Source organism: Heterocephalus glaber, unplaced genomic scaffold (assembly GCF_053883595.1).
Source record: "Heterocephalus glaber isolate CG9 unplaced genomic scaffold, H.glaber_assembly_v1.0 deba00001532, whole genome shotgun sequence".
NCBI classification, from domain to species: domain Eukaryota; kingdom Metazoa; phylum Chordata; class Mammalia; order Rodentia; family Bathyergidae; genus Heterocephalus; species Heterocephalus glaber.
In genome coordinates this window covers 28,247,989-28,319,486 of record NW_028258330.1, presented here as the reverse complement: position 1 = coordinate 28,319,486, position 71,498 = coordinate 28,247,989, and the positions used below count along the sequence as shown (strand labels likewise).

Here is a 71,498-nt window from a genome sequence, read left to right as displayed (position 1 = left end):
TATACGTGTGTCCTATTTATTTCACTTAAGAGTATCACCTCAATGTGCATCCACTTAGCAATAAATGTTTCTAATTTCTCATTTTTTATGGCTCAGTAGTACTCCATTTTATAAAAAACCCACATTTTCTTTATCCAGTCTCCAGTTGATGGGCACGTGGGCTGCTTCCAAGTTTTAGCTATTACAAACTGTGCTGCTATGAACATGGGCACACATGTATCACTGTGGTATGATTCTTTTAATTCTTTGGGGAAGATCCCCAGCAGTGGAATAGCAGGGTCAAATGGGACTTCCAGTCCTAGTTCTTTGGTATCTCCATACTGATTTTCACAGTGGTTGCACCAGTCTACACTCCCACCAGCAGTGGAGAAGGGTTCCTCTTTCCCCACAGCCCCACCAGCATTTGTTATTGGTTGACTTCATGATAGCAGCCATTCTTTCTGGAGTGAGGTGGAATCTCAGTGTTGTTTTCATTTGCATCTCTCGAATGACCAGTGATGTTGAACATCTGTTCATATATTTACTTGATATTTCTACTTCTTTGTCTGAGAAATGTCTGTTCATTTCAGATGCCCATTTTTGGATTGGGTCTTTAAATTTGGGAGGTCTGATCTTTTTAAGTTCTTTATAGATTCGAGATAGTAGACCTTTGTCTGAGGAAAAGCAGGTGAAGATTTTTTCCCACATTGTGGGTTGTCTCTTCACACTGCTGGTGGTTTCTCTTGCTGTGCAGAAGCCTTTTAATAAGAAGAGATCCCACTTGTTGATTGTTTGTGCTAGTTCATGGGCAACTGAGGTTTTGTTCATAAAATATTTTCCTACACCAATGTCTTCAAGGGTTCTACCTAACCTCTGTTCCAACTGGTTCAGAGTTTCTATTTTAATATTTAGATCTTTAATCCATTTCGATTTTAGTTTAGTGCATGGTGAGAGATATAGGTCTAGTTTTAATCTTTGCCAAGATGAAACCCAATTTTTCCAGCACCATTTATTAAAGAGGCTATCTTTCCTCCAGTGAGGATGTTTGGCTCCTTTATCAAAGGTGAGATGGCTGAGTGTGTCTGGCGTTGTTTCTGCATCTTCTAATCTGTTCCAATGGTCCTTGGGTCAGTTTCTTTGCCAGTACCATGCTGTTTTTATCACAGTAGCTTTGTAGTATAGTTGCAGGTTGGGGATTGTGATACCCCCTGCCATGTCTCTGTTACCTAGAATTGCTTTTGCTATTCTAGGTCTCTTCTTGTTCCAAATGAATTTTTGGATTGTTTTCTCAAGGTCCATGAAGTATGCTGCGGGGATCTCAATTGGAGTTGCATTAAATCTATATAGCAGTTTTGGAAGTATGGCCATTTTCACTATATTGATCCTTCCTACCCAGGAGCAGGGGATGTCTGTCCATTTTCTGATATCATCTTCAATCTCTCTTTTCAGAGTGCCATAGCTTTCAGAGAAGAGGTCTTTGATTTCTTTCATTAGGTTGATTCCTAGGTATTTCAGTTTTTTGGATGCTATTGTGAAAGGAATTGTTTGCCCTACTTCTCTCTCAGTCAGTCTGTCATTGGTGTAGAGGAAAGCTATTGATTTTTGTGTGTTGACCTTGTAACCAGCTACTTGACTGAATTTGGTTATTAAGTCTAGAAGACTTTTGGTGGAGTTCTTGGGGTCTTCTATATAGAGTATCAAGTCGTCTGCAAAGAATGACAATTTGACTTCTTCATTTCCTATCTTTATTCCTTTTATTTCTTTCTCTTGTCTAATTGCCGTGGCTAAGGTTTTCAGAACTATATTGAACAAGAGTGGTGATAGTGGACATCCTTGTCTTGTTCCTGATTTTAGTGTGAAGGATCTCAGTTTTTGACCATTTAGTATGATATTGGCTGTTGGTTTTTCATAGATGGCTTTTATCAGTTTGAGGTAGAGACCATCTATTCCAATTTTTTGTAGGGTTTTTATCATAAATGCATGTTGGATTTTGTCAAATGCTTCTTCTGCGTCTATGGAGATAATCATATGGTTTTTGTCCATGGCTCTATTGATATAGTGTATTACATTGATTCATTTGCATATGTTGAAGCATCCCTGTATCCCTGGGATGAATTCCACTTGATCATGGTGTATGATCTTCTTGATGATCTTCTGCATTCTATTTGCCAGTATCTTATTAAGGATTTTTGAATCTATGTTCATTAGTGAGATTGGCCTATAGTTCTCCTTTTCGGTTGGGTCTTTCTCTGCTTTGGGGATCAAGGTGATGCTTGCTTCCAGGAATGAATTTGGGAGTATTGCTTCTTTTTCAATTTCATTGAAGAGTTTAAACAGTAGTGGCAGCAGTTCCTCTCTAAATGTCTTGTAGAATTCAGCAGTGAAGCCATCAGGGCCTGGGCTTTTCTTAGTTGATAAATTTTTAATTACTTTTTCAATTTCATTGGTTGATATTGGGTTGTTTAGAATTTTGAGGTCTTCTTCATTCAACTTTAGTAATTCATATGTATCTAGGAATCTGTCCATTTCTTCTGTTTTCCATCTTATTGGCATATAGGTTCTCAAAGTAGGTATTGACGATCCTCTGGATTTCTGCTGGGTCTGTTGTAATTTCACCCTTTTCATTCCTAATTGCACGGATTTAGGCCTTTTCTTTCCTTTTGCTGACAAGGTTGGCTAAGGCTTTGTCAATTTTGTTGATTCTTTTGAAGAACCAACTCTTGGCTTCATTGATTTTTTTGTATCATTCTCTTAGTCTCCATTGCATTGATTTCTGCTCTGATCTTTATAATTTCCTCCCTTGTATGAGCTCTGGGGTTGTCCTGCTCTTCTTTTTCTAGAAGCTTGAGGTTCAGCATCAGGTTGTTTAATTGGGCTCACTCTGTTTTCCTAATATGAGTATTCACTGCCATGAATTTTCCTCATAAGACTGCTTTCATTGTGTCCCATAGATTCCGATACATTGTACTGTCATTGTCATTTAATTGAAGGAACTGTCTGATTTCTTCTTTAATTTCCTCTGTGACCCATTGGTTATTCAGAAGTGTGTTGTTCAATTTCCACGTGTTTATGAAATTTTTCGAGTTTCTTTTGCTATGGATCTCCAATTTCATCACACTATGGTCTGATAATATACAGGGGATAACTTCAATTCCTTTGCACTTCCTTAAACATGTTCTATGTGTGAGTATGTGGTCTATTTTGGAGAATGACCCATATGCAGCTGAGAAGAATGTGTATTCTGATTTTGTGGGGTGGAACACTCTGTAAACATTTGTTAAGTTCATTTGTTCAAGAGTTCGATTGAGTTCTAGTATTTCATTACTTATTTTTTATCTAGTTGATCTATCTATTTGTGACAGTGGGGTGTTGAGGTCCCCCACTACAATTGTATTAGTGGATACATGACTTCTCATGTCCGTTAGTATTTGTTTTATATAGTTGGGCACACTAGTGTTTAGTGCATAGATATTTATGATTGTCATCTCTTCCTCTTGGATTGTTCCCTTTACAAGGATGTAGTGTCCTTCTTCATCTCTCTTAATCAGTGTTGGTTTGAAATCTACTTGATCTGCAAAGAGGATAGCTACTCCTGCTTTTTTGGGGGTTCCCGTTACATGGAGTATTGTTTTCCACCCTTTAATTTTCAGTCTATGAGTTTCATTTTGAATTAAGTGTGTTTCTTGTATGCAGCATATTGTTGGATTTTGCTTCTCGACCCATTCTGCCAATCTATTTCTTTTGATTGGTGAATTGAGACCATTAACATTGATGGTTATAACTGAAATGTATTGACTTGTCATTGCCATGACTTTTTCTTTTTGTTGGGTTCTCCTCCTTTATATTTAATTTCTTGTCATGCCAGATGGGTTCCTTCTGCTTTGCTTCCTGGAGTTGTGATCCTCAATGTCTGTTCCTAGGATATTGTGTAAAATTTTTTGGAGTTCTGGTTTGGTATTCACGAAGTTCCTAAGGTGCTCTTTGTCATGAAAGTATCTTATTTTTCCATCAATTTTGAAAGATAGTTTTGCAGGGAACATCAATCTGGGTTGGAGGCTGTTTTCTTTTAGGGCTTGGAATATGTCACTTCAAGCTCTTCTTGCCCTGATAGTTTGTGTTGAGAAGTCTGCTGTGATTCTGATGGGCTTTCCTTTGTATGTGATTTGTTTCTTTTCTCTAACTGCTTGTAGAACTTTGTTCTTCTGTTGAGTTTCTGGAATCTTAACAATTATATGCTTATGTGTAGATTTTTTTTGATCAAGGCTATTTGGAGTCCTATATGCCTCACTTACCTGTATGTCAAGTTCTTTTCCCCTGCTTGGGAAGTTTTCTGCCACTACTTTTGTGAAGAGTTTTTTTATGTCATCTCCACTCTCTCCTGTTTCTTCATTGACTCCAATCAGTCTTATGTTGTTCTTCTTTGCATCGTCTAGCAGCTGCTGGATTGATTTCTCATGTTCCCTTATAATTTTGAAGCAATTTTTCTTTTCCTGGTCACTAATTGCAATCTTATCTTCTATATGTGAAATTCTGTCCTCACATTGGCTCATTCTGCTGTGTAGACTTTCAATGGAGTTCTTCATCTCCTGGAAATCTATTTGCATCTGTTTTATGGATTCCATTTGTTTCCTATGTTGGGATTCCATCATGTTCCTCAGCTCCTCTCTAGATTTATTAATCATGTCTTGCACTAGGAGCACAATTTCTCCTGTTATCTGAGAAATTATTTCTGATTTCATTTTTTCCAGATCCCCTTTTGTTGCCAGTTCAGTGGGTCCAGGTGGTTGAGTATCAGAGTGTTCCATCTCATTTCCCTTTGGGGTTGCTGTAGGTGATCTAGAAGTCTGGTTTTGAGACTTATTTACATGTTTTCTCATTTCGACTGGGGGGGCGAGGTGGTTCTGTTGGTGCCTGCAAGGATCACCTCCTCTGAGCTGGGAGAGGTGGGACAGGGGCCAGGAGTGGCAGTGGGGATGGTGCCCCAGAAGCCCCTTCCTCTGGGCTGGGAGCAGCGGGACAGAAGGCAACCCAAAAGCCCTTTCCTCCAGGCTGGGGGCAGCGGGAGGGATGGTGACCAGGAAGCACCTTCCTCTGGACCAGGAGCAGTAGGACGGCAGCTCAGAAGCGCCCCCTCTGGGCCGGGAGTGGCAGGAGGGATGGTGGCCCAGAAGCCCCTTCCTCTGGGCTGGGAGCAGTGGGACAGAAGGTGGCCCAAAAGCCCTTTCCTCTGGGCTAGGAGCAGCGGGAGGGATGGTGGCTAGGAAGCCCCTTCCTCTGGACCAGGAGCAGTGGGATGGCAGCTCAGAAGCCCCTACCTCTGGGCTGGGAGCGGCGGGACCCAGTACTGTGGTCTGGTGGTCTGGTGTCCTCTGTGTCTTTGTAGTGTGGATCCAGGTGGCTGTACAGAGGAGCGGGAAGGGGAGGTGTCCAGTGGATTGTTGCCGGGGCTTGAGCTGATTCGGCGTGTTCCACGTGACTCGCGACCTCAGTAGGGCATCCGCAGACCTGCCTGTCTGCCTGCTGGTCTATTTCTTTTGATTGGTGATAAGGCCATTAACATTGATGGTTAAAATTGATAGATATTGATTTATCCTTGTCATGATGTTTTACTTTTGTTGGCTCTTTTATTTCTTATTTTTTCTCTCTTTTCCTTTAGTGTCTTACCTTGCCTGGTGGCTTCCCTCTGTTGGGCCTCACGGAGTTATGACCTCCATTGCTTTTTTTCTAGGACATTGTTTAGAATTGCTTGTAGTGCTGGTTTGGTGTTCATGAAATTTCTCAGGTGTTCTTTGTCATGGAAGTATCTAATTTCCCCATCAATTTTGAAAGACAATTTTGCAGGATACAACAGCCTAGGTTGGAAGTTATTTTCTTTTAGGACTTGAAATACTTCACTCCAGGCTCTTCTTGACTTGAGGGTTTGTGTTGAGAAGTCTGCTGTGATTCTGATGGGCTTTCCTTTGTAGGTGATTTGTTTCTTTTCTCTGCTTGTAGAATTTTGTTTTTCTGTTGGGCTTCTGGGATCTTGACTATTATATGTCTAGATGTAGATTTTTTTTTTGATCATGGCTAGTTGGAGTTCTGTATGCCTCACTTATCTCTATGTCCAATTCTCTATCTCTGTCTGGGAAGTTTTCCACTATTACTTCTGTGAACAGTTTTTTTATGTCAATTGTGCTTTCTCCTGTTTTTTCATGGACTCCTATCAGTCTTATGATATTCTTCTTTGCATCATCTAGCAGCTGTTGGATTGATTTCTCGTGGTCCCTTACTATTTTTAAGAACTCTCTGTTTTCATGGTCTTTAACCACAATCCTGTCTTCTATATCTGATATTCTATCTTCAGATTCCCTTAATCTGCTGTGGTTACTTTCAATGGAGTTTTTAATCTCCTGAATATCTGTTTGAATCTGTTTCATGGATTCCATTTCTTTCTTATTTTGGGCAATCATGGTTTCCATTTCTTTCTTATGCTGGGTATTTATGGCTTCCAGCATGTTTCTGAGCTCATCTATTTTTTTATCTGTTTCTGTTCTAGATCCTCTAATCATGTCTTTCACTCTGCTCACCATCTCTGTAGATATCTGGGAGATTATTTCTGCTTTGAATTTTTCTAGAGCCTCGTTCATCTGTTTTGTTACTTCCTGTGCTATCAGTTCAGGTTGTCCAGGTGGTTGGTTATCAGACTTTTCCACCTCATTTCCCCCGGGGTTTACCCTTGGTGGGGTGGAAGTCTGAGTCTGTGCCTTGCTTAAATGTCTTCTCATTTTTGTTTTTGGTTCTGCCCTTGGTTTAACTCCTGGGTTGATACTTTGAAATTGCTTATTGTAAGTATCTTTGTTGCTTGTAATTAGAACCCTTATGGAATGATTGCTTCTCAGAGGTGTCTTCCAGATATAGCTGGTCTTTAAGTTTTGAGTCTCTAATGACTCCAAGGTTATCTCATTTTCCTTATACTAGGAAGGATCACTGACTAGATCAATAACAACACCTTAGCCCAAGTGATACAATCAGCAACACCACTGCATCAAGTACATCTTAGAAAATGACATTTTGTGGCAGTTATTAATCTATCATCTTTAGCTGTGTGAATTAAATCAAGATCAAGGACCAACCCAACATATAGTGAATAAACTCTTCAGTATAACAATTTTACCCTTCGGGATGGGGAGTTAGAAGGAGCTGGGGAGGGAGGGATAGATAGGTAGAAGGATAGGGGAAGGTTAGCAGTGAGGCCAGAGGACACAAGAAAGAAGGAAAAGGAGAATAATAGGAAAGTAATAGGAAAAGAAAAAAAAACCAAACCAATAATACTTATTTTGGAAATAAAAAATAAAAATAAAAATGAAGGGCCTCTTTCAGGGTATGTCTCTGTTGTCACAATAGACAATGTGGGTAGCAGTGTGCAGATATAAGTCAATGAGTCTCAGCAAGCCAGTCACAGACCTGTGAGATTCAGGGAGATTTCTGGCTGCAAGTCCCAAGTTGAGTTCCCTGTCCTCCTGTATGGTTGAACTCTGCAGGGTTGTACTGCAGGTCCCAGCTGCCCTTCCCCTGAAGATAGTCCCGGTTCTGATGGGAGTTGATGATGACTCCAACTTACCCAGTACAGTGGTCTGGTGGTCCAGTGTCCTCTGTGTTTTTGTAATGTGGAACCAACTGGCAGTACAGCCAAGAAGCAGAGGAGCAGGGGGTGGGGGTGGGGGTGTCCAGTGGATTGCTGCTGGGGCACAGGCTGGATTGGCATGTTGCACATGGCTCTGGACCTTGCCACGGTGTCCACAGACCTGCCTGTCTGAACCGGGCTGGATCAGCCTGTTGCGCAAGGCTTAGGACCTTGCCAGGGCATCTGCAGACCCGTCTGAACCGGGCTGGATCAGCGTGTTGCATGCAGCTCAGGACCTTGCCACAGCATCCAACTGTGAACAGTTTTTTTTATGTCATCTGCACTCTCTCCTGTTTCTTCATTAACTCCAATCAGTCTTATGTTATTCTTCTTTGCATCGTCTAGCAGCTGCTGGATTGATTTCTTGTGGTCCCTTACAATTTTAAAGAAATTTTTCTTTTCCTGGTCACTAATTGCAATCTTATCTTCTATATCTGAAATTCTGTCTTCACATTGGCTCATTCTGCTGTGTAGACTTTCAATGGAGTTTTTAATCTCCTGGAAATCTGTTTGCATCTGTTTTATGGATTCAATTTGTTTCCTATGTTGGGATTCCATCATGTTCCTCAGCTCCTCTATTTTTTTAATCTGTGTTCTCTCTAGATTTATTAATCATGTCTTGCACTATGGGCACAATCTCTGCCATTAAGTGAGAAATAATTTCTGATTTCATTTTTTCAAGATCTTCTTTCGTTGCTAGTTCAGGGAGTCCAGGTGGTTGAGTATCAGAGTGTTCCATCTTGTTTCCCTTTGGGGTTGCTTTAGGTGATCTGGCAGTCTGGTTCTGAGGCTTGTTTACTTGTTTACATGTCTTCTCATTTCGACAGGGCAGTGGGAGGGTGCTGCTAGTGCCAGTGGGGCTCACCTCCTCTGTGCTGGGAGCTTTGACAAGCCTACCCAGAAGCCTCCTCCATGCTGGGAGCTGTGGCACACCTACCTGGAAGCCTCCTCCACGCTGGAAGCTACGACACACCTACCCAGAAGCCTCCTCTGGGCTGGGAGCCATGGCACACTGACCCAGAAGCCTCTTCCATCTTTTGGGGGGGGGTACCGGGGCTCGAACTCAGGTCCTTGTGCTCACGCAGCAGTCAGCAAAACCACTGAGCTAAATCCCCGGCCCATCTGGCCATAGTTTAGATTCTCTATTCTATCCCATTCCTCTATGTGCCTACCCTTTCACCAGTAACATGTTATCTAAGGTTCAGGAGCTACATAGTAATCCTTAATATCAAATCATCATTCCTCCCACTTTATTCTTCTGGGTTTTATTATTCTAAGGCTTGCACCTTTCTATATAAACTTTACAATAAGCTTGTCTCTGTCTACCAAAAAAAATCTTTCTGGGATTTTTATAAGAATCACACTAAAATATAGATCAATTTGGGGAAAATTGACATCTTTACTATGCTAAGTCTTCCAATCCATGAACACAGTGTCTCTCCATTTATTTAGGTCTTCTTTGATCTCATTCATCAGCATTTTATGATGTTCAGCATACAGATTCTGTACATGTTTTTAAAAGTTTAGACCTTATATCTCATTTTCTTTGAAGATATTATAAATGATATTATTTTAATTTTGAGCTTTCATACATTTGTTGTTGGTATATGGAAAAAAAACAAAGTTACTTGATCCTAAAAATGTATTAATGTGGGATTCTGTTTCTGCCTAGGATATAAAAAGCTGCAAGAGAACATTGTACACATCCCAGCAATAAGAAAAACAATTTGTCTACAGAATCACAACTTGTGTTGAGCTCATCAGAGAACAGAGATCACAAGGCAACCATGTGACTTGCATTCTACAGGGGAGTAATCCCCTCTCCAGAGATACAGGACCCATAGCAGCATGGGATCCCTGCCCTGCACTCACTTCACTCCGTGCTCTTGGGCTGCACTTTATTGCTTGTTCAAGCTCAGGGAGACAGAACACTCAGGCACAAGTCACATGAAGCAGATTTGATATTTACAGACTGGCAGAAGAGGCAGCAGGAACCTAGGGAGCTCAATGAGTGAGTCCTCCAAGGCTCAGGAAAATGACCAAAGGAGATAGAATCTGCTCTGAATGTGCCCCTCTTTTATACCTCAGGGGTGATATGGCATGCTGAGTCTACATGTTGCAGGGCATCCAGTTGCTATATGGGGTAGGAACAGAGCCCAAGCTGGTCCAGCCAGCTCCTCCCTATCTCAGGATGTCGTAGTCTTTGGATATCCTCTAGTTATTCTTGAAAACTACAAGCAAAAAAAAAAAAAAGAGAGAGAGAGAGTTGGGTTGGGTTGGCCCAAGGCCACCTGAAGAACTGCCTTTCACAAATGTCTTCATCCTTTGCACAACACAGAAACAAGATGTGCTGATATCCCCTTGTGGTGTAGCTGTGCTGAGACCCCCTTCAAGGTGCAAGTGTGCGGGTATGATGACTGCTGACCATAGAGTAGAAACACAGAAAATGTTCAGCAGTCCAGGCTTACATCAAGTTGCAGTCTGTGGAGCACTCAGGGTAACTACAGCAATAGCAAAACCAACCCCACAGAAGTGTGTTGATTTCCAGGCATAAATATGACTTGCTTCAGTGTCTGCTACTGTTTCACCATACTATCTAGCAGTTAATAAAAATTTGAGGACCCACACACACACCAAGAAGGCAACAATGCAATCCCTTTTCAGGAGATAAATCAACAGAACAAAACCCAAAGATAATCCCAATGTTGGAACTACCAGAGAATTTAAATACAAGTAAACTCCTAAAGGACCCACAAGAAAAGGTGAACAACCTGCATGAGTGGAGAGTAAATCTCGAAAGAAAATGGAAGCTATAAAAGAGCATCAAATTATAAAGCTAGGATAAAAATATATGATTGAGAGACAAAGATACCTCCACTGGATCTAGCAGCAGACCATATACAGCTAAAGAAAGACTCACTGAGCTTTGTGATAAGCCAGTATAAGTTGTCTAAACTGAAACTTAAAGAGAAAAAGAGAATTAGAACAATAAAAATAGAATTTCCAAGAGCTATGGTACAATATCCAAGAAACTAATAAATATCTGCTTGGGGTTCCAGAAGGAAAGAATGAGAGAGTACAGGGCAGGAAAATATTAGGAAAGAATAACTACACATTGTCAAAAATTACTGAAAGACAAAAATCATGGATCCGAGCAAATCAAAAAACTCCCAAGTGAGATAACTTTTCTCTCCCTCTCTCTCTCTCCCTCCCTCCCTCCCTCCCTCTCTCCAATTGAACTGCTGAAAACCAAATAAGAAGAAAAAAATCTTGAAGGCAGACAGAGAAAAGACATATTACCGGTAGATGAACAAAAATAAGACTTACAGTGAAGGGGTGGAACAAGATGGTAGCCCAAGGCCTTCCAGCAATTGGCTCCCCATAGAACTTGAACAACATCCATCCATGAAGTTACCTTCACAAGACCTAAAGACACAAGATGAGGAAGCATGAGACCTAGTTTTAGCATAATAATAAGAAAAGATACATTAAAGAAGGTAGAGAGGACACGATCACATTGTCCATGTTACCATTCCCCCAACTCCAAAAGCACAGCAAGGAGAGATGTGCTACTCCTTTGTAGAAGGAGAAGGAAGTCAGTACAAGCCTTTGACTTGTATCCCAGTAGGAGACCACCATGGCAAAACCCAGTGGCCTCTGAACCCTGGTGCCCACATACAGTTTCTAGACCTGTCCTGCAGCCAGACAGGCAGAGACTTGCCACCCCAGTGGGACAGACTCATGTTCCTGATCACACCACCACCTGCTGTGGTGTAAGCCTGGTGTACACTCCACAACTGCTCTGGGCCTAGAAAATGTTGGAACTGCCTCTACCATCATCCTCCAACCCTGAATAGCAGGATGGAGAAAGACTTACCCTCTAGGCGGGAAAGGAGAAGGAAGAACACACAGAACTTTTCCTTGGAACTCAGTTGATGAAAATCAACACTGGACAGAAGCCGGTGGTCACTGAACCCAGGGTGGTGCCCACTGATGGAGCCTCTGGATCTGCCTCAGTGCCAGGTGATATCTACAACCCCACCGGAACAGAATTGTGTTCTGCCCTGGGTCACCACCGGCCAACAACAGTGGCCTTAGAATGTGAAAAAACCTCGGCAGCAGGCAGGCCATAGCAGCTTGGGTCTTAGGCTCATTCTTACGCTGTGTAGGTCTCCACAACTGCAGGCTTCAGTGTTCACAGTGTAACACTGTGATCCAGTGTTACAACAACCTTAGTGGATACAGGAGTGCCCATGCCACCCTCCCTAACCCCAGGGAGCACAGCATAGAGAGAGTCATTGTCTGCTTGAGGGAAGGAGATGGAAATAGATGCAAGATACTCCCTTAGAGCCAAGTGGTGGGCACCCCAATTAGGCCCAGGATTGGGCAGAGTCCTATAGCACTGAACAGAGGAAGGTGACTACTGACAAAGCTCCTGGATTCACCCCAGCCTGAGGCAGAAACTTGCAGATTCAGAGGGCCTAACACCCTTTTTTGACCCTCCTCAATTTTATGCAGGCCAGTATAACACACCAACTGCAGACTCATGGCAAATATGAACTTAGGTGCCCTCTAGCGCTAGAACAGTGGCAGTGACCATTCAGGGAACCATGACATCATCTAATAGACAAAATAAGGTACCACAAACCAACCACAAAGTGTTTGAGATGTGTAATCTTTCAGAGAATTCAAAATAAATGTTTAAGGGAAATTCAAGAATAAAAAAGCCAGAAAAATAATTAAATAATTTATCAGAGAAATATAACATTGAAATAGAAAAAATGAAAGCAGGAGAGGGTGGATCCTGGAGCCAAAAAATTCAATGAGAGAAGTGGAAAATTTAATAAAAGCTATCAATAGAAAAGCCAAGAAAGAATTAATGTGCTCAGAGACAAGATATTTATAAATAAAAAAGGAGGAGAAAATGGCAGAGTGGTCATCAGCAGCAGCAAATTCATCCTCTCTGAGATCCAGAACCCAGACACTGGAAAATAACAACTTGGTAAAGAACAAAAGAGAAGCAGATCACAGGGAATTGGGAAGGAACTGACAGGAAAATTAGAACCTACAGAGAAGTTGGAGAGACAGTCCACAATGCAGTGAAAAGAATAAAAAAATCTGGACTCTACCCAGCTTATGGCTTGTGTGTTGGGGTGGGGGGCTGGCTCCACACGAGCAAGGTAAACACCTAGGGCTGAGAGACCCAGGGAAAAACAATAGGCGCCTGGGCCAGTGGCACAAACCCCAAAAGGAGCTCATGGCTGTTGTGAACTGCAAAAGAAGCATGAGGTTTTGCTCCAAGGGAACTCTTTCCACACAGGCAATGGCCAGAGAGATTCCAGCATGGGTGTCTGCTGTATCACCAGAGAGTGCTTGGTCAGGTGCCATTTTGGAAAGTGGTTGATTATTTAAATCTGGGACTCAGAAAAACCGCAAAACAACTTCACTTCAGGGCTCCCAGGGTTACCCTCCCACAGTAACTGGGTGAGAGAGAGCCACAGGAGATAGCAACAGACAGGGAGGAGGCCAGAAAAAGATCCTCTGAGAAATTTAAACTCAGGCTGGGAAGGACACAGGCTCCACATCCCACAGTGAGAAACCAGGCTGGACTTGAGTTTCATTCAGAAACAGCTGGGCCTGAAAGTGCCAGTATTAAGCATTAAGTTCTTGAACCCTTGCCCCGCTGCCTACATACAGCATGGATCTAAGGTCTGATTGCCGTCCCTCTCTACCAATGCGAGCAAGGGCACATTTCAACATGGACATTGCCACAGCTTGGGGTAAACACAGGCTAAAAACACAAACTTTAAAGGCCAAGAGAGCTTGAAAGAGGAGTACTCCTAAAGTCATTCCTAGAACCTAACAATACCCTGACTCCAAAACAGGAAAAGGACACCCAAAAAAGAGAACTACAGACAAATCTCTTTAAAATTAATAGTGGTGGTCAGATCTTGGCAGAGGACTATAGTTAGTCACACCCTGAGTGTACCTCTGAAAAGCAGACAAACTAAAGAGATCTCCATACTAGCAACAAAGAGTTTCCACTATAACCAACTGCAAGCCTAACCACAAACACAAACACAAAAACAATAGAAACATGAGAAGAAAAGGAAGCAACAAATACCTCCCAAAACTCTCAACTCCCCCAAAGACAATCCCTGAGGCATGGAGGAGGAGGAAAGCAAAAGCCACACAGCTAAATTATTTGAAAAGAAAACATAGGAGATTAAAAACAGATCAATAAGATGTTCAGTGGGCTCACAGAAGATATAACTAAGTAGATAATGAATGTAATAAACGAAATGAGCAGTGAGCTTACAGAAGACACTAATAAAAGCCAGCTGAGCTAAACAAAATGATACAAAACATGAATGATCAGTTCAGCAAAAATTAGAGTCAATGAAAAGGTTCCAACCAGAAACCTAGGAGACTGAAAACTATATTGAAAGTATGGGGAGCTAGGCATGGTGGTGCACACCTGTAATCCCAGCACTTGGGAGGCTGAGGCAGGAGGATTGCCATGAGTCTGAGGCCAGCCTGGGCTACATAGTGAGTTCAAGCCCAGTCTGAACTATATAGTAAGACCCTGTCTCCACACACACACAAAAAAAAGTATGGGTAGCAGAAGTGACCAATGTGAGGACAGAATACCAGAATTAAAAGATAGAGATGCTCTCAAAGACCAGTTACTCAGGGATACATTAAAAACAAAATAACATGAAAAATTGATCCAACAGCTGCTAAGTGACATGAAGAAGACTAATCTAAGATTAATTGAAAAATCAGAAGATAGCACAAAGGGCATTTAAAAAACCTGTTTAAAGAAATAATAGCAGAAAACTTTGCAAATATAGGGAAACAATTAAACTGAGATAAGTGAGGCATATAGAACCTTGAATAGCCACAATCAAGAGAGAACCTCCCCAGGCCAGGGATTTAGCTCAGTGGCACCGTACCTGCCTCACAAGCGCAAGGTTCTGAATTCAATCCTCAAAGTCCAACACAGGGGCAGAATCTTAAAAGCTGTTAGAAAAAAGCAATAGAATTACAGAAGACCTCTCAACACAAACCCTTAACGGCCAGGAGAGCTTGGAAAGGAAGTATTCCCAAAGTCATTCCTGGAAGCTAGCAATACCCTGATTCCAAAACAGAAAAGGACCCAACCAAAAAAGACAACTACAAGCCAATGTCTTTAAGGAACATAGATGCAAAAGTCCTCAACAAGATATTGGCAAAAAGAACACAACAAATCATTAAAAAGATCATGCTTTCTAAAAAAGTTAAAGTCATTGAAGGGATATATATATACATATTCATGTTTATAGCAGCATGGGGCCGGGGATTTAGCTCAGTGTTTTCTCCACCTGCCGCGCAAGCACAAGGACCCAAGTTCAATTCCTGGTACCAAAAAAAAAAAATCTACGTGCTCGCTTCGGCAGCACTTATACTAAAATATAGCAGCATAATTTTTTATTATTATTATTATTATTTTGGTACCAGGGATCGAACTTAGGACCTTGCACTTGCAAGGCAGGTGGCAGAACCACTGAACTAAATCCCCAGCCCAAGTAGAATAATTTATAATAGTTAAATCTTGGAAAGAGCTTATATGTCCATCAACAGATAAATGGATGAAGAAAATGTGGTATTTATACACAGTGGAGTACTACTGTGCCATAAAGAAGTATAAACTTGAGAGACTTATAGGAAAATGGATGCACCTTGAGGCCATAATGTTAAGTAAAATAAATCAGATACACAGCTTAACTATCTCATGGTTTCTCTTATATGAAAAACCAAAAATATAAATAAAGAGAAAAATATAGGATAGATAATAGGAAGTAGGGAGATCTTTCTTAAAAGGGAAGGGAACAAGAGAAGGGAGAAGGAAGGAAGGGAAAACAGATTAAAAAATAAAAATAGGGCTTTTTCAAATGAGAAGGGGGTAAGAGTTTGAGGGAGCAGGGAGGATGGGAGAGGAAGAGAAGAAAAGAATTAAGATGTGTTATGTACATGTACAAACTCCCCATGATAATGATAATCATTATGTATCACAAACATGTATTAATAAAAATTCATAATTCATTAAAAAATAAGTAAATAAATATTCAGTGAAAAAATCATATATCATGACTAAGTAGGATTTCACATACACACATCAATAAATCACATAAACAGAAGCAAGAACAAAAATCACATGGCCATCTCAATTGACACAGAAAAAGTCTTTGACAAATTCCAACATTTGTTCACAATAAAAACCTGAAGAAAATCGGTATAGAAAGACCTTATCTCAATCTGATAAAAGCCATTTATGACAAACCAATGGCCAATATCATATTAAATGGAAAGAAGCTGAAAGATTTCCTTCTAAAATCAGGAACAAGACAGGTATATCCCCTGGCATCACTACTGTTCAATATAGTTCTAGAAACATTAGCCAGGGCAATCAGGAAAGAGAAAGAAACAAAAGGGATATGTATAGGAAAGAAAGAGGTCAAATTATCATCATCTGCCCACAACATGAACCTCTACACAGAAAACTCCAAAACTTCCACCAAGATTCCTGGATTTAATAACCAAATTCAGTAACATAGCAGAATACAAAGTAAATACAAAAAAATAATAACATTTCTGTACACCAATAATAAACTCACCAAGACATTAGGGAAACAATATCTTTCACAATAGCATCAAGAAAAATTAAATACTTAAGAATTAACTTAACCAAGGAACTGAAAGACCTATACAATGAAAACTACAATACTCAAATGGGAGATCAAAGAGGACATCAGAAAATAGAAAGATATCCCCTGTTCCTTGATAGGCAGAAGCAATATGGTCAAAATAGCCATACTTCCAAATGTGATATGCAGATTTAATACAATCCCAATCAAAATACCAATAGCATTCCTCACAGAACTAGACAAAACAAGGCTGGGGATTTAGCTCAGTTGTGCCATGCCTGCCTCAAAAGTTCAAGGTCCTAAGTTCAATTCCCAGTACTGAAAAAAAAAAGAAAGAAAGAACTAGAGAAAACAATTCTAAAATTCATATGGAACCAGAAGAGATCCACAATAGCAAAAGCAATCCTGGGCAACAAGACTAAGGCAGGAGCCATCACAATCCCAAACTTCAAGTTATACTACAAAGCTACAATAATAAAAACAGTATGGTGTTGTGGGGGGAAACAAATGTGGATCAAAGGGACATAATAGAGGATGCAGAAACAACTCCAGGCACATTCAGCTACCTGATCTTTGAGAAAGGGGCCAAGAACATATGCTGGAGGAAAGATAGCCTCTTTGATAAATGGTGCTGGAAAAACTGGCTCTCCACAAGCAGAAGATTGATTCTAGACCCATATCTCTCCCATGTACCAAACAAAAATCTAAAATCAAAATGGATCAAAGATCTAAATATTAAAACAGAAACACTTAATCGGCTGGAAAATAAAATAGGTAAAACTCTTAAAGACAAAGATGCAAGCAAGGACTCTCTGAACAGAACCCCAATTACACAAGAAATAATACCAAGAATCAACAAATGAGATCGTGTCAAATTAATAAGCTTTGCACAGCAAAGGAAACAACCAACAGTGTTGAGAGACAACCTACAAAGAGGCAAATTTTTTTTTACCAGCTACTCCTCATACAGAGGACTAATATATAGAATATATGAGAACTAAAAAAATTAGACCCCCCAAAATAAAGGCACAATTTTAAAATGGGTAACTGAAAAGAAGATATGCAAATGGTCAATAAATGCATGAAAAAACGTTCAACATCTCTGGCCATTAGAAAAATGTAAATTAAATCAACACTGAGATTCCCTCTTACTCCAGAAAGAATGGCTATCATAAAGAAATCAGATAACAACAAATGCTGATAAGGCTGTGGGGATGGGGGAGAAACCCTTCTAAATTGCTAGTATAACCACTATGGAAATCAGTATGGAGATTCCTCAAAAAACTAAAGAAATTCCATTAGACCTGGCTATTCCCCTAAGTATTTTCCCAAGAGAATTAAAGACATCATATTACAATGAGTCATGCATAGCCATGTTCATAGCAGCACAATTAACAATAGCTAAACCTCAAAAGTGGCTAATATGTCCATCAACAAATGAATGGATGAATAAAGTGTGTATTTATCCACAGTGGAGTACTATTCTGCCATAAAGAAAGATAAATGAGTCATTTGTAGGAAAATGGATGCACCTTGAGGCCATAACTTTAAGTGAAATAAATCAGACACACAAGTTTAATGTCCCATGGTATCTCTTACATGAGAAATTCAAAATATAAATATATAGCAAAATAAAAGATAGTAGGAAATAGTGAGATAGATATTTTGAGGATGAGGGAGGCGAAGAGTATTAAAAAAATGAATTAAGATGTGTTATGTACCTATACCAACTCCCCATGAGGAATATGATCATTATGTACTAAAAATATTAACTAAGTAAGGAAAAGAAATTTGTAAACACATAGAGGAGAAAAAAACAAATAAAACAAGTGAAGAAAGCTTATAGGAACTATAGAATGGCATCAAAAGAGCAAATATTTGGACTACTGGGATTCAGACAGGACTTGAGGATGCCAAAGGGATAGAAGGCTTATTCAAAAAGATAATCAAAAACTTGCCAAATCTAGAGAAAGATAAAAATAATCAAATATGAGAAAATCAAAACTCATCAAATAAGTCTACCCTGCGATATAATATAATCAGTTCACAAAAGTCCATCCATCCACCTGTCTCATTTTTTTATGCATTTTGAAGCATGTTACAGGCACAGGTATCATTTCCCTTAAACACTTCAATGTATATTCCATTAACCAGAATGCACTGTTCATGTCAAATTTACACACCATGGAATGCACAGATCTTAATAGTTACAATGAGCTCTGGCAAAGACAAACACCTGTGTAACTGGAACCTATGTGAAGATTCTGAAACTGTTCATAAATGAATTCCTATGGTGTGGCCTTTGTCCCATCCCACTTCTTTCACTTGGCATGAATGTTTAGATTTATATGACATATGTTCGGCATAGATTGATCTATGATGCAGTGAGCTGTTTTTTTACACTCATATTCCATCTGCTTCCATTTTACATTAATCGAGTAGTCACGATGATAAGATCCACATCCACAAAAAGGCTTGGGAAGGAGAGCAGCTGCCTCTGACAAACTTGCAAAGGCCAAAATAGGGCAGAGGCTCAAGGCACAAGCAGGTCCTGTGGGTAATGGTGCTCAAGAAGATGTGGTCCTCTGTCTCCATGCTTTACAGGGAGCTGGAGTGCATCATGTAAATGGATATTAGTTCAAGGGAGCTTTGGTTACAGATCAGGCATCCCTGACCTGAACTCTGAAGTGCTCCAAAATCTGGAACTATTTGAGCACCCACAGGACAGACACCACATGTGGAAAATTCCACATCTGACCTGATGTGACCAGCTATAATCAAAGCACATGTACACTAATAATACTGTACAGAATCACCTTCAGGTCTTGTGTATGAGGCATATATGAAACCTGAGTGAATTTCATGCTTACACTTAGGTCTCATCCCCAAAATATCTCACATATATGCACACATTCCAAAATCCAATGCATATTTTAGTCTTGAGCATTTCAGATAGGGTTTGCTCTACTTGTAGTTTGTTTGTTTTCATCTCTTTATTGAAGCATAGTTGACAAACAAGGAACTGGATGCTGCGACCCACACAGCATAGGGTCTGAAGCCAGGAAGAGCAGTGGGAAATGAAGAAAATTGAAAAATATCAAGAAAGAAAGATACCAAGATTATGCTTGAAAGCTGGTACCAGGTGGAACCATAGCCTGTTGAGCTAATGGCTGCCTGGGGTCCAACACGCTCTTTATTTATAGTGTAAGACAAACAGGAAGAGAAGGTGGGGTAACTAGTGCTACGTGGCCTTCATGGCCTAGGCTGAACATAGCTCCTAAGGGGAACAAGGAAGAAGGATACATAATGTAACTGTCTCCTTGGGCTTTGCCATGCAGGGTCTACAACCTAGTCTATGGAGGAGAAAGGGAGTAGGGAGGAAGTTAAGGACCATCTTCAGGCTCAGCCCACGACAACTGGACATATTTAAAGAGCAGAGTTTTGGGGGCCAGGGATTTAGCTCAGTGGTTTCGGAGCCTGCCTTGAAAGCACAAGGTCCCAAGTTCGATCCCCGGTACAAAAAAATAAAAAAATAAAAAATAAAGAGCAGAGTTTGGTAAGGTTTAACACTGCCATGTATTCATAAAATGGTCACCACAATCACAGTGACAAACATACACATTTATTAAGCATTTCCTATGTGTCTGCTTAATTCTTTATTTTTTTTTTTTTTTTGGTACCGGGGATCGAACTCAGGTCCTTGTGCTTGCGCAGCAGGCAGTGAAACCACTGAGCTAAATCCCCGGCCCATGTCTGCTTAATTCTATCTGTCCTGCAGTTTCTGCTTTGCCCTCACAGTCCACTAAGAATTATCAGCCATTGTACATATGGGGCCACTGGGCCGGGGATTTAGCTCAGTGGTCCCGGTGCCTGCCTCGCAAGCGCAAGGTCCCAAGTTCAATCCCCAGTACCAAAATAAAACCACACACACATATGGGGCCACCAAGGTATCAGAAGGTGAGATGATTGCTTCACTTTATGACAAGCTTCCATGTGCATTCCATTCCAAGAAACATTTTTCCCACATTTGCACACTGCTAAATTTGGAATTTTTTAATGAAATGCAGGATAAATGGAGAAGCCACAATTTTTAAATGTTTTTTAATTATTAAAATTTTATTCCAAAGAAATTTCCAATCTCCAGAAAAAGTTACAAAAACAGTGCAAAGAATCCCCCATGTGCCCCTACCCCAGAATCACAGATTGTTACACATTTTGCCACATTTACTTTAAAATTCTCTCAGATAGGGCCAGGGATTTAGCTCAGTGGTTTCACCGCCTGCTGCGCAAGTGCAAGGACCGGAGTTCGATCCCTGGCACCAAAAAAAAAAAAAAAAAAAAAAATTCTCTCAGATAGATGAACTGAATCATTCAAAAGTAAGTTACAGCATGCCTCTTTTTCCCCTAAGTATGTCCCACTAAGAATATTTTCTTAAATAACTGTAGTATAATCATTTTTTTAATTTTTTAAATTAATTTTTGGTACATTTTAGGTATACAATATGACATTCATTAGAAATTTGTACCTTTACATAACATATCTTGATTCTTATTTTTTCCCCATTCCCATGACCTCCCTTCAACTGCTCCACCCCTTCCTACTTACAAAGACTTTGTTTCCATTTTTTTCTTTTCTTGTATTAATTCCATTCCCTTCTTTTCTTTCCCCAACCCCTCCCACTTCCCCTTCCCCTTTGGACCTTTTCTTCCTATTTCACATTATCTATTATACCTTTCGATCCTTATTTACACTTTCAGTTTCTCACACCAGAGAAACTATTTGGTATTAACACATGTCTGTCCTATTTATTTCACTTAAGAGAATGGCCTCAATGTGCATCCATTTAGCAATAAATGTCTCAAATTTCTCGTTTTTAATGGCTGAGTAGTACTCCATTTTATTTTTTAAAAACCCACATTTTCTTTATCCAGTCTCCAGATGATGGGCAATTAGGCTGTTTCCAAGTTTTAGCTATTACAAACTGTGCCACTATGAACATGGGTGTACATATATTGCTGTTGTATGATTCTTTTAATTCTTTTGGGAAGCTACCCAGTAGGGGAATAGCTGGGTCAGATGGGACCTCTAATCCTAGTGCTTTGAGGTATCTTCATACTGATTTCCACAATGGTTCCACCAGTCTACACTTCCACCAACAGTGGAGCAGTGTTCCTTTTTCCCCACAGCCCCGCCAGCATTTGTTATTGGTTGATTTCATGATAGCAGCCATTCTTTCTGGGGTGAGGTGGAATCTAAGTGTTGTTTTCATTTGCATCTCTCGAATGACCAGTGATGTTGAACTTTTTTTATATGTTTATTTGCTATTTCTACTTCTTTATCTGAGAAATGTCTGTTCATTTCAGATGCCCATTTTACGGTTGGGTCTTTAAATTTGGGAGGTCTGATTTTTCTTTATTCTAGATAGATCTTTGTCTGAGGAACAGAGGATGAAAATTTTTTCCCACATTGTGGGTTGTCTCTTCAGGCTGTTGGTTTCTCTTGCTGTGCAGAAGCTTTTTAATAAGAGATCCACTTGTTGATTCTTTGTGCTAGTTCACATCCAACTGAGATTTTGTTCATGAAGTCTTTTCCTACACCAATGTCTTCAAGAGTTCTACCTAACCTCTCTTCTAGTAGGTTTAATGTTTCTGTTTTAATATTTAGATCTTTAATCCATTTCAATTTTAGTTTAGTGCATAGTGAGAGATATAGGTCTAGTTTTAATCTTTGGCAAGTTGAAGCCCAATTTTTCCAGCACCATTTATTAAAGAGGCTATCTTTCCTCCAGTGAGGGCATTTGGCTCCTTTGTCGAAGATGAGGTGGATGAATGTGTCTGGAGTTGTTTCTGCATCTTCTAATCTGTTCCACTGGTCCTTGGGTCTGTTTCCTTGCCAGTACCATGCTGTTTTTATCACAGTAGCTTTGAAGTATAGTTTCAAGTTGGGGATTGTGATACCCCCTACTTTGTCTTTGTTGCCTTGAATTGCTTTTGCTATTCTAGGCCTCTTCTTGTTTCAAATGAATTTTTGGATTGTTTTCTCAAGGTCTTTGAAGTATGGTGTATTGGGATTGCATTGAATCTATATAGCAGTTTTGGAAGTATGGCCATTTTCACTATATTGGTTCTTCCTACCCAGGAGCAAGGGATGACTTTCCATTTTCTGTTGTCCTCTTTGATCTCTTTTTTTCAGAGTGCTGTAATTTTCAGGGTAGAAGTCTTTGATTTCTTTCACTAGGTTGATTCCTAGGTACTTCATTTTTTTGTGAAGGGAGTTGTTTCTCCAGTTCCTCTTTCAGTGAGTCTGTTGTTCGTGTACAGGAAAACTATTGACATTTGCCTGTTGACCTTGTATCCAGCTACTCTACTTAATTTGGTTATTAAGTCTAGAAGACTTTTGGTGGAGTTCTTGGGGTCTTCTACATAGAGTATCATGTTGTCTGCAAATAATGACAATTTAACTTCTTCATTTTCTGTCTTTATTGCTTTTATTTCTTTCTCTTGTCTAATTGCTGTGGCTAATGTTTCCAAAACTATATTGAACAGGAGTGGTGATAGTAGAGATCCTTGTCTTGTTCTTTTATCTGATTTTTTCTTTTTTTTGGTACCAGGGATCGAACACAGGTCCTTGCACTTGCGAGGCAGGCAGCAGCACCACTGAGCTAAATTCCCAGCCCAAATTATTTGTTTGGCACATGGGTGCAATTTTCTTTTCTTTTCTTTCTTTTTTTTTTGGGGGGGGTACCGGGGATCAAACTCAGGACCTTACACTTGCAACACAGATGGTGGAACGACTGAGCTAAATCCTGGCCCTTGTTCTTAATTTTAGTGTGAACGATTTCAGTTTTTGACCATTTTTAGAATGATATTGGCTGCTGGTTTTTCATACATGGCTTTTATCAAGCTGAGGTAGAGACCATCTATTTCAATTTTTGTAAGGTTTTTATCATGAATGCATGTTGGATTTTGTCAAACACTTTTTCTGAATCTATTGAGATGACCATATGGCTTTTGTCCTTGGCTCTATTAATACAGTGTTTTACATTTATTGATTTGTGTATGTTGAACCATTCCTGCATCCCTGGGATGGATCCCACTTGGTCAAGGTGTATGATCTTCTTGTTGATCTTCTGCATTGTTTGCCAGTATCTTATTGAAGACTTTTGCATCTATTTACATTAATGAGATTGGCCTATAGTTCTCTTTTTCAGTTCAGTCTTTCTCTGCTTTGGGGATCAAGGTGATGCTTGCTTCCAGGAATGAATTTGGGAGTATTGCTTCCCTTTCAATTTCATTGAAGAGTTTAAACAGTAGTGGCAGTAGAAATGTCTTGTAGAATTCAGCAGTGAAGCCATTAGGATCTGGGCTTTTCTTAGTTGGTAAGTTTTTAATTATATTTTCAATTTCTTTCATTGATATTGGGTTGTTTAGAATTTTTAGTTCTTTGTTCAACTTTGGTAATTTACATGTAGCTACGAATCTGTCCATTTCTTCTGTGTTTTCCATCTTATTAGCATATGGGTTCACAAAGTAGGTATTGATGATCCTATGGATTTCTGCTGGATCCATTGTAATTTCACCCTTTTCATTCCTAATTGCATGGATTTGGGTATTTTCTTTCCATTTTTTTGATAAGGTTGCCTAAGGGTTTGTCAATTTTATGCTTTTGAAGAACCAAATCTTTGCTTTGTTGATTTTTTGTAACATTTTCTTAGTCTCCATTGCATTGATTTCTGCTCTGATCTTTATAACTTCCTCCCTTATATGGGGTTTGTCCTGCTCTTCTTTTTCTAGAAGCTTGAGGTTCAGCATCTGGTTGTTTATTTGAGCTGGTTCTGTTTTCCTAATATAAGTGTTCCTGGTATGAATTTCCCTCATAAGACTGTTTTCATTATGTCCTATAGATTCTGATATGTTGTATTGGCATTGTCATTTAATTGTAGAAACTGTCTGATTTCTTCTTTAATGTCCTCTGTGACCCATTGATTATCCAGAAGTGTGTTGTCCAATTTCCATGTGTTTATGAAAGTCTTGTGGCTTATTTTGCTATTGATCTCCAATCTTATCAAACTATGGTCTGATAATATATAGTGGATAAATTCAATTCCTTTGCACTTACTTAAACATGTTCTATGAGCAAGTAAGTGGTGTATTTTGGAGAACGACCCATGTGTAGCCAAAAAGAATGTGTATTCTGATTTTGTGGGGTGGAACACTCTGTAAACATCTGTTAAGTCCATTTGTTCGAATTTGATTGAGTTCTAGTATTTCATTATTTATTTTTTGTCTAGTTGATCTATCTATTTGTGACAGTGGGGCATTGAGGTTCCCCACTATTGTGTTAGTGCTTATTTGATTTTTCATGTTTATTAGTATTTGTTTTATATAATTGGGTGCGCTAGTATTTGGTGCATATATATTTATGATTGCCATCTTTTCCTCTTGGATTGTTCCCTTTACAAGGATGTAGTGGCCTTCTTTGTCTCTCTTAATTAGTGGTAGTTTGAAATCCATTTGATCTGTTCCAGAAATCTGGGAAAGAAATACAGAGGCACAGAATTTGGGTAAAATAATAAAAGTTCTACTTGCAAGCAGGTGGGACCGCCAGAAATTGGTCTGGTTAGTATCTGCACCGCTTTGTTCAGTGATTCCCTTTGTATATCCTTTTTAGCCATTATCTCATCCCTAGTGGTCTTTGACGGGTAGATACAATTCCAGTTCCAATTTACAAGTCACAGACACAAGACAGGCACATATACATTGTAAATTCAACCAGGCATTGCAAATTTGTTAGGTCAATGAAGTTACTGGTTAAAGAGTCAGATTACTGTCACCTTAAAAACGAGAGTTACAGGAAAAGCAGATCTTAAAGGAACATATTACTTATTTTGCTTCTACAACTACCTTAATATTCAATCTACTAAGTTATCTAAAACTTTTCCCTATCAGATCTGCAAAGAGGATAGCTACTCCTTCTTTTTTTCAAGTTCCCATCAAATGGAGTATTGTTTCCCACCCTTTAACTTTCAGTCTATAAGTTTCTTTTTGAATTAAGTGTGTTTCTTGGATGCAGCATATTGTTGGATCTTGCCTCTTGACCCATTCTGCCAGTCTACTTCTTTTGATTGGTGAATTGAGACCATTAATATTGATGGCTATAACTGATATGTATTTACTTATCCTTGCCATGACTTTTTCTTTTTGTTGGACCCTCCCCCTTTGCATTTAATTTCTTGTCATGCCTGATGGATTCATTCTGCTGGGCTTCCTGGGATTGTGATCCTCATTGTCTTTTCCTAGGATATTGTTAAAAAAATTTTGGCGTGCTGGTTTGGTATTCATGAAGTTCCTCAGGTGCCCTTTGTCATGAAAGTATCTTATTTCTCCATCAATTTTGAAAGATAGTTTTGCAGGGTACCTCAATCTGGGTTGGAACTTGTTTTCTTTTAGGGCTTGAAATACTTCAGTTCAGGCTCTTTTTGCCTGTTTGTGTTGAGAAATCTGCTGAGATTCTGATGGGCTTTCCTTTGTATGTGATTTGTTTCTTTTCTCTAACTGCTTCTAGAATTTTGTTCTTCTGTTGGCCTTCTGGAATTGTAACTATTATATGGCTCGGTGTAATTTTTTTTTAATCATGGCTAGTTGGAGTCCTATATGCCTCACTTATTTTTATGTCAAGTTCTTTTCCCCTGCTTGGGACGTTTTCTGCTATTACTTCTGTGAACAGTTTTTTTTGTATGTCATTTGCACTCTCTCCTGTTTCTTCCTTGACTCTGATCAGTCTTATGTTATTCTTCTTTGCATCCTCTAGCAGCTGCTGGATTGATTTATCATGGTCCATTACTATGTTTTTTTCTTTTTCTTTTTTTTTTTTGGTACTGGGGATTGAACTTGGGTCCTTGCACTTGCACCGCTGGCGGCAAAACCACTGAGCTAAATCCCTGGCCCTGGCCCTTACTATTTTTAAGAAATTTTTCTTTTCCTGGTCACTAATTGCAATCCTGTCTTCTACATCTGATATTCTGTCCTCACATTGGCTCATTCTGCTGCATAAACTTGCAATGGAGTTTTTAATCTCCTGGATATCTGTTTGCACCTGTTTTATGGATTCCATTTGTTTCCTATGCTGGGATTCCATCATGTTCCTCAGCTCCTCTATTTTTTTTTAAATCTGTGTCTGCTCTAGAGTTATTAATCATGTCTTGCAGTATGGTCACAATCTCTGTTGTCATCTGAGAAATTATTTCTGATTTCATTTTTTCCAGATCCTCTTTCATTGACAGTTCAGGGAGTCCAGGTGGTTGAGTATCAGATTGTTCTATCTCGTTGCTCTTTGGGGTTGCCTTAAGTGATCTGGCAGTCTGGTTTTGAGACTTGTTTATGTGTGTTCTCATTTCAACAGCTGCAGCCTGCTGCGCCTTTGTTGAGGCAACTTTTTGCTTGCCCAGTGGTCTTCAATTCTCAACAAGCCACCAAGAGGGCTTTTCTCTCCTGCTCACCACTGTGCCAATTCCTAGGTTCAGTATGGTGCCCTTCTGAATCCCTACACTGCCCTGTTGTCCAGGTGGGGTTCTGGCTTGGGCCTGTGCACTCTTAGGATGGTATCTGGGAGTGCCTGTGACTGGGGCCTGCCCCCAGCATTGCTGTTGTCTGGGAGGGCCTTTGGCTGGGGGTTATGCACCTGGGTCACTGGTGTCTGAGCAGGTTTCTGGCTAGGGTCTGCATGCACTTACCAATGGTATCTGGGTGGGCCTCTGGCTGTTGCTTGCCTGCCTGTGTAGCTCTTTTCCAGAAGGGCCTTTGGCTGGGGCCTGTGGGCCCAAGCTGCTGGTATCTGGGCAGGGCCCTGACTGGGACCTGGGTACATCCTCACTGCTCTGGTCCATGTGGGCTTCTCGCTGGGACCTGCCTGCACCCACTGATGGAATTTGGACATACCTGTGCAACTCCTTTCCAGGTGGGCCTTTGGCTGGGGCCTGTGGGCCCAAGCTGCTGGAGTCTGGGCAGGGCCCTGGCTTGGACTGCATGCACCTGAGCTGGTCAGGTCCACACAGACTTCTCCTAATCATTAAAATCAGAAAATACATTGGAAAAGAAAATACATTGGACAATATACTATATCTAATTGACTATTATCTAGTTCATGGTCCACATTAAAATTTTGCCAGCTTTCTCAATAATGTCCTTTATAGCAAATCTTTTTGAGTGGAATTTAGAATTACATGTGGTATTTAGCTGTTATACTTCTTCAGTCTCCTTTGAACTGGAACAGTCCCTTTTTTCTTTATTGGTCTTCACGTTTTTAGTGAGTCAGTCTATATTTTACATGATTACACTGAAAATTAACTAGACATTTCATGTAACAGTCTCTGGAATGCAGTAAGAGTTTAATATATCACTGTATCAATTAATGGTCCGGGCAAGTTAAGGTTGGGAAGTTCCCCCATTTTACCTCTAGGTGTCACCATAGACTTTGCTAAAACAGCACTTGCTTTGCATTGAGGAAGCCTTGAGGCTGGTACAAAAGCCGAGGAAGGGGGGGCGGGGGGAGTGGGAGTGAGGGCGGTAGGAAAAAGGAGCCGCGGGAAGAAAAAGGCCTCCCAAAGTCTTGAAAGGTTGGGGATTTGTGCCTAATGGCTGTGTCTCCTTAAGAGCCACGGTTGGGAGGGGTCGCCATGTGTCCCCCCCCCAAAAAAAATGTTTACGTGTTGGAAACTTAATCTTCAAATTTATATGTTAACGATATAGGAGGTGGGGCTTTGGGAAGGTAATTAGGATTAAATGAGGTCTAGCAAGTGCAATCCTCAGGATGGCACTAGTGGCTTTTAAGGATGAGAAACCCGAGGTCACTCTGTTCCAAGTGATGCCCTATGCAGCAAGACCCACCCCTAAAGATCCCTCCCAGAGGATGGTGGCAGGCTCTGGGACTTCCTAGCTGTAGCAGCAGAAAAACAGGCTAAGATGGGGCCTCCCCAACCAGGGACAAGCATCCACAGCATGCCTAGTCTGAGACAGTCCATTTTATCCATTTGTAATAACAGGTAGCCATGAGCGCTGTGGGGCAGTTGCTGTTTTTAAGCACTTTGTAATGTGAACTCATTGAATTTCTGTATATAACCGTATCAGATAGGCTCTAATGTTTTCCTCATTTACAGATGGGAAAAAGAAGGCATAAAGAGTTAAGGGGTTAAGTAAATTGCACTAGGACACACAACTAATAAATGAGGAATGGGAATAAATTGCAGCATTCTGGCTACAGTCTGTGCTACCCTAGAACAACAACAACTTCTCCTCCTCCTTCTCCTCTTCCTCTTCCACCTTTGTCTGTCTCTTTGTCTCTGTCTCCCTCCACCCCCTGTAGTGCTAGGGATTGAACCCAAGGTCCTGTGCATACTAAAGTTGAGCTACGCCCCAGCCCTCTTAGTACATTTTACATCTTTTGATATCACACAGATTCTTGGGTGCTTTAACTATTGTTCCAGTACAGGTTGAATCTCCTGAATCCAAGTCTTGGTAAGAACATAATGTTGATTTTTGTAAAAAGGAATTGTAAGGATGATGATATAGGAAAGCTGGTATTGTGATTTCACAATAGTTTGTCCTATTCATAACCACTTCTCAGTTCATCATATAGCCCCAAATTGTCATTCATTTTCAGTTGAATTCCATGAACCTGGTTGCTGGCTAAATCACAGGCTTGGAGCACAAATAAGAAAGGAGCATTCCCCAGCCTTTCTTTCATTCACTCCTGCAACAGCCACTATCTTCTCCAGGCCAGATCCAAATTGAGCCTTGCCCTCAGGGAGCTTGAGTCTTGTGGGGCTGAGATAGGAAGAAAATGCACATTGCTCAACTTCCTTCTCTCCAGACTGGAGATGGCATCTGTCTTCTCTTCTCCTCCATGCTCAGCACAGGGCCTGGCTCATCTTAGATGTCCAATCAATATTTGCTGACTGAATGCAAAGGCTTCATGGAGCAGATGGCACCTGATGCGAAGCTCTGAAGATGGATCTTGACAGGGGAAGACAAAGGAGAGGGAAACCCCACCAAGAAATGACAGGGTTACTTTAGGAAGATGTCCCTGTTGCTGTATGGAGGATGATGGTTCTGGGTTACAGCAGAGAGGAAGCTGATGCAGGGTCCAGAGGAGGGAGGACAGTGGCCTGAAGGAAACCCCAACACGGGGACAGAAAAGGCTTGAAGGAGGACTGGGATTCAGGAGGAAAGGAGAAGATGTGGGGAGTGTGGGGGAGAGAGCAGGGGTCCTGGGTGATAGTGATGTCAGTGAGGTTGGGTGCCTAGAGAGTGGAGAGCACGCTGGGGAGGCCTTGGCAGGAACTTGCGGTTTGCTTAGCAAAATGTCAGGGCAGAAAGCCCTTCCAGGTCCCTCAAGGTTTCCAGAATGGTGTATCTACCACCTGGACCTGAGCACAGAGGTGGGGCAGATGCTGGACAAAGAGTCCAGACTTGAACCCCACCGTCCCTTTTTCCAGTTTTCTAGAGCCCCAAGGAAAAGAGGGTTGGCCACTGAGGGCCTGCCGAAGCCCAGACCTGGCATGGAGGTACTGGAAGGTGGTATCCCCCCAAAACACACCTTCTGATCCTTGCTGGGCAGTACATGCCATATGCACTCTGGGATGCTGGTACCCCTTCATTTCCTGCAATATAAGAACAGAATCTTACAGTATGCACTATTTTTATGCCTGACTTCTGTTACCCTGCATACTATATGCCAGATTAATCCATGGTGTGGCAAGTATCAGAAGTTTGTTCTTTAATACAATAGACAAAATACAGTTGTCCCTCAGTATCCAGAAAGGACAGGTACCAAAACCCTCATGGATATCAAAATCCGAGGATGTTCAAGTCCCCTAAAGTGAGGTAGTATTTGCATATAACCTACGCAATCCTTCCATATACTTAAAATCATCTCTAAATGAAACAATGCCTAACATAGTATCATATATAAATAGTTACCATATTGTATTGTTTAGGGACTAATGATAAGAAAATTTTTATATATGTTCAGTACCTGTGCATTTCTTATCAGTCTGAGGTTGGTTGAAATATTTTCAATCTGAGGTTGGCTGAAATCTTAGATACAGAAGCTGTGGGTGTGGAGGGCCAGCTGAACTCTACTGGGTGGACAGGTCACAGTTTGTCGATCCAGTTTCTTGTTGATGGATACTAGGCTATTCAGTTGAGCTATAAATTAATCTTCTATGAACATTCTTACACGGTCTTTATATAGACATAGGTGTTCATTTCTCTTGAGTACTTAGGAGTGGAAATTTTAAATCCTAACATAAATGCATGCTTAGATTACTAGACACTGTGATTTCTAAAATAGTTGCATCATCTTCTTCTGCCATCAGCAGTGTGTAAGAAATTTAATTGCTCCAGATCCTTCCAATGCTTAGCCTCCTCTTTTTCTAAACAAGTTTCCACCACAAGGCTTCTCTTTCCCTCTCATGTTGGATACTGGGTGTGCCTGGCATGGGTACATTAACCCCTTATCCCAGTGATGGCAAACCTTTTAGAGCTTTCAATGATACCAACAGCCTGCTGTAGCATATGTGCCACAGGCTCACCACCACTGTCAACAGCAGAATGGTGAAAGGCCACTTCTAGGCCTGTCTGAGTCTCAACTAGAGAAGGAATGAACATCTCTGACTTGGATATGACTCTAGGAACTAGGGTGACCATAAGCGTGAAACCAACAAAAAGACAACTGAGAGATGGAATGACCCCGGTCTCATGACATTGCCAGATTGCCAAGCCACTCCATCTACCAATGAGTGACAGGCTACTTATTTTTTAAGCCAAGTGATTTTTTTAAAACTTGCAACATAAAGGGCATAGTCCACAAATCCTCTTCCCAAACACAAGGTATCATTTCTGTCCTCCACAGCAGTTAACCCTACTTAACATTCCTTTCTTCTTGAAAACTTGTCTGGGATCCCATGCTCTCCTAGTCCTTCCTCTTCTCAGTTTTCTCTCCTGGTTCCTCCTCCTCTGCCCATTCTCTATCTACCTTCTTTCCCTTGGAACATCCCAGGACTGTGATGTATCATCCCTTCTGTTCTTCAGACTCATGGAAAACTGCTATACACTCTCCTACTTACATGCTGCCCAAGCATCTCAAACTTAATTTTTCACAGCCAAACTTCCCCCCCACCCAGTACTGGGGGTCGAACTCAGGACCTTGATGCTTTCGAGGAAGGTGCAGTGCCACTAAGCTAAATCCCCCGCCCAACAGCCAAACTTTTGATCTTCTTGAGTTTGTTCTTTTTGTAGGCTGTGCCATGGGGACCAAGGCTCTTCCAGCCCTTCACTGACTCAAGACTAAAGCCAAGTGTTACTTCAATGCCTCAGCACCCACCCACATCCACTCTTACATCCTCTCCTTCTCCAGCTCCCAAGCCACTACCCAGTCTGAGTTACTATTACTTTGTGCCTGGAAAGCTTCAGCAGCCTCCTATTGGTCTCCCCACACCCACTCCCCATGCCTTCCAAGCCATGCAGCTTGGGTGACCTTTCAGAAACCCAAATTTGGTATCATTCCCCTGATGAAAATGGCTTCCTTTTTCTTTCAAGACAAAATCCAGTGTGCCAGGGATTTAGCTCAGTGGTTCTGCCGCTGGCCTCGCAAGTGGAAAGTCCCAAGTTCGATCCCTAGTACAAAAAAAAAAAATCCAAATTCATTATGGAACGCTACCTGCCTTTTTCCTTGCTCACCTCTCACCCTCCCTTTCCTTTTCACCTCCACATCTGAGATAAATTGTCCCTTCTGTCTTGGGCAGTTTCCCCTCACTCTTGCTATGCAAAACTCCTAATCGTCCTTTGTTTCTTAGCCTAAGTGCTATTTTCTTGAGGCTCCTCCACCACTTACCCTACACTAGGTCTTCATAACTGTCTCATAAAGCACTTTATTCTCCCACACAGCACGACTTTCCATGATGCATAATTAAGTATCGGCTTGATTATAATTATTAACATATACATTGATTATTTGCTGCTTGTCTTTCCTCTTCCCACCTCAACCCATTACGACTGTCAGAGCCTGCAAGTCAAAGCCAAACTCTTCACTCACTCCACCGACCACCCTTCAGCATTGTGCCTGAACATAGTAGGCGCTCAACGAACCTACCTAATTAGCTCATAAATGAATACACTGACTCAGCAGCGCCTATTACAACTCGTCAGGCCCGAGGAAGCTGGGAGAGTCAGGATTGGCGAGTGACTTGCTTGCCCAAGGTCCTGGGCGAGGAACAGATCTCACATTATGAGCCTGCAACTTTCCCCACGATAAAAAGGGACAGGGAGGGGGCAGACACTGCGCCACGTGAGTGTCCCTGGAGCACACGGATCCCGGAGTAAGCGAGGTAAAGCAAAGAAGGGTTCCCACACCAGTGTCTAGACCACACTCTGCTCGGAAAAACGTAAAGATCACAATCTGCTGCATATGCATGAGGGGACCATGGGCGCCGTGGCTTGGGGCTGGCCAGAATGCGCCTGACTAAAAATCCTTCGGATTTAAAGACATAGGCTCAAGATAATTTCGTAAAGGTAAGCAGAAAGCTCTCAAAGGGTCTTCTGTGGCAGAAAGTGAGGGGAACTCGAGCGAAGATGATACAACTTTGTGCCATGTGATCGGGCGTCCACTGTAGATAGCCCAGCCCTACGAGGAGGGTCCTCTGCCGGCTCCACTGGAAGACGAAGGGGGCGTCTCCCTCAGCTTCTGCGGCGTCGGTGGCGAGCTGAGGTGGAGACAGGCTGCAGCAGCGACGGCGGCAGGGGCGGCGGCGCCATGGCAGGGCTCGCAGGTACCGTGGCGTCAGCCTGCTAGGGGCGGGATGAAAAGCCCTCGGTGCGCCCGCGCCGCCATGTTGTCCCTTCGCGGTCACCTTAGGCGTCGCTGGGTCCCTCACTGGGGTTTTCCCTCTGCGCACCCGGGGGTGGGGGCATCCCTACCCGACGTCAGGTGATTGCTCTGCTTCGCCCCAGCCTGGGCCTTGGTGGTCTTTCCCAGCCCAAGGGTGGGACCAGAATCCTGGGTTCTCGCTCTGGCCTCCAAGGTCAGCTCCCTCCCGGGATGGGGCAGAGTCCGGGGTGGGGGACGCTGAAGAGTGCCCCTTCACCTCTTCGGCCCAGGTCCCTTGGCAGGGGCCCCAGCTTGTGACAGTTCTATCACTCTTTACCCGCCACTTCAATTACATTCTTAAAAATCAGATGGGGCTTAGGAAGAAGGAAGAAAAGGGCCCAGGTGTCTGGCGGATAGGTCGACGGTCTGCTTCGGATCACGAGCGCTAGTCACGCTCGCTAACTTTGTATTAAGTCTAGAAACCGTTCCCTTTCCTCCAGTATATGGGGAATGGCCCTCAAGGGCGGCTGAAGGAACAGAATGCCTGGAAAGGAGGAATGGGGGATGGGGACAGTTGCTTTTTCCTTTCTCCTTACAAACCTCTTTTAGTTTCCTCCCAGGACTCCTTGTTCCTTTTCAACAGTTAATGTTGGGGAAACTGGGGTCTGTCCTAGGAAAGAAATGGTCTTTTTTGTTAATAGGTTTGGATCGTCTTTTATCCCTTTCAGGGAACTGGCATGTTGGGGACGGCTTCTCTGCCCTGCCTGACATGTTCCAACCATCCCATCAGCCTTCTGGATGGCAACATCAAAGCCGGGACCAAAAAAAAATCTCGACTTAAGCGCTAATACCGCGTGTTAGATCATGTTTGTTTATTTTAAATCAGAGATTAACGTCAAGCAAATCAGTTAGAAGATTTGGTTGCTAGAAGCTTGGTCAGTTTCCAGTGATCAGACCAATTCTGTATCCAAAATTGGTTGTCTTAGAGTTGCTGCCAAGAAGAGTTTAACCTTTTCTCTGTAATATGTTGTTTCATAGTGGAATCTGGGTTAGGCTGCCTTTTGTTGTCGTTGTTCTCCTATCTTTGAAACACATGCATTCCATTTCAAGCCTGTCACTGTGTGATACACCCAGAGCCATGTGTTACCAGCCTTTCTCACTTCCTGCTCAGAAAATGCTCAGGAATCTGGATCCTGCTGGAGTATGGGCCCCATGGGAGGGGGAGATGGGAAGATAAAGGGAATCATTCCCAGAGAGAATGGTGACAACATGTCTCAGGGGCATATGGAGGAAGTGAGAGGTCCCCCCTGGAAAAAGAAACTCTTAGACTGTGTGTGTGCACATGTGTGCACACGATTAAATCTCTGGGGGGAAATTAACTGCAAATTCAGAATCTCCCTTTGGAGTACTGCTCCTGAGAAAATACAAGTTTGAAAATAGATGGCCTCATAAATGGCTCACAACAAACCTGCTTAAGCCATGTGTACTAAGCTATTGCTGGCCCTACAGTTGAACCTCAAGAAACTTGTTTTTGCCCTGCTCCCAACACAGACACTCATGTACTCCACAGATAGAAGTGACAGTGTCACATAGCACCCCACACTTCTGAAACTTGTACCCAACTCCTCACCCCTAGATTTAAGTTCAGCTCGTTAGGCATTAGTCCCAAGGGTCTGGCCTGTGGCTAGAGTCCCACAAAGCCATTCCAGTCTCCTTACAAGTCACTTGCTCAGTCATTGGCCTTGTTGGGGGTGGGGTGGTTTAGGGAAAAGGGACATTTAGCTCTGTGTACTAAGGCTTTGTAATAAAATGAAAACATCCCATTGCTCTCTAAGAATAAAATGTTTTAATGGTATAGCTTGTGGAAAACATTTCATAAACAAGATATATTTGGATCAGACTTCTTGCCATTGCATGAGGATAGAAAGTGAACACATTCCTTTTGTCTTCTCTGGTGGGTTAAGTTTGTTGCCAGAACAGGAGGGTTGGAGGGTAGGGAATGAAAGCAGAAGTAGACAGTTGCACACGCAGGCCCACCTATGGGATACACGCCACCAAGGCAGCCCTTATCTCCTGGAAGTCTGTCATCTTACCATGCCACATTCAGAGCCCTGCTGTTAGATGGATGCATGGAGGAAAGGGGCTTTGCCAAGATCATCAGGAAAGCCCTGGGGGTTACCAGAAGCCTCCAGCCTTCTTGGGGGTAAGGAGTGTAGGAGGTGCTGTGTCCACAGCAGCCAGACCCATGCTGCTCTGGCCTTCATCCATAAACAGTGCTGCTTTCTAACTGAGCTGATGTTAGCGCATCTGGGGCAGTGGAACAGTAGGCACACCCTGGAAGCCTCTGAGGGGATGACAGTCTTCATTGAGAATACATGTTGAGGGCCGGGGATTTAGCTCAGTGGAGCCCAGCCTGCCTTGCAAGCTCAAGGTCCTGAGTTCGATCCCTGGTACCGCAAAACACACACACTGAAATATATAGATGTTTCTTGGCTTAGTGTGGAAAACTGCAGAAACTTCAGCCTTCAGGCCTGTCCAAAATAAGAGCTTCAGGAGGGAAGAGGTATGGGCATTGCCTTCGGCTAAGTCACTGGGCAAGAAGAGACCTGCTTCACCTTTAGGCTGTGGTAGCTGCTATGACCCCCCCAATAAGGAAGATGGAGTCTCAGATTGCACATCTCACCCAAATCCTGATGACTCTTGATTGCTATTTTGACAAAATGTTTCTAGCCTCTGGGGATTCAGAATTTTAGAGGGGAACTAAAGGTGAGAGGTGGGAGGTGACCGGGCTGTGTTGCCTAAGCTGATTTGATTGATGGTAAAACCATGACCAGACCAAAATCTGCACCCCTTGCCCCATAATTCTGATGCTGAGATAAGTTGTAGGTGTCTTTAGAGGTGCTGGTGATTGGGCAGAGAAACTTAAGGCCCTTGCATAGGGGAGGGAAATTCAGGTTCAAGGGGGTGAAGTGCTTTGTACTCCAATGTGACAACTATGACTAAGGGATGTTAGGAAGTGGCAGGAAGAGATTTATGACCTTCCAGCTCCCTCCCTTCATGTTGACCCAGGAACAAGTGTATGGTGACAGAGACATATAAAGCCAGAGATGAGGCTGAACAGGTGGCAGGGGACTTTTGGTGAGGCAGTCAGCTGACCCTGTGTAAAAAGAGCCTTGGCTCACTGAAGAGGGGAACAGAGCAGCCAGCCTGCCAGCCCTGACTTGGTGTCAGGGGAGAGCCTAGGGACAGGGACTTGGTAAGTGCACCCTAAGGATAGGAAGGCTAGTGCTAAGAAAAGCAGGGAACCAGCACTGGAGAGAATGTGTAGGATAGAAGTTTCAAGGGTGAGAGCCTAGAAAATAACAAGGCCAGGCAGGATGGCCTAGGAGCAGTCCTGGTGGTTACAAGACCTAGAGCATTAAGCTGGGTGGAGATGGTACCATGCCACATTTCATCCCATACTCATTATCCACACCAGTGTCCACCCTGCCCCAGGCTCATTTCTTTGGGGCTTCTAAATGGAGAACTGGGTTATGGGGAGGAGGAAGTGGACCCTTATTCTGGGATGGAAAGTGAAGGTATCACCTTTCTTCTTTGGGGAGGGGAGATAAAGTCCTTAATGTCAGAATAGTGTTGAAATGGAGCTGGGTATGTGATAGTCCCAGTTTATTCCCATTTTATCTCCCCTCTTCCTCTGCCAAGCAGTGTGTCCACTCTACAATTAGTGTATCAGCTCAATCTTTGAAGTGTGTGTCATGAACACAAAAGAAGCCACAGAGACAACTTTTTGTTGTGCCTCCACCACCTTGGAGGTTCACTGCAAGGCAGAGGGGGTACTATTTTTTATTTTTTGTAGAGGCGGTCCCTGTCCTCCAGGAGCTTACAATCTAGCTGGGGAGACACAACTAACGCACACTTAGTACAATTAGCAATTACCACAAAATTGACCACAACTGCATGAGACCAGGGAAAGCAAGATCAGTGAGGGGTGGGGGATTCAGAGAAGGTGTTTTAGTAAAGATGGGATTCATTTACCGGTTGAATAGGTCCAAATCAAGTGAGACGTTTTTAGGGGTTGGGATGGGCTTGTGGAGGCAGTTCGGGGGGAAAAAGGGGAATCGAGGGAGCAAAGGCAGCAAGGCTGGAATGCATACATGACATAGGCAAGGGATAGTGAGAGGACCCCACTCTGTTTCTTAACCCTCCTCTTCCCTTGTCCATGCCCTCCAATCCTTCCCCACGCCAGACACAATTGGTGCCTTCTCTGCTGCACTGAGATTCGAGGCTTCGGCTGGTGAAGTTGGAATGTCCATTCTGCTGGTTGGTGTGTTTAGATCTCCGTGGTGGGGCCTGCTGGCATGGCCATAACTTCGGGACTAGAATGGTGCTGTCCGGACTTGGTCCAGATCAGAATGCGATGCCTATCCCCAGATCTCCAGATCTGCTCCCCAACCCCCTTCCCTCCCTGACCTGCCCAGAAGGGGACCGGTGCAAAGGGGTTGGAAAAGGATCTAATATCATGTTATTGTTGGAGCTGCTTCTCCAGGGGCCTGTCGGCCCCTCACTGACCTTGCCAAGTGCTCCTCTGGCGAGGGAGCACAGGGGACCCCCCATTCCTGCGCGGCACTTGCTCCCACGCTGGATGAGATGCACAGGAGCACCTGATGATATGGCCGCCCAGGGCTGGGAGCTGGGGCCTCAGTTGGGGGCTCGCTGCCTGCGCTCCCCCAGCACCTGCCGCCCGGTCCGCGACACCGTGTAGGCCAGCTTCTGCAGGGAGTATCTGAACACCTGCGGTGAGAGACCCGCGCTCAGTGGAGTGCATCAGCTGCGAGTCTGTGGCGCTGCCGTGCCCACCCCCGCCCCACCCCTTGCCCCGCCCGCCTGTCCAGCATAGGCCAGAGAGGCGGGTGCGGGCGCAGCTTGTCCACGAGTCAGGGCAGCTGGAGCTTTTCCAACTGTGCTGAGAGCTGCATGGCGGCAAGCTGATTGGACCCACAACTTAGGTATACCTCACTTCTCGCAATGGGCTGTGTCCCTGGAGGATTTCGAAAAGCGAATCCTACCCAGTAAATGCAGCATTCCAGGAACACCTTGAAGGAAATATGCGATTCCTTTGGCAAAGGGTTCTTTTAGCAGGGAATTCTTCCTGCAAAGGGAGCTTTTAGGATAAATTATTTTGTGGGCAAAGCACTTCTGATTTATTTTTATGCAAAGCACTTTTGCCTTTTTAAAAAAATAAAACATTTTGACTTTTCTGGAAGCACTTTTTCCCCTTTCATTTTTCCTGCAAAGGGCTTTTTCCTCTAATTGTTTTTATTGAAAGTGTTTTTGTCTGATCCATTTTTTCCGTTATTTCCTTTGTCTGATTTTTTCCTGCTGTGCGCTTTTTGTCTAATGCGGTTTTTTTCTACCAACTGCTTTTATCTAATTTCTTTTTCCTGCAATATGGTTTTTCTTTTCTTTTTCTTCATTGATTATGTTTTCTCTAATTTATTCTGGAGTTCTTTTGTGAAGTTTTTTTCTTTTTGAGAAGTGCCCTTTTCAAACTTGAGAAGTGCATTTTTCGTCCCAGTCTCCCAAGTGCTGTATGATCGTGTGTATACACATCTCTGTGTATTTTTTAAAGGATATTAACCCGCAATGCGCAATTTTTTTAAGGCAGAAATTTTTTGCTAGGCAAGCTGTAAAGTCCTGAAACACACAAGTGCCCCGCCTCCCTCCTGGGGTCGAGTCTGGATGTGGTGGTTTTTCTTACCACATAGGTTGCTAAAAGCCTCGGCGATCATCCGCGGCGACCGCCGCGCCCTGAGTCTTTGTTCCCGGCCTGGCGCGGGCACACTGGGGAGGGTCTGCCTGAGGATGTGGGCGCAGGGAACCAGCGAGGGTCGTGCCGCAGCGGCACTTGGGCAGACAGGGATCGCGGCAATTGGGATAGGATGGGTCTGGCAGGCGGCAGTCGTATCGCGGGTTTGTAGGTTTTGGGTGCGTGCATTGGGAGTCCTCACCCACCCAAGCCTCAGCACACTTACCTGCAGCAGTACGCGAAAGATGTACCAGCCAATGATGAGCAGTTCAGCCGAGGCTGCCGCCACTGCCGCCATAGTACCAAGAGTGGTGGGTAGGCGGTCGAAAGCAAGGGTTCTTGCCGCGGTCCGCTGGTCTCTTGGAGTCCGCTGTTGGGCGCACTGCTGCAGCCGCGGTGGCCGCGCCTTAAGTACCCGCCTGCCACCTAAGTGCGCATGCGCGCTCACGCTGTCGGTTCATGAGGAGGAGTACCGGGGCGGGGGGGGAGTAGATCTCTCCTCATTCGCTAGGAGAAAGACAGAAAAAAAATAATCCATCTGCTCTTTCCACACCGACCCCTGCCTCCTGAGTCCCATCTTAGACCCTTTCCAGAAGATTCCTCCATGCCCGCTTTTGAATTCCAGTGTAAATGGAGGGGCGACGCGACTCTGCATAGACCACGGGATAGAAGGCGCAAGCCTCTTAGTGTGGCGCCCCCCTTTCCAAGTCCTCATCTGCAAATTTGAGCTCAGCCCCGCGCCAGAATGGACCTCTCCTACTATGGAAAATCGACGTTAGGGAGGGGTCATCTGCCCGGTAAAGCAAAAAAAGGTACCCTTTCCAGGAGCCTCAGCTTCACAGGCCACTGCTCAGCACTCTTCCTGATAGGGAATTTTAAGCTCTTGCCTTCTGCTTCGTGAGGGTTCCTTAGTGTGTAACTAACTCTTCACTGATTCTTCACATCCCGGCTGTTATGGTAGTGAGAATCAGGGTCTGCTGTGGTGGCAGTGGCTACTGTAGGGAACTGGGCCAGGGAGCTACACTGGGTGCAAAAGCAGTAATGTCTGTTCGATGGGAGGGGTGCGGGAAAGATAGGCGCCTTTGTGTGCACGGAAAGGAATGAACTCTAGAAGTGGCTGGGAAGTCTGAATGTGTTCGTGGATAGTTTTCCTCCGAACAGATGGTTTGAACCTCTGTTTTCCGCACCCCTCCCCCAGGCTTGGGGTAGGTCAGCCTCAGCTGATGTGGTTCTTTGTACCCTTTTCGCTAGGCGGCTGTAGCAAGAAGCGGGGGTTTTGCTGTGGCTGCTTAAGGGTGTGGCTATTTCAAGGGGAATCAGGAACCTCTGAGTGCCCATCTTTCACGTTCCCAATGGAGCGCAGGTTTTTCAGGCCCCTCAGAGTGCGGATGTCTTGCGGATCCCTCGAGGAGCTGGGCTTTGTGGGCGGGAACCTAAAACACAGTCTTCGGAGAGGGCCCTTGGCACACTGGCCACCCACCTATAGCACTTCACTTCAGCAAGCTCCCGGCACAGGGGCCAACTGGCATTTGCCTCTATGTGGATAAGAAACTAATTTTGATTAAAAACTCATAAAGGTTAAATTCTATACAATGGTAGCAGCAGATGGAGGTGTAATGATCCAATTTAGTTTGAACAAAATAGCGCAGTGATTTTTATGCCTACACTGACTTTGAAGACGTTGGCTGGTTTTGGCAAAATGGCATTGGGCTGTTTGAAAAAGACAAGTTCAGCCCAGGCTGCCATCTTTATATAAAATATTTGATCCTATCACTGCCATGGCTTCCAGGAGTTTGCCAGGATCCATTGCTTGCCTGCAGTGTACTCCTGACTGCTTTAACTCGCTTCTGTGCCAGAGTACAGCACCTACCAGTGCAGTGAAAGACTAGATACAAAACCCTTCTTTAGCACATTGGGGCACAGCACAGAGCCCATGACAGTCCTGTGGCAACCACAGGGCGGTATTGTGGGGTCTGGGCCCTTTGAGGACGGGCTGCAGCCTCAGGAGGCGATACATGATCTCTGCTGGGCAGGGTCCAGGCAAAGCCAGCCTACTGTGTGGGACCATGCCAAAGAGCTCTCTTGAGGTGGCCCCCACTAGTGGAAGCCCAGGGGAGATACCCTAGGAGGCTTCAAGGGAGACATCCCAGGAAGCTTCTGGAACTGGTGACTTGGAGAGGAGTAGAACTTCCCAAGGGTGGGCAGGGAGGAAAGGGCATTCACATTTGCTGTTGTTAACCATGATTCATTTTCCCAAATAAGTATACATTCTGTTCCTGTTTTTTTTGTTGTTGTTGTTTTTTTTTTTTGGTCTGTCTGTACGTTTTGTCTGTTTGTCTGTTGTGTTGACTTTTCTCTTCAGGATCCCTGCTGCCTTGGTGATCCCAGGCTGACAGCCAGAGAGCACAGCGGCTCAGCTCCTGGAGAGAGGGTTGAAGAAAGCAGAGGGCAGCCACCTACACCCACTGGCTCCCATTAGGTTGGTTCCTGCAGCAGTGCCTGGCAGCCTTGGTGAAGGCCTTGCCCAGCAGAGATCATGTATTGCCTCCAGTGGCTGCTGCCCGTCCTCCTCATCCCCAAGCCCCTCAACCCCGCCCTGTGGTTCAGCCACTCCATGTTCATGGGCTTCTACCTGCTCAGCTTTCTCCTGGAACGGAAGCCTTGCACAATCTGTGCCTTGGTTTTCCTGGCAGCCCTGTTCCTCATCTGTTATAGCTGCTGGGGAAACTGTTTCCTGTACCACTGCACCGACTCCCCGCTTCCAGATTCAGCACATGACCCTGGTGTTGTGGGCACCTAACAGCTGTCCTGTTAGCATTCCAAGGAAGCAGAAGACGGGAGGGGAGGCATTGACATAGGTCATAAAGCATTGGAGTTTCAAATTCCATAGCCCTGCGGGTATCACATTCCTGATGGCACCTTTTCGGCCTGTGATGTTTTATCCTTATAATGTGAATAATAGCACTGACTGGTGCTTTTATTGTAGAATCCTGTAGTTGTGGGTGGTCTTGTGGTTGTGTGTGTTCTGTCCCCATCTGGGTTCTGGCTGGCAGGATGGCCACCCCCTCGCCTCATTAATGCGAGGAATCTATACCCATCCTAGTCAACCATCCTGGCTTGGCCCGGGCAGATAAAATGCCAGTCTCATTGTCACCTCTGTGACCCCTCGTTGTCAGAATCTTTCTCCTTCCTAGAGTGTTACTGACTCCTCAGTCCCTCCCCTGGTTTCCCTTTAGTTCTCTTCTACTCCTTTCCTTTTTGGGGGAGCACCTGTCTATGACACTGCTCGTTTTTGCACTTATCTCGAATTTGAAGAGATTGCTGATGCCCGAGAGCCTCGCTTTTTCATCCTTCTTCCCCTGTTCAGGCTAGACAGATATATATACATGTTGACTGTTTGTTGTCCACAAGCCTCCAGTATTTTCTCCACTTCATTTTTAAAAGAAGCAACAGATAGATGTTGCTCTTTCACCTGGGTGTCTGGGCTCTTGCTTTCCAGCCCAGCCTTGCTTCCTTTACCCATCCTCCTGCCTTTCTCAGCCATCCTGAGAAGGGGCCCTCCTTGTGTTTCCTGTGCATGCTCTGCAGGATGGAGGTATGATGTTTTCATGTAGACCTAGCAGTCCCCAGCCGAGTGAATGGAGAAGTATTTGTGAGATTCATAGTAGCCACGATCCCCTTGATAGGTGTTTGGATATTTTTGATTGTGCCCTGCGTGCACGTGTGCGCGTGTGTGTGTGTGCGTGCGTGTGCACATGCGTGTATGTGTGTGTGTAAATATATGTGTATATTTCTTTTAAAGAAGCTTTAAAGAACATGTCCTGGTTTTGAGGTTTAGCAGTAGCTAGCTGTAGTAGGTGCCACTGCAGCTTTTATTTAGCATGGGGATTGCCGAGTGACCAGCACACTGGACTCCAAGGTGGTTCAGAAGAGACACAGGGGAGCAGTGCCCATCATCCTCCCGCCAGGAGCTTCTTCGTTCCTGCTCATATAGACTGTACCTTGAGAAGAATACACAGGAAGACTGTGTGACTGTCACTTGCTTTTTTTGTTTTCCTCTGCGCTTCAGTAACAAGTGTTGGCAAATAAGACTTTCTCCTGGCCCCTACCCACTGGGGATTAGCATGATTGTCCTTCCACCCAGAACCATCCCTCTCTCTTGCCTGAGGAGGGAGTGAGGGGAGCCAGGCAGAGGACAGAACTGGAGCCAGTCCATCTAGAGGATGGGACTGCAAGACCACACTTGTGAAACATTTGGACTGCTGTTCTAGAGCTTTTTTTTTTTTTTTTTTTTGGTGTGTTCGTTGCACAGCTGTTTGAAATGTTTAATAAAGCTTTATAAACTTTACTTTGTGGTTTTATGTGACTGCAGTCCATTTGGGTTGTGGTGTTGGATTTCTGAGTTAGTGGGGGCCGGGGGAAAGATGAAGGGGCTGAGTCCTTGGCGCCACACTACCTTAGCCTGAAAATTTGATCTGCTCTCTGGAGAGCAGATGGTGGATCTTGGGGAGGGAGAGAAGAGGGCAGGCCAGGCAGTAAACAGGAGGGAGTCTGAAAAGTTTTTAGAGATGAGACATTGGTGTTTCTCAGCTCCCATGGCTTCCCGCCTGAAATTGTTTCCCTCCATAGGAGATTTGAGTAACTGATCCCTTGACAAACAAGTTAAGACAGCTGGAGCTCTAATCATCAAGGATTTTTATGTGCTTTTGAAGTAAAAATACAGTGAAACCCCTCATGGCATTTCACGTGGAAAAATAAGACTGACTGTCCAACCAGCAGACTTCAGTGATGGCTAGAAGCGCAAGAGTGGTATGGATCCCTGTGGCAGATGTGCACATGCTCTCCTGGCCATGATCTGTGACACAAGGTGGGGAAGTTTGTCAGAGCCCTGTGCTGGGCATTCACCTCTGAGTCACTCCTTTCTTTCAGAAGGCATAATAGGAGCACTGTCTACTCAAGGCACTGGACTGTTGTAGAAGCTACTGAGGTAAAAGTTGTGAAGGTCTTTGGTAATTCTGAGGATCATCTGTCTTACCTAGACTTAATTCAATTACTATAAAGTTGTGTGCAGTTTTTCCCTGGCTTTTAAAATCTGCCCTTTGTTACTTTATCCCTTTTTACATTCCTAACATTGCTTATCCATGCTTTTTCTTCTTGATCAAAACTTACCAAAGATTTGTCTGTTTTAGAGGTATTTTCAGAGAGCCAAACTTTTATTGATCCTATCTCCTGGGTATTTTTTCTACTTGATTCTTTGGTGCTTTTATCTCTAAATCCCCCACCCCCACCCCACCCCCACCCCCGCCCCAGGTTTCTGGATCTATCTTGTGGTTCTGCAGTCTTGACAAGCTGAGAAGTTACACATGTGGAAAGGATAGTCTGTCCAACAAACACTGAGACCCTGTACTAGGCTTTCGGGGGATTTCAGGGGCATGACCCAGGTCTGACTCTCCAAGACCTCATGATTCTAGCCTAGTGGGAAGACTTGACAAAATAGACAATTGCAAATTCCAAAAACAAAACAAATAAACAGACTTTTGTGTCCTTACTCGCCTGTGGAGGCACCTGGATGATAAATGAAGCCAAGATTATTGCTTATTTTGTTCTCCCTCAGCAGCTTTGTTTTAGGTTAAGCCTGCTTAAAAGTCACAAATAGGCCTCCCTCTGAAAGATTTGTAGCCTTTTCCAGCAGGGAGACTGCAGCCCACCCTCCCAAGGTCCCTGCCACATCAGCATTCTGTCTGCCTGACAGCATTTCCCACCTGGAAACCCAACCCCTCTTCCCGAAAAGCCTTGCAGGAAAGTGAAAAGAAGATACCTCTTCTCCAGAAGGAGGGACAATAGACCTTAGACAAACCATGGTTTGCAATTCTGTTCATCACTGTGACTCCTGGTATAAAAATGGTATACACGTGGTACCCAGTAACCAACCACACAACCCCATGAGACCTAGGCTTGGGCCTCTTTTGGAACTGGTCTATGCCCTACTCTGGGCCTCAGTTTCCTTAAAGGTAAAATGGAGCCTTTGGAGGAAAGATAGTTTTTCCAGCCCTAAAATCCTGAGAGTTTTTTATTCCAGGATCATAGGGTCCTCCTGGACTCACTTTAGGAAGGTGGCTATCCTCTGAGCAGGTGGCAGGGTATTTTCAGTATAGCCTGGGTGTGTGCTGTATGCTTAGTCAGTATACCACGTGAGCCCAGGTACTGCCTCTGTTGGGAAGCGTTTCTGGGTTTCTTCTCCTTAGAGATTTCCTAGAGCACTTCACAGTCCACAGCTGGTGCTAGGAAGACTTCCTCTTTGTGACTGAGTTCCTGGAAGGCATGGCATGAGGGTTTTTCCTCCCTGGAAGGGAAGTCTGCATTGTTACTTATCTAGCTGGTATTTGTCAGAATCTCAGGCAGGACTAGGCCTTAGACCACACAGTAGACAGTCTCTGTCATCAGGGAGTCCTCCTGGCTAACGGAAGAAAAGTGGATGGCACTGAGCACATAATTCCAGAGATACACAAGTATGGACTGTGGCAGGTGCTAGAAGAGTCTTGGAAGGATTTGATGCTGGCCTGGGAGGACTGACATTCAGGCTGAGACCTGAAGGTAAAGTGTAAATTTTGAGCAGTGAAGTAATAAATATATTATTTCTTATATCTAATCAAGCATCACTGTTCTTACAAATAAAGAGATTGGGTTGAAAGTAAAATGAAGGACCACCAATATCTGGCTGCCCTAGAGTCAGAACTCAAAAAGACTTTTTTTGGGCAAAAGAGGTCAGTCTATTTAAAGTGAGAGTACTAACCATTGGGAGATCTAAGGCTGAGTTGCTGGTGGCAGGCCCCCAAACTTAGTCCTGAGAACTTTTCAGTTTCCAACTAACTGGGAACCATCTCAAATAAACACTTGATAGAAATTGGACAGTGACTCAGTCCAAACCTTGTTTAAGATGGGATTTGTTCAGCAGGAAACAGCCCAGAATTTGAGCAGTGAGAGTAGTTGGGCTGCTAAGAAGGCCACTAATCTGCCTAGCTCACTGGGAATGGGAAGTAGATGGAAGGAGCAACCCATAGGTGAGGAGGGGGAAGGCAGGAGAAGAGTGGGCTGGGGCTAGAGGAAGTAGTGAGAGAGGATAGAAAGGAAACTATGTCTCCTTGGAACAGATGCTGGGAAGGAGGCCGGAGAAGATTGTCATGCATGCCCAGGTGGTTGGCAGAACCAGAATCCAGACTGCTGGTACTGTGTTGCTCCCACCCCACCAAAATAAATGACTCACTGCTCTGAAAACAAAAAAGATCTAGGGAGTGCTATCCTTAGTACATGAGGGACGACCCTGACTGAGAGGCTTGGCCTAGCAAGCCTTCCTCTTCAGTGTCTTCCTGAAAGCCCAAGGAAGGACAGAGTTTGGTCTATCAAGCTACAGGGGCAGAGTTCAGTATGTTGAGGAAAACTTCAATTATAGACTAGGCTCAAGCAAAGGGGAAAGGCTGGCCAAGCAGCCCCTGAAGATACTAGACAGATGCCCTTGTCACCCTTTGGGACACTGGGAAAGGAACTCACTAAGTAGGGGATGGACTTGGAAGACCAAACAGCCCTGATGTGAAGCTTCAAGGAACACTAGGCCTTAGGCCTGGCCTTTGTGACTATACCTCTTTGAGCCTGTTTCCTCACATATAAAATGGAGACCATATAACTCACCTTATCATGTGCCTCAAAGCAGTCTTCAGTGTTATTCCCCCTGTTCTGTGGCCCCTTGTGGGCTTGGGCCTCTTAGGGTTGGGATCTGATCCTCCAAGTCTCCTGCTCGTTCATTTCTGTAAGGAGCATTGGCCAGGCTTGTCACCAAGCTCTGAGAAGGGGATACAAAATAAACTATGCCCTTTGAGAAACTCAAGTTAGTAAGATGAAGGGCGCCAACGCAGTCTCATAGGCAGATGTCACAGTTACAATACCATGTTGTTAGGGCTTTAGTAGAGCAAGCACATATTTGGGAGAGTATGTCAATAATTTGGTGTGAAGTCCCTTAATTATTTTTTACATTCTCTAGAAGCACAGTTTCCTAAAAGGAAAGGAACACCAAAACAGCTTTTCCTGAGAGATCAAAACCCTGGGTTCAAGATCCTGTTTGGCAACCAACTTGTTCAGTGGCTGTCCATGGAGTTCCCCATCTTGAACAGTGATCCCTGCCTGTCCAGCCTCCTGTAGCCAGTATGGGAATACGTTTGAGTGCTTTATCACACATGGATTGAACATAATCCTTCTCCAAAGCTAAGCCCTGCCTATCCCTCATCCCACACTGGTGGTGGCGCCCCCCCCCCCCCAGGAGGGAATAGAAAGGCAAGAGATAAAAGTCTGGACTTGAGTCTCACCCACTTCCCATGTGTCCTTACTCTCCTCTACTCATTCTTCTCCTGTGTTTCTCCATTCATAAGTCAGTTAGGGGACTGGACCAAGGGAGTTTTTAACATTTCAAAGCCATCTTCTGTGAAACATTGGTGACCTTTATCCTTGTTACTTCAGTCTAAGAGATACTGATTGAAAGAAAGTATATTAAGACAATAAAGTAAAGAAAGGATTCTGCATTAAAGAATAAACTTTAAAATCTCTCAAGTGCAGAACTGTGGAGAAAGTTAGCTTACAATGAAGGCAGACATGGAAGGGTCTATGAGGGAGAAAAACAGAAAGCTTTCCAGTGGTTCTCTGCTGCCTATAGTCTCAACTCCTTAGTTCGGTTAGTAAGGCCCTGCATAACCCTTGAGGATTGGGGTTTAGTCTTTGTCCCTTGGCCAGGCACAGAACCTGTTTCAGTAGGCCTGGTATATATCTATTGGTTGACCAACTCTAGGGTCAATAGATGAAGGGCTCAATCAGTCAGTTGCGAGACTCTCTAAGGAACTATGTAACCTGATTGTTCCTAGACAGAAGGAAATTCTGAAGTCTCCTCCTGGCAACTCTGGAATGACAGATTATTTTCCAGCTTCCAAACTAGTATTTTGGGGGGAAAACATGTGAAAGAACCTCATTAAAGGTTCCCAGCCTAGCATCATCTCTATGGCAGCAAAAGTCCACATGAGGTTTGGGAGTAGCCTCATCATATAGTAGACACTCCACAAGTCCTGGAGATTTCCTGAGTTGCTTATAAACTAAAGGGATTTCCTTTCTCTTCTCTCTCTGCCTACCTCATACCCTCAATACCACATGTGGAACTTTCCAGGCTTTACTGTCTTTATGCACACACAGCCTAGCTCCCACCTACCACTGTGTGCTCCTATTGTGCCTCTCCAGGTACCCAGCGAGATGAGCCCACTTGTCCTCCCCAAACAGATGGCCTCTTTCACATGAGAGCCCACAAGATTCCCCAAGGAGCCGATATCAAGGAGGGTTTTGAGAAAGAATGGGAAGTCTCCTCTGGTAACTACCACCAGCAAGAGGACCAGAAAAGGACACTGGGTCACTTACTTAAAAGGTCTTTTGTCCCTGTTGGGATCAGCAGAGTAATTAAAGGCAGATATCATGTTGCCATGGGAAGAGGAGAGAATGAGAGGAAGAAGTGAGATGAGAGGCACAGACTGCTTCTTCCAGCTGTGAGGGAAAAGACATGGACGAGTGGAAGCACCCGTTTAAACTGTTCTTTTCTAATTTAGCTCATATTTGGCAAGTGCTTTTTTTGGATTAGCCCCAATTAGCAGTTTACCAGCAGTACCTCCTTGAAACCTCACTGTACTTCCTAAATTTGCTGCAGTTATCCCTGCTATATGGAAGAAGTTCCAAAATCGAAGCAGCCTGCCCAAGATTTGGGCAGGGCTGAGATTTGCACTCCATTCCATTCTCCTCTAAAGCTTCACCTTAACCACTATTCTCATCCTCTCTCCAGCTGTGAGGGGAAAAGCAGGTAGAAGGCTGCCTGAAGTGGAGAGCTGGGAGTAGGGCACAAGGGAGATTATGGAAGTTAGATAGGACTGGAGGGCTGCAGCATGGCTTTTAAGAAGTAGGGCCAAGGAAGAGATCACCTATTTTTAAAAGACAAACAAGAGCTATGAGTCCATTAAAAACTAAGGAAGGAGGAATTGAATATTTAACAAGTGTCTGAGGGGGGACCTCCTCAAAGCAAAAAAGTAACAACATCAAGAGGGAAAAGCCAACAGTGAACAAGGCCATGGGATGGCCTGAACCTCATGTTACCTGGAGTGGACCAGACTAGATGGACAGATAGAGGTTAGCCGTGGACAGCAAGCATGCAACAATCCACCATCCCCACCCTGGAACCTAGGAGGCTTAGCACTAGGCCAGTGGGCTCATCTGTCCTCAGACCACTGCGGGAGGTATTGAGTAAATTTTGCTGATGTGAAGTAAACATCTGAAATGAGAAAATAGATCAAGGAGGAAAAATACCAGAATTACACTGTTAATGATAGAAAAGAGTAGGAGTCCCATCCTTTGACAAATTGGGTCAGACTGCCTAGGACGAACTTATGGCAAACCTATGGCATGCATGCCACAGCCAGCTTTTTGTTATCATTGAAAACTCTAAAAGGTTTGCCATCACTGGCCTAGATATTCACAATTGATATCTACATGATGGCCAAGACTGTGAGAACCAGCTGGCTGTGGGGCACACACCTGTAATCCCAGCACTCAGGAGGCTGAGGCAGGAGGATTGCTGTGAGTTGAGGCCAGCCTAGGCTACATAGTTTAAGGCCAGCCTGAACTACATAGAAAGATCCTGCCTTAAAAAAAAAGACTGGGAGGACAAACCCCTCCCAAGAGCACAGTTCTGCATAGTTTGGGGGTTTCATACAATCACGATATTCTCCACTCAGAGTCTGAGATTTGAGGACCTCCATACAGACACACCCAATCTGTTGGTTGAGCTTGCTTCCATCACCTGAGATTCTTAATTGTCCCTGTACATAGAGGAGACAACACATTCCACTTCCCCCAGCAAGAACTAGCAGAAATAGGCCTGTTCTCTCTGACTTCAGGGTCACATTTACATACTATGCCATGTTCCTGAACAATATGCTAGTTTATTATATAATTCTTTTACAACCTAGGGTTCCAAATATTTTTGTGATCTAGTTTAGATGGGCAAATTCCAATACTGTTTTTCCCCACAAGGATGCCTTCCACTAGCTAGGAAGTTCACCATCCATCACTGGGTCTTGATAAAACTAAGATAGTTGGACTAGATAATCACCAAGTTCGTTTCCAGCTCTAGCATCATATCCTCAGGTGCTCTGGTACATAAATTAGTAATTCAACAGGGGGCACAGTGACTCCCAGCTCTGGGTCAACGCCACATCTTGGAGCATGGAGGAATCATGGTGATGGGCATAGCACAAGCTGGCTGAAACAATTCTGCTGATGGTGAAAGGTCCTGGCAGAGTCCATGCAGGTAGGTTGATGAGGGTGAGTAGGGTGGGGCTTTCCCTCTCTTGTGACCCCTAAGTAAATGTTTCCTTGCAGGATTGGAGACCTATAGGATGAGTGGATGCCAACTAGATTCATCCATTCACATTGGCAAAGTAGGTGACCCATCTTTCCACACATTCTCCTGACACGGCTTCCATAAATGCTCTCTGCTTCCACTCTGTATTTACCACTGTGCCATATCTGGAATCACACCTTGCTGTATAGCCTTAGTTCTCTGTACAGGTAGCATATGCTTTGAGAAAGTTGTGGCCATGAATGTCATAATGAGCCAGGAATAGCTTAACTCAGGGATGGAGTCAAGAGGGAAGATTTGTCCAGAAATGAGGTTCAGACTATTGATTTACTGTTCATTAGAAAGAAAGGAGGAAAAAAGCCTTTCCAACTTCACATCAGTGCATACACTCAAATTCAGAAATAATTTGAAAAGGTCAAAAGGAGTTAAGAGCCCATTAAAAGCCAGGGAGAAAAGGAATTGAATATTTAACAAGTGTCTGAGGGAACTCATTTATGCTAAAAAGCAAGAAAATGACATTAAAAAGTAACTTTTTCAAAAAAAAGTTGAAAGCACATCTATTACATTACAACTACCATAAATATTTCCGAAGTCAAATAATACCACAACAAAAAGCAAAATGAGTAAAACATTTTCAGGTCAATAATGTAACTCACCCAAAACTTTTAACAAAAGAGAAATAGTTGACTTAAAATTTTTGAAAAGATATTTTACTTCACTAATAACTAACAAGCACTATTAAAACAATAAGGAAATACAGATTTTTACCAAGAAATTATGGGAGAAGTTTAAGAATATCCAGTGTTGATGAGGATACAGTGGCACAGGCACTCTTATGGACTGGGGAGGGGAGGGGAGTATGTGAATTGGTATGGACTTTCTAGAAAGTAATGTAGTAGTGAAAGGAAAGAGAAATCAAAGTTTCAAGAGAAGGTAAGTGGTCTACATATTTATACAGCAAATACTGAATGTTTACTTTGTGTCAAGCAGGGTGCTAAACTTTAAAATGTGAAGATAAATAAGATATGATCCTTGTTCTTGAGCATGCAAAGAGTTAAGAAAGACATACAAACTGATAGTAAAATGATACATGAGCAGCAGAGACCAGAGGCATGCTTGGGACATGGAAGCAGGGGTAGCCAGGGATGGTGGTGCGAGTGTGAAGCTTATGGGTGTTATCCACTGAAGAATCGTGCAATCCAAGATGATTGCCGTAGTCCAAGTAGAGAGGACAAGGCCTGAATTAGGGTGGGGCCTGAGGGTGGAGAAAGGGGATCAGATCCAGGAGATGGCGTTAAGAGAACTTGCTAACTGGTTGGTTGGTTGCTGGGGTTAAAGAAGGAAAGTCAAGGATGCCTTCCCTGTTTCTGTCTTGGGTACTGTGTAGATAAATGGTAGAACAATCAGAAAAAGGGGCGGCTGAAAAAAGACTATTCAGCTCAGTTTTGTGGACATCCATGTCAAAGTAGTCTGCAAGGAGCTAGGTAGAGAGTCTGGATCCTAGCAGATTCAAGCAAGACATTTAGGTTGGGAGTGATAGTGACTGAAATCATGGGCTTTGGTGAGCTGGATCTAGGAGAATAGGCTCGCTGAAAAGAGAGAAGGAGTCCAGGAACAAGGGCCTCATTTCCATGTAAGTGGTGGGCAGAAAGGAAACCACAAAGGCAAAAAAGAAGTTAAAGATGTGGAAAAGGTACCTGGAACCCACGCTGCCATGGAAACCCAAAGTTGTGAAGTGTTTCCAAAAAGGACAGTCAGACAAAAGAGAAAGACTAGTTAGGTAAGGACGGAGAGCCCACTGGATGTAGTAATTAGGGGACCACTACATTCTCAGGCAAAACAGTTTCCTGTGTGAAAGATGGCAGAGGAAATGAAAGGCAGGTAGTGTGGCCACTTTTCTGGGAAAAACTGCTAGAGTAACAATTTGAGCAAGGGGACAGTTTCTAAGACAGAGCTAGATGGTGATAAAAGATAGGCATGATAGAAGGCATGATAGAAGACCTCCAAAAGCTCTCACTGGAAGTCCTATGAATAAATCAGAGGCAAGACCAAAGGACTAGGGAAGAAAGGAAGAAAAATGTTCACTGATGACCTTGACTGGAGGTAGCATAGAGTAAGGAAGTATCTCGGCCTATCTGTGCCCACAAAAGTGTAAGCAATCTCCCAAGGAGGAAAGATGGAGATCTAGAGATGTGCTGATGGAAGAAGGTGCAGAATTCACAGGAACAAGACTGAAGACTGACTTGTCACTGACATTTTAGGAGTGGGTACAGGCAGGATTCTGGTAAAGAGACTGAGAAGGAGGAGCCAGAGAAGACCACAACAGCAAGAGTCCAAGAAGCCCAGGAAAGAAAATTGGCAGATGGTACTAGACACAGGAAGGGGAGCCTGAGAACAGGAAAGGCAGGGAAAGCTTGCCAAGAAGCCAGAGTGGAGAGTTTTGAGGAGGAGTGTACTGGTGGGCCATACACACGGGGGAGGCCAGGCATGCCCAAGACTTGGGCTTTGGAGACCTTCACCACAGCAACTTTGGGGAAAGGGCAGAAGCCCCAGTGGGTGGACAACAATCTCAAGTCCAGCTGAGAAAGCAGGAGGGAGAAAGCAGCTGGAGAAGGCCACGGGGCCAGGAAGCACACCCTCACCCAGGCCACATTGGGACAGGGAGGGCTGTGCAAGCCGAGCTTGAAGAGCAAGGACAGGCAGTGAAAGGGGCCCCAGAGCAAGGGATTAAGTGTCGAGATGAAGGGATCAGTCGTGTTGATGGAAGGAACAAAATTCAATCATGTTCATTTTACCAGGGAACCTGATCTCCATGTTCTCTGGGAGCCTCTCTTAGCCCCCGGGGTCCTGACTGCAGCTCTAATTAGCTGTGGTCTCATCCCACCTCGCCTTGTGGCCGGGGTTGCCTCTGACACATTTTTGTACCTTTTGGCACCTGGCAACAGGCAGCTGGTGAGGTAGGGGCAGAATAATTATTTTCTGCCTGAAATCAAGCACCCAAAATGGAGGTTTAGAAATGTCCTTTTATGAAAAAGACTTCTGTAACAACATACAGGGAATTAAACAAGGAAATGAAAGTCAAGGATGAAGCTGTCTGGGTCTCAGGAGATATATTGTGCTCTCACTGTAGCCCCAGCTCTTTATAGTTATGTCAAGCGTTCATGGCTGTCGTCTTGTCTGGTCATCACAACCCCACCCACCTGCCTCCAGTGAGGCAGCCAGGCACCTCACCCCCATTTCACAGAGAAGGAAAACTGAGACCCAGAAAAGCAGGACAGAAGGAGGGAATGGTAAGCAATGTAGGGCATGGGAACTAGGTCACAGCCTTGACATCTCAATGTATCAGTAGCAGTTCTACCCACTGACCTTTAAACATTTTATAGTTAACTATTTCTTCCCTATGTGGATAGAGGTCAGTGTCCAGAAAGAGTCTTGGTTAGCTGGCTAAGCTTGGCCCTTCCCTTAACAGGGCTGGATGGTAAAAGGCAGGGCTTGGAGGAGGGCCTCTGTGGTTTTTGCATGATAGAGCAACCCCAGCCACATGAAATAGGGACCAGGAGATCACCTAAAGATAATACAGGGCAGTAGGGAGAAATAAGAAGTGCTAGAAAGCCAAAACAAAACTAAACCCAGATTTTTATTGTAAGCAGTCACCAGTCCCAAGGCAGGGCACATCCAGATAAGAGGAGAGGCCTGAACTAGACCGGGAGGTTGAAGAGAGTTGATCAGAAACCTCTAGTAGATAAAAACCAGGAATAATGCATAAACAGTTTGTTATTTGAGAGAGGGGGTCAAGCTCAGGGTGCCTCCCATGTGTCTTGAGTGGAGTCTTGGGTGGATATCAGAGAGGCCCCTGAGTGGGAAACACAACATAGACTGCCAGTCTGAGATGCAGGAGAGTGGCTCAGATATTCCACGGGGCCAGGGACACAGCCAGGTGGAGCCCAGAAGACACTTGAGTTGTGGGTGTGGGGCCCAGGAAGAGATTTGACTGGAAGCACCAGCCCAGAGCCATCACCACTCAGAGTAATGGGGCCCCTGAGAAAAGTGAGACCACCAGGGAGAGTACTGAGAGAATGGGAGAGGGCTGAGGACAAAATCATGAGTTACAAAGACATTTGAAGCCATCAAGGTGTGGGCAGGTGACAGAAAGAAGGAAGGGTCTGAAAGATTTGATAAACAAGTAGGAGAGGGGGTTGCTATGGCAACCAAGGTAGTGAAGGGTTTCAAGGGGAAAGTAATCAACGCTATCAAATGCAGCAGTGAATTCCAATAAGTTAAAGACAGAATTTTTCCTTTGACTTTCATGATTAGCTAACTTCCAGCAGCCTTAATAAGAGCATTTTGGGGAAGTGATAGGGACATAAACTGAAATAATGCTGCTATGTGAGGGGACATGAAGTTGTCACCAAGAGCCCTTTAAGGCTTCTAGAAGGAAGACTTGGAGAGGTGAATTATGGGAGTGGGGAGATTGAGGCTAGGAAAGACGCATGTTTATAGGCAGACATCAGCTCCCAAATGCGATAAGTGTCCGCTGTTGAATGGCAAGAATTTTTATATTCTATTTTTTTTTTTTTCTTTCGGTACCAGGTGTCGAACTCGGGTCCTTGCGCTTGTGCAGCAGGCAGCGAAACCACTGAGCTAAATCCCCTGTGCTACATATTCTAATTCAGCACCTACTTTGTGCCTGGCAGGGTGCCTAGACCTGTGCTTACTTTGGGGAGTGCATTATAATAGCCAGAATCTTTGTTCTAGTGAAGCTGGCATAGTAGTGGGGGAGGAAGACATTATCAGTCTCCGACACTGCTTGGCACTCCAAAGCAAAGTCCCCAAGTGCTGTAGAGTGGACAGCAAGGGACCCTGCCCTCCTCTGACTCTGAGAGGCTTCCCTGGAGGTGATGTTCCAAAGCAAGCTGTGAAGAGGAGGAAGGGGTTTATTGGGTGAAGCAAGTTGAAGATTAGCATGAAGAAGGGGAGGGAAGAGCAGAGAGGGAGGCAGTTAAGGGGAAGTCAATTAAGGAAAGGAAGGGGAGCAAGATCCAGGCCTTTTTAATTTTAATCTTGAAGGAAAGAGCAACACTGTCATATGAATATTCTGAGGGTAAGGAGCCTGAGTAATTGAGCGATTAAGGATGGAGACAATTAGTGAAATGAGCTCCCAAAGGACTGGGAATCAAATGTGGAGGTGGATGAATTAGTTTGGGGCAATAATGTGTATTTGACCAAATAGGGCAAAATTAAATTATTTACCTTTTAGAGAGTAACATGATCTCCCTGTTCTTTTGGGAGCTTTCATCTGACTTGTGTACTGCCTACATGTCTAATTAGCACCAGCTTTATCCTGTCTCATGGCTGGGATCATGTCTTGGTTTTTGTTTCTCAGCACCTAGCAACAGGCAGTGAGCTCTTTGGATAAGAAATCAGTATTTTCGGCCTTAGAATGGAACATTAAGTCAACATCCAAATTTCTTTTGACCAAAAAGAAGAACAATTCTATGATAATCTTCCAAAAGTTACAATGCCAGAAAAAATCAAGTCTTGGGTGATAGGGGCTTTGGTGGGTAGACGTGGAAAAAGTAGGAGTCCCCTCTAACCCCCATCCTTATAAGTTCTGTCCTATTTATCCATGTTCAGATTCATCATCTCATACAAACTTGCCATTTCTCCACAAGAAATAGAGCATTAGCACATTTTATAGTGGAGGGAATGGAAGCCAGAGAAGGAGATGTCCTATTATGTCAACAAAGGACAAGGGTGGGAACTGGCAGCAGTCCTTCTTCCTTGGGCCAGACTAAGCTGGAGAGAGGAGGAAGAGGCTCTGTGGTCCATGTTGGCAGGCCCTTGGAGAAAATGGAGGTGAAGTCTGCCTGGGGACCTGCCCAATAGTAAAGCATCCCATCAAAGTGTCCTGCCACACTGGGTTGATGGAAGCAGCAGGCAGGCCCTTCCATGTATATAGACATATTCTTCATTTGCATCTAAAACGTCTATCATTATTTCGTATGTTTAAGTTTTCAACCCATCTGAAATGTACTTCCATTTATGATGTGACAGATTTAATTTGATCTTTTTCCAAATGGGTATTCAGTTTGCTAAGCACCACTTACTGTTCCAGCCCTATCTTTTCTCTCAATTCTCTGTGTCTAGACTCTTCAGTTCATCTGTTTGTCTATATCTGAATCAATACCACATTTTAATGAGCTCAGCTTTATGAAGTGTCTTACTACTTGATAAGCCCCTCCTCCATCTGCCTGTTATTCTTTTTAAAAATTATCTTGGTTATATTGCACATTTTATTTTTACCACATATATTTTATAATCAACTTGTCAAAGTTGCATAAAAAATCCTATTGGAGTTTTAAGTGAGACTGTACTGAAGGGAAAAATACCATCTTTAGGGTATCAGTTTTTTTCTGTCTGTGGATATGGTATCTGTCCCCTTGTATCAGTCTTACTTGTTTTGTTTTGGTTTAATGCCTTCTAATAAAGGCTGGTCAATTGGGGATTTAGCTCAGTGGTTCTGACGCCTGCCGTGCAAGCACAAGGTCCTGAGTTTGATCCGCGGTACCAAAAACAAACAAACTAATAAAGGCTGGTCACTTTTATCATAAAAGTTTTTCACATTTCTTAATGGGTCTATTCTTGCATTCCTTATTAGTTTTGTGACTTTTACATGAGTGAAAAAACTTTCCTTTTTTTAATTTTACTTTCCAAATTTTAATCAGTTTACTATTGCTATGTTTCATTCATTACAGACACCCAGAGTAAATGTACTTTGTCCCTGGACATCCAAATGAGAATACAGCACACATGTAAATTAAAGCTAATTGGCTGGAAATGAATTAAAAGTTTTGAATTAAATTATAATTATACAAGTAATACATGTATATTTTCTTTCAAATAAAATCAGAGCGTTACAGATAAAGAAGTCTACTGGCCTCCCCTACCTCTGCTGTAGCAGGGGGAAGCTGCTTTTAGGAATTTGCCATTTGTCCACAGTGTTTTCCTGCACCCCTCAAAACATAATTCTATTCTACTGTTGCTTCTGATTGTTTGCATAGATAGGGTGGTCTACACACAGAAGGTGCTCTTCCTAAGCTCTGAGTTTGCTGCACCCTGTGGAGCTTGCCCTGTGTGGCCCTTGCTAGCTTGACTCTCTCCTGTGCTCCTTTCAGCTAGCGACCAGCTTAAGGGATTATGCCAAAACTGATCAGATAGTTGGTGCCTATTGGTTGACTATTAAAAGTCTTCCAATGTTGTTTCATTAAGACATACCTGTAAGAGCATCCTTTATATACCTGCTTTGCTCATGCACAAGAGTTCCCTTGGACAGATATTGGAATTGATGGGTCATAGGCTAGACATGTTTTAAATTCCACCAGAAACTGCTAACACGTTCTCCAAAGTGACTTTTTAACCCAGTCTCCCTCCAGAACATCTCCAGGTTTTACATTTCAACCAATCTGATGGGTAAAAAAATAGCATCTTGTATTATTTTGCATGTTTCTGAATTACCAACAAGATTGAGATCTGTATTTACTGTCTCCTTATATTTCCTCCTCTGGATTGCTATGACCATATCCTTTGCCCAGTTCTCATTTTTAAGGTAGTTTGTCTTCTTATTATTGAGTTTGAGGAGTTACTTATATATTAAATAATTTGTTATATGAATTCCAAATATTTTCTGTATTGTGATTTTTGTCATTTAATTAAATGGTGTCTTTGTCTTTGGGAAACTTTAAATTTTGAGATATCAAATCTATCAATCTTTTATATCTTTTTTGGCAATCTTGGAAAAGCCTCATTTACATCAAGGTTACAAGCGTTTTTAAAAATTGTATCCTCTGATATAGCTTATATGTATATTTAATCCTTTTTATCACAAAAATAAATTTAAAATAAATATATGTAAATAGTATCACTAGTTCAAAACTGCTACCTTTGTCTAACACTAAATCCCATTGCAAGTCTGTCAGGACTCTCTCTGGTCCTGTTCTATTTGCCTGCTCCTAAACTTGATAATATGCTTTGCTAACTGGCAGTACAACTCTCACAATCTTTGTTGTTTTTACAAAATCTCCTTGGTCATTCTTGCATATTAGTCCTACCACATGCATTTTAAAATTAGCCTGTCAAGTTTCAGAAAAATTTCTGCTGGGAAATTTTATTGGGATTACATTGAATTTATGGATAAATTTGAGGAAAATTGACATTTTTATATACAGTCTTCCTATCAATGCACATTTTGCTCTACTCTCAGTTCAAGTAATCTTGTATGTTTTTCAGAAGTTTTATGGGTTTCTCTGGCTAAAATCTCTTGGTAAATTTATTCCTAGGTATTTTTAAGGCTTTGCTATCAAGTGTGAGTAGTCCCTTCTGCTCTTTCTTGTTTGGCCCTTGTTTTTCCATATTCTATTTCAACCTATTTTCTAATCACTGAGCTTGACTTGTAGACACACACAAGCAAACATTCTTCTTCCCTGAGTATAAACGTGCACCCAGCCAAACACATAGAACCAGCATAATTGGCTGAAAACAAATTAGAATCTTGCATGAATACATTCTCTTTTTTTTAAAAAAAATAGAATATTGTAAATATAGCTGCATTAACCCTTTGGCCACCTGTGATCCTGGTTTTTTGCCCTCGACAGAGGTAAACCATTGTTAAGAGTTTTAAGTATCTTCCTCCATAGTACTATGCAGTAAAGCATTGATATATGTGTTGTGAATAAAGTTTCCCACATCACAGATGTTGTATGGTATCCTATGTTTTGCACTTAATCTTTCCAAACAATTGCCAGCATTTAAACTTTACAGATCTAATGGGTAGAAAATATGATTGTTTCTTGGCTTAATTTGTGTTTTTTGAGTAACTGGTCATGTTGTGATCTCCTTGGTCATTTATATTTCCTCCTTTGGGATTACCTGTGTATATCCTTTCTTCATCTTTCTGCTAGGATGTCCTTTTCCTATTGATTTATGGGCATTCTTTATATATTCTTTGTTTATTTGTTGCAGTTCTAGGGATTCAACCCAGAACTTTGGACATGTAAGACAAACACTCTACACTGAGCTACTTCCCCAGCCATCTTTTTATTATTTTATTTTGAGCCAGAAACTCACTAAATTTCTCAGGCTGGCCTCAAACTTGAGATCTGCCTGCCTCAGCCTCCTAAGTAGCTAGGATTACCTGTAATGAGCTACAGTGTACAGCTTTTATATTCTTGATACTAATTCTCCACATGTTGTATGCATACTACATAAGTCTCTAACATTCTGACCCTTGTCTGATCCTCAACTGTATTGTGTCTTTTATTACCAAAGTTTTTATTTGTATTTCAAATTTAGAACCTTACCTTACTTTACGAAAATCCTCCCTATGTGAAGAACATTTTTTCCTAAAATTTAGTTTTCTTTCTTGCATTTATATTTTTGCATTATTTTCAATTTTTACCTTTAAAGATTTACTACATATTAGGTTGATATAGTACTGGTGTTTAATTTTAATAAACTGACAACTAAGCTTTTCAATACAACTTATTGAATAATCTGTCATTTCACTAGTGATTTAAAATTACTACCTTTGTCTGACTCTAAATCCCAAACCAGGTCTATGTCTAGGGCTCTTTCTGGTCCACTGATCTATTTGTCTGCTTCTGAGCTTTGCTCAGCTAACTGGAAAGACAAATTCCACTCTCTTTGTTGATTTTGCAAAATTGCTTTGTCATTCTTGCATATTTATCCCACCATTTGAATTTTAGAATCAGCTCATCAAGCTTTAGAATTTTTGCTGGGATTTTACTTGAGTTTATACTGAATTTATGGATAAATTTCAGATACTTTAACATCTTTATCATACAGCCTTTCTGTCAGTGTGCATTGTTCCACCCCAGTTCAGGTCATCCTTTATGTCTTTCAGAGAAGTTTTATGGTTTTCTCTGGCTAAAAGTCTTGTCTGTTTCTTGGTAAATTTATTCCTAGGTATTTTAAAGGCTTTGCTGTCAACTGTGAGTAATCTCTTCTGCTCTTATTTGTTTGACCCTCATTTTTCCATATTTCACTTCAACCTGTTTGCTAATCACTGAGCTTGATTTGCAGACACACAGCGAACTTCTTCCTCTCTGGGCAGAAACAAGCATTCATGGGCAAACAGAGCCAGCATAACTGACTGAAAACAAATTAGAATCTTCTCAAATTATATTTTAATTAAGCAAGCAAACATGAATACATTCTTCTTTTTACAAGTAGAATAAAATGAATACAGCTACAGTCCCCTTTGGCCACTCTCTGAAGTCCTAATTTCCCACTCCCTCCACAATTTTATATGTCTCCTTCCCCAGGATGAATGGTATTAGTATTGATGTAGGCGTTTTGTTTGTTTTGGTTTGGGGGGGCGGAGTTTGGTTTGGTTTTTGGGTTTTTTTGAGACAAGGTCTCACTATGTAGCCCAGGCTGGCCTCGAACTTGAAGTGATCCTCCCGGCTCAGCCTCCCAAGTGCTGGGATTACAAGCGTGAGCCATCATGCCCAGCTTGATGTAGGTATTTTGAATGAGTTGTACCACAGTATTGGGATTTCACTGTAGGCTGCATTTTTTAACTAAAGCTTATATTTTTGCACTACACCTATATTGATACATAAAGCTCTTGGCCTTTAATAATGATATTGTACTAATTCCCATGAATACACCACATTCATCCTCTCTAAGCTCCATGAACATTTTGGTTGCTTCCTTTTCTGTCCCGGCTGTGAGCAGTGCTACCAAGATCAGCCTTGTGCAGCCTGCTCTGCGACGCTGCTGGCTGGAGATAGAGCACAGAATAGTGGGTCTCGAGGTCTCATTTTCAGCTTTAGCAGGCATTACCAAAGTGTCCTTCCCCATTTCTGTGTCATTGAAATTTCTAGCCAGAGGGTAGGAGAGGACTCAAATCCCCACACCATCTACAGTTGTTTTAAATATTTGCCAATCTGATAGGTGAAAAATTAAATCCCCTTTTAAATTTGTGTTTTTCTGATTGCTAGTGAGATTTTCATTTGTGTATCGAACATTTGTATTTTCTCTTTGCTAAATTGCCTGTTTATTTTGCTCATTTTAAACATTGGGTTGTCTGTAGCTCATTGACTTGTATAATTTCTAATACAATCTAATATTAATCTTTTGTGAATATGGACAAATATTTTCTTCCAACCTGTCTATTGCTTTAAATTCTTTACAAAATCTTGTTTTAGACAGAAGTTATCAATTTTGTTATAATCTGTTAATATATCCTTTATTCCTTCATATATATATGTTTAGTTCTTCCCTCCTCCTAAGGTTTAAATACTTTTTATTTTCTAATAATTTATAACTTTTGTATCTGGAATATATTTTTATGATTGACTTGAAATATGATCTACCCTTTGTCTAAACAAACAGTTGATTATCCCAATGTGCTAGTCTGAAGCGAAGCTCCCTCACAGACTGAGGCTGGTGTCTGGGTGGTCCTGAGGCCTCTGTTTTTTTTCCATCCATCTACTTATTCCTGTCATTACCAGACTATTTTATTTCCCATAGCTTTTACCACTTTTTACTTTCTGTTAAGTAAAAATGGCACATTTATTTTGCTTCCTCTTCAACTCTCTTAGTTCACTCCTTCACATGAATTTGAAAGCTCATTTCTCAAGTTCTGTGAATTTAGAAATTAATTTTGGAGAAATTGACACCAGTACAATGCTGTGCTGTTCAGTGTATGAATCCAGTGGTGCTTTACATTTATTCCCAGAATCTCGTTTGTCCCTCACTCACATGGGATAGTTTTCTCCGTAAAGAACTCGCTCATTTCCTAATGAGTCTATTCCTATAGTTTTTATTATTGTTATAATGAGTTTCTTGCATTCCGTTTTTGCTTTCTCTTGGCACATTTCTTTTTAATCTACTTTCTAATCGCTATACTTCATTCACAGGTACACACAAAATAAATGCTCATCCTCCCTGGGTACAAACACACTGTGTGGCCAAACACACAGAGCCAGCATAATTGGCTGAAAATGAATGGGAATTTTTTCAAATTAAAATTTAATGACACAAGTGAAACATGAATACATTCTCATTTTTAAAAAATAGAATACTGCAGCTGAAGCTAAAGTCCGTTCTGGCCACCCACTGCCATCCCATTCCCTTCTTCCTCCCCAGAGGTGGCCACAGTAATGGGCCCAGTGTGTGCTTTTCTAGACCTTTCTAAAAACCTGTAAATACATAGATAGGTAACCACAGGAAATATATGATACAGTTGTCTCAAGTAATGAGAATTTTTCCTTTTCAGTTTTCATTGACATTCAATTTTCATATTGAGTGAATTTTATTAAAGTTACAAAATAGAATGTCAGTATTATCATCTGTCAGAATATGAAGATGAAAGTAAAGACACAGAAGTTGAGAAGTAGGAGTGAGGGAAGCAGGTAGGGACACTAGTGGGGAAGTGAGAGCTTCTGTGGCCACACAGGGAATGAAGGGGCCAGCAGATTTCTTAAAATTAAAAAGATAATCAATATAATTACCTAAAACTGTGTTGGGAGACACGGGAGTGGAAAGGAGTAGTTTCCAAGTGACCCAAAGCCTAGTCTGTCACATGGAATGGTAGTGGCTCCTTATGAACTAGAAAAAGGGTATAGCAAATGCTGTTTAGAGAACTGTCATGACCGAGTTTGACTTAGGACTTGAAAGAGGATGCCTTTAGCCACTTTAGGAAGCACTTGCCTCCCTACTCACAGAGATGACTGGAGAGGTTTCTTCGCTGTCCCTTTTCTGTCCTGTCTAGGTGCTGTTGGGTAAAAACATGGTGCACAGAACTCTGACAGCCATCTTATGACCAGGAAGGAAAGGTTAGGAGACTTGTAGCTCTTTGCTGACTGAGAGCCTAGATACCTGGAACTGCTGACTTCTGGACTTCTCTTATTTGAAATAAATAAATGTACTGATTGTTAAGCCACTCATAGGTGTTCCATTCATTCCAGTGAAAGCGCCCTTCCTAATACAAGGGATCCAAGAGCTGGGGTAGCCAGAATCTCGTTTGTCCCTCACTCACATGGGATAGACACCTCTGTGTCTCCACTTCTGCATGCTAGCCACGCCATCTCCCACATACTGGCATTTGGGGCCATGAATGTTTCACGTCACTCAGGATCATGACTACAAAGACACCAGATGGGAGTGCAGGAGCTTGCTTGAGAGACCATACTCAATCATTGCCAGTTACTACTCACTGTTTTATCTAATGTCTCTGTTTTCAGTGTCATCTGTGCAGTGGGGATAATAGCAGCACCAGCCTCAGCACTCAGAGATGAACACTCAGCGATCAAAGATGATGCTTATAAAATCCTTAGCCCACAGCCCTCACCTAGTAAGTGCACCATAGTATGTTAGGAGCTCCAGAAATCTGGGGAAAGGCTCCCATTGGCCAAGCCCAAGTCAGGGCCCACCTTTAGCCAATCATTGATGTCTGATTAATTGGATTATGTAATCAGAAGGTGAAATCCCAATCAAATAGGTTAGAGTACAGAGTGCTTTCCCAGGAGGCTTGACACCGTTCTAGATAAAGAAAACAATAGATGTTTTCTGCCATCCCTCTGGCTTCAGCAGAAAAAGGTTTCAAGGGGCCCTCACAGCCTGGAGTGGGGAGAATACTCAAAGGCACCACAGTCATCCAATGAGAAGTGATGCAGCCTGAGTTAACAATGTGGGTGGAGAGGAGGTAGAGGCAAGGGAAGTTTTGGAGGTGGAAATAGGGGCACAGAGACAACTGCACCGGAGAGAGAGATAATGCAAGGCTGAAGATGGCCCCAGGTGCTGGCCCAGAAATGGCTACAGTCTTGCCTAAGGAGCTGCTTTATTGCTCAGCTTGCTTCCCCACCACCACAACTACCAGCACCCTGTTCTGTGCAGTTGCACAAACTTAGTGACTTCAAGCTAAACAAAGTCGCATCTGGACTTACCACAGGTCTCCCCCAAGTAGAATCTTGACTCACTTCCAGTTCTCTGCTTCCCACTGCACCTGCACTTCTCCTGGCAGGTGATCTGTGTTTTGGGAGCTTCTGTTTTGCCCTGGCATGAGGATCTGGCATCTGGCTGGTTACTACCATTTATTTACCGAGCCAAGGCATCTCCGCTAAATCCATCCTGACCATGAGGCATTTCCAAGGGCACCAGTTTCTCTTACCTGCTCCCCAGAACCTCACCAGCACTACCAAGTTAGGAGACACAAGCAGATCCTACTCCCACTGGGGCTCCTCAGCCTCTCTTGCTACTGCTAGGAGCCTTTGTTCTTCCAATCAACACCTGAGGAACTAGGAAGCAGTCCCTTCTCCTCTAGGGTGCCCCAAATTTTGTGGGATGGGGGAGATCTAGTATCTACTATTAGTTATGACTCCCTATGGTTCTCTTACTAGCTAGTCATACTTTTATTTCCTTTTAGGCAGAAAGACAGCAGTTGCATTCTTCCCTGTTTACTGCTCATAGCATCAGTTGCAAGTTCTGAGTCCCTCAGATTTTTTCTCCATATAAAAGCCCAGCTACTGCAACCAAACACCTTGTTTCAGCTGTAGATTTCAAGGGACTATTTGAAACCACTGACTTTCTCACTGCACTCATGATAATGCTCCAAATCATCCCCAAAGCTCTGACAGGAGAGTGGCCAAGACAGCTTGTCTCCAAGGGTGGCCACCATCAACTTCCTGCCCTCCCTATATATCTGTACTCCTCACACCAGGAAGACGAATGTAACTCCCCTCCCTGTGGATCCAAACTGGCATTAGTGACCTTCTTGGCAACAGAATGTAACAGAAAGGACACTGTGGGATTTGTCAGACTAGGTCATAAGAACACTTGATCTTGAAATGCTTGGTCTTGTGACACTCCCTCCTGCAACCCAGCTGCCATGCTGTGAAAAGCTCCACAGGTGAACCCACATGTATGTAGTATGCCGATTCATGGCACACTAAGCTCCCAGAAGACTGCTTGTTGTGCTAATGAGCCTTCTTGGACATTAAGTCAGTTGTCCTTTCAGAGGACCCGAGCCCCAGCTGACATCTTACTGCAGCTGCATAAGAGATTTTAAGCAAAAGTCACCCATCTGAGCACTGTCAACTCTGAGAACCACTAGAAATAATAAGTTATGGGGACTGGGAATTTAGCTCAGTGGCACCATGCCTGCCTCACAAGTGCAAGGTCCTGAGTTTGATGCCCAGTACCCGCCCCCCAAAAAAAAGAAAAGAAAAAAAGTAACAAATTATGCTTTTAAACCACTAAGGTTTGAGAGTTTATGTATTATGACAGTAATGGGCAAGAAAATTGTGTGTATGTATGTGTAACACATCAGTAATATATTAGATATCCTACTACACAGTATTTAAGGTTGTTATAACAGTACAGTAAGTTATGCCCAGAACTTTCCAGAAAAGGTGATAACTTGTCTGACTTCTTAAAAATGAGCACGAGTAAGTCAGGTAGAGGGGGCTGGAAAGATATTGCAGGTTGAGGGAATAGTGTAAGTAAAATCCTGGAATTAAGGAGCAAGAGTAAGCTTGAAGGTATCTGGTGTTTCTGGAATATAAGAGGAGAAACAGAATAAGACATGTGAGACAGAAGAAGTAAACAGAGCCCAGGGCCTGCAAGGCCAGGATGGCACCCATGTCAAGGATTTTGGGCACTCTCCTTAAATCAGTGGGCACTATGGAAAGATTTTACACTATAGAGGTACGTTCAGATTTGTGGTTTTGGCCATGCGTGATGGTACATGCCTGTAATCCTAGTAGTCTGGGAGACTGAAGCAAGAGGATTGAAAGTCTGAGCCCAGCCTGGGCAACTTAGTGACTTAGTGAAACCTTGTCTCAAAATATTTTAGGGTCAGGGATGTTGTTCAGTGCCACTGTGCCTGCCTGGAAAGCACAAGGTCCTGAGTTCAATTCCTGGCACAAAAAATTTTTTTAAGGCTGGGAATGTAAGTTAGTGTGAAAGCCCTGAGTTCAGTCTCCAGTAACACACACACACACACACACACACACACACACATACACACACACACTCACTCAAGAAAAGACTTTTCGTTTGGGAAGATTACTATGGTAGATCCCTAGATTACTAAGGAAGATCCCTTTCATGACTCCTGATACAGAGACCAATTTAGAAAGTAAAGTCAGAAATGTGTACTACTTGTTGACTGTTGGGGAGATAGAGGTGGGCTGAGAATGACCCCACATATCTTGAGCGGGCCTTAATGGATGGTGGGACAATGCTAGGGGTGGGAGAATAGCATGCATGGGAACCAGTTTTAGTGGAACAACAATGGCTCAGCTTCAGAGAGCCAGAGCTGAGGGGCTAGGGGCACAGCAAGATTCTTGGGACTCAGGAAAAGACTCAGCTAGAGGGACCAACTCTGGGACAGTGGTAAACAGGAAAGAAGGTCAGAAGTGAATGAAACCAACAGAGAATGTGGAGAAAATGGGAGAGGAGCTAGGACAGAAATGGGAGTTACAGAGACATTACAGGGGCCGACAGAGGTGTGGGCAGGCGACAGAGAGAAGGAACGGCCTGAGATGCAACAAGCAACTAGAAGAGGAAGTTGCCATGGCAACCAAGATAGTGAAGGGTTTCAGGGAGAGAGTACACAATGAAGTTATATGCCCTGAATCTCAAAAAAGACAAAAAAAAAAAAGCAAAAAAGGCCTTTGAATCTAGCAATCAGAGGGCCATTATGGCAGGAACTGGTTTTTTGGTTTTGGGGGGTTTTTTTTGTACCGGGGGGCCAACACATGACCTTGTGCTTGTGAGGCAGGCACATGGTAGGAACTGTTTTGAGGGTGAGGGGTAAAAATTAGCATACCAGGAGTGATGGGGTGAATAAGTGGAGGAGAAGCGGACCCCTGCTCAGAGAACACTGGATGACTAGAGGAGTCAAGGGGTAGCAAGAAAAATGTGGGTGATCAAGGGAGGATTTTGAACACAGGAGAGACCCTAGAATTTTTTGATCTTGAAAGAGGGCTCCAAAAGACAGAGTCAGTATGACAAGAAAAAAGATCTGAGGGCAGGGGATTTAGCTCAGTGGTTTTGCCATCTGCTGCGCAAGCGCAAGGACCCAAGTTCGATCCCGGGTACCAAAAAAAAAAGAAAGAAAAAAGATCTGGAAGTTAGATAGAGTCCATCCTCTGAGCTCGGCTGAAAGGTCTGTCTAGTAGTGAACATTGAAGAAAAAGGTAAAAAGGGGTATTGGACTGAATAAATTGAAGGTCAGTGGTGCCTGTTCTGCATATCCTTCACCAGCCTTCTGGAATGTTCTCTACCCTTCCCCATCTGGTTCTGTGCCCCAGGTGGCTGACCACAACACCATCCGGGTCCTTAGTCCTCTGGCTTTTGGCTGAGTTTGACCAATGGAGAAAGCAGCAGGAAATTGGGAGGAGGGAGGAGGGAGGTCCCTGGCAGTCTCCCTGTGGGCTGAGGATGCACAGTATCTGTGGTCCCTTACTTAGGGCCACAGGTAGAGTCCCTTTCTTACAGCCTCAGTTTTCTCTCCAGGTACTGAAACCCACACCCTCCTCTTACCTCCTCAGATTTAGAAGTGTGATGGCTTCTAGCTATTGCTCAACCTAGGTACCTTATCATCTCTGGAGCCCTGAGCCCCAAACCACTCTGCCAATAGTCCTTTCATTACATAAGTTTCAGGCAAATCCTTTGGTATGTACCATCTTTCTCCTATTAAAATCTTGACCTAGTCAGGGAACTTGTTTGTCCAACCTCTGTGATGATAAACATAGTGGGAAAATACACAAAGTTGAACAAAAATGGACCTGCTGTCTGCCTGCATTGAGCTGGCAGTCCAGTGAGGGAGCCAGTGTTATTCAAGCAAATAAAAAAATCCGTAATTTTATTTTAAAAGTTTTTCCTAGTACATATGTGTAGTGCATAATGTTTACATTCCTTGTGAGGAGTTGGTATGTGTACATGACGTAGAAATCCATAATTTTAAACTCTGGTAGGTGCCATGGAGAAACCTTCCCAGATCAGTGAAATGAAACTTGATCAGAGGAGTGAAAGTTAACTAGGAATGAAAGGAAGCCATGAATGGCAGGACAGTGGTACCTTCTAGAAGCCAGAAAGCTATCATAGTTGAGGCATTGATCAATAAAAAAAGATTTGACACAAGTGACAGAAACCCCAACTCAAAAGCATTAAGACAATAAAGAGATTTATTTCGCACATAGAGAGAAGTCCCAAGTGAGACAGCTCTGAAGTCATCAAGGACCTGGACTCTGTCATCCCTCAGTTTTCCCATCCTCTGTAGTCACAACAGGGCTACAGTCCCTCCAGGAATTGTATTTACAATATCAGTATCCAGAGAAGGATGAAAGGAAATGGTTTTCCCTTATTCCTCTTTTAAAGGGCTAAGAACCTTTCAAAGAAACCCATCACCACTACCAAATACATGCACTGATCAGATTTGCATCAAATGCCCACTCATAAACCAATCACTGGTAAGAGAAATGGACCTGGCCAGTCATGATTCACCACCCTGCAAGGAACAGGCCCAGCTCCCTGAAAGACATGGAGAATGATTTCTGGAGCAAGAACCAAGGAGAAATAACTGCTGGTTGGGAATCATGTTGGGGTGGCCAGGGTATATGGCCAGGTTGGAGAAGTCAAAATTCAACCTTTCTCTTAGGGCTGGTGAAAGGTTTTAAGTAAGAGGTGGGCATAAGTAAGCTGTACATTTTAGAAAGGCTACTTTGGCTGGAAGTTGAGTTATCGAGGAGAAAGAAGAGATTTAAGCAGAGCAATTGGCAGGTGACTGCAGTGGACCTAGAAAGAGATGATGCCTTGGACTGAATTACTGGTGGTGGTGCTGGAAATAGCTAGGAGGTATGATCAGTGCTCTCACAAAGCCATGTGGAGAAACCAAGAGGAGATTCCAGGGGACTGCCAAGGTTCTCCCACCACAGTGATGCTGTCAGCCCCCAAACAGTAAACACTAGAAGAGGACAAATTGGGAGAAGAAATATTAGAAATTTGAATAAAGAGGAGAAATCAGGTGAAAAAAGAACAACAGACCAACAGTTCCATATTGTTGAGATGGGTGGTTGACCAAATGGTCTGTGGCTCAGGGGAGAGTGCTGGACTGGAAATGGATGAAGGGTCCGTGTAGACAAAGATAGAGTGTAAGTCCAGAGCTCCATGGAGGCCTGGACTGGATATCACTCTGGGGAATCATTCTCAAGCTTTAGGGCTACAAGAAGTTGTGAGAGGCCAGGGCCCATACCCTGAGCAAACCAATATTGGCAGGTGGTGCTGGACATGGGAAAGGAAGCCTGAGAACAGGAAAGGCAGGGAAAGCTGGGCCCAGGAGCCAGGGAAATGGGCCATATGCACGAAGGAGGCCAGGCATGCCCAAGACTTGGGCTTTGGAGACCTTCGCCACAGCAACTTTGGGGAAAGGGCAGAAGCCCCAGTGGGTGGACAACAATCTCAAGTCCAGCTGAGAAAGCAGGAGGGAGAAAGCAGCTGGAGAAGGCCACGGGGCCAGGAAGCACACCCTCACCCAGGCCACACTGGGACAGGGAGGGCTGTGCAAGCCGAGCTTGAAGAGCAAGGACAGGCAGTGAAAGGGGCCCCAGAGCAAGGGATTAAGTGTCGAGATGAAGGGATCAGTCGTGTTGATGGAAGGAACAAAATTCAATCATGTTCATTTTACCAGGGAACCTGATCTCCATGTTCTCTGGGAGCCTCTCTTAGCCCCCGGGGTCCTGACTGCAGCTCTAATTAGCTGTGGTCTCATCCCACCTCGCCTTGTGGCCGGGGTTGCCTCTGACACATTTTTGTACCTTTTGGCACCTGGCAACAGGCAGCTGGTGAGGTAGGGGCAGAATAATTATTTTCTGCCTGAAATCAAGCATCCAAAATGGAGGTTCAGACATGTATATATATCTATAGAGATCTATATCTCTATAGATATCTATATCTATAGATATCTATGTAGATATAGATCTCTATAGATATAGATCTATAGATATAGATATAGATGTAGATATCTATAGATTATATAAAAAAGGCTTTGTGGGCCAGGGATTTAGCTCAGTGGTTCCAGCGCCTGCCTTGCAAGCCCAAGGTCCCGAGTTCGATGCCCGGTACCAAAAAAAAGACTTTGTAACTCTGAGGGGATGAGATTACAGAGAGAGAAGATGTTGGGTAGCTGGAATGGAAGGGCTAGAGATGTCACCAGGTCAGTATTGTGGCTGGGTACAGTGGGCTTGGCATAGGAGGATGGTTAGAAGCACCCATTTTAATGCGGGCTCAGCTCCTCACAGTTAACCCCGAGGCCCCAGCCTGCCTACCCCACTTCTGGCTGCTGCCCTCCTTCTCAACAACTGTCCTCACACAAGCCAACCAATACTTTCTGTCCTTAATTCACTCGGCCACACAGCAGCATTTGACACAACAGCCTCTATGTCACAAAACTGGCTCTTTTTGGCTCCCACGATGCCACCATCATGACCAATCTCCCAATTAGCCTCCCTCCTCGATGGCTGCTCCTCCTCATCCTTCTCGACCACCCATCTAAATATGGGGTCCTTCCCATCTTTCTCTATACTGTCGCCCTGTGTGCCACAGCCCTACCCTCTCAAGACCCACACAGCTACTACCGTATGCCAGCTCTTCCTGACATGCCAACCAGAATGTTCCCTTCTGCTCCCTGAAACTCTTTCCCCATATTGTCCTCCCCTATTCCATACATGGCCCAATCTTCTTCCCAGTTTTCCAAATCAGATCTTTCCGTCGCCCTGACTCCTCCTCACCCTCACCGCTCCTGTACAACTCAACGAGTCTTGTCATTTCTGTCTCCATCTCTGGCCTGACCTTGCCCTCCCAGCCACAAACCCCCCACCTTTTTCCTTACACCAGCAGCCTCACCTCTTTCTTGCTTCCTCCCTGCCCCTCCACTCATCACACAGAAGGAAAAGCAGGCTCCATAAGATGTAAAGATTGTGTCACTTTCCCTTACACCACCAGCCTCAGTGACCTCCACTGCCCTTGGAAGAAAG

The 71,498-nt window shown here is 43.3% G+C and overlaps 2 protein-coding genes across 4 annotated transcripts; one reads left to right on the top strand and one right to left on the bottom strand.

Annotated features, from left to right (window-relative positions):
- The first annotated feature begins 33,005 nt into the window (after positions 1–33,005).
- Positions 33,006–43,350, top strand: Blcap (BLCAP apoptosis inducing factor). The gene is made up of 2 exons (XM_004867795.4): positions 33,006–33,158; positions 41,365–43,350. The coding sequence occupies exon 2, from the start codon at positions 41,539–41,541 to the stop codon at positions 41,800–41,802; it is 264 nt and encodes an 87-aa protein (XP_004867852.1). The 5' UTR covers positions 33,006–33,158; positions 41,365–41,538; the 3' UTR covers positions 41,803–43,350.
- Nnat (neuronatin) lies at positions 36,981–39,814 on the bottom strand. Of its 3 annotated transcripts, none has more exons than XM_013066737.3 (3): positions 39,229–39,412; positions 38,214–38,289; positions 36,981–37,987 (listed from the first exon to the last, which is right to left on the bottom strand). In XM_013066737.3, the coding sequence occupies exons 1-3, from the start codon at positions 39,298–39,300 to the stop codon at positions 37,758–37,760; spliced, it is 378 nt and encodes a 125-aa protein (XP_012922191.1). In that variant the 5' UTR covers positions 39,301–39,412; the 3' UTR covers positions 36,981–37,757. The 3 variants fall into 3 exon arrangements, with proteins under 3 accessions (XP_012922191.1, XP_004867854.1, XP_087045098.1); XM_004867797.4 differs by having other exon boundaries at positions 38,209–38,289; positions 39,229–39,404; XM_087188972.1 differs by lacking the exon at positions 36,981–37,987 and adding an exon at positions 38,996–39,052 and having other exon boundaries at positions 38,210–38,325; positions 39,225–39,814.
- Positions 43,351–71,498: the final 28,148 nt, after the last annotated feature.

Excerpts from the sequence above, each read along its gene's own strand:
- Blcap (XM_004867795.4), top strand. The coding sequence starts at position 41,539 with ATGTATTGCCTCCAGTGGCTGCTGCCCGTCCTCCTCATCCCCAAGCCC.
- Nnat (XM_013066737.3), bottom strand. The coding sequence starts at position 39,300 with ATGGCGGCAGTGGCGGCAGCCTCGGCTGAACTGCTCATCATTGGCTGG. Across the intron at positions 38,290-39,228 it reads TCTTTCGCGTACTGCTGCAG|GTGTTCCTGGAATGCTGCAT; the intron begins GTAAGTGTGCTG and ends ATTTCCTTCAAG. Across the intron at positions 37,988-38,213 it reads GACACAGCCCATTGCGAGAA|GTGTTCAGATACTCCCTGCA; the intron begins GTGAGGTATACC and ends CTCTCACCGCAG.